Here is a 62245-nt window from a genome sequence, read left to right on the forward strand (position 1 = left end):
CAGCCTATTTCCCAGATTGGCCTCTCTTCCTTCTACAGGGCTTTCAGATAATGCAGGATAGAAATGGGGGGTGGGAGAAAGTCATGGCTGAGATAAGTTAGCACTGAAAGGAGACAGTGATGAATTGGGGGAAAGGCTTGGACAACATGGTGAATGCATATAATAGAAAAAAAAAGCACTTCTGCTCATGGCCATAGGAACAGAGCTCTAGCCCTGGATGCCAGTCTGCGATCTTGATCACATTCCTTTGCTTTCTCTGGCCCTTTTTTTGCTTCTTTTCAACGAGACAACTGGGCTAGTCATTTTGAATTGTGATAGTCTGTGATTTCCAGCCTCAGTTTACCCATCGGGAATGGAAATATCAGCCCCTGTTTTGCTAAGTTCACAGTGTAACGATTTGGTTTACAGTTTGTAAACAAGCCTACAACTTTATCGAGACTGCAGTGCTGCACTCCGCTTAAGAAGCCACTGAATTGCCATGTGTCTAATCCACTTTTCCTAAACGATGCAGCAGCTCTGCTATCCACCCAGCTTCTGTCACTCACATGGGAGAGAGGAGGGAACTGCAGAGTGGGCTAGAAACAATGAGCCGTTGTCCAGCAGCAATCAGCCAGTTCCCTTGGAGTGCAGACTCCGTTGTTCCATTGCCCCATTGTCCCTTGACTTAAGGACAGTTTGTGGCTGGGGAGGCTGGCAGAGGAGTCTGGTACTCCCTGGTAGTCAATTGGAGGAGATGGAGCCAGGCAGATTCTGGAGAGAGCTAAGGCAGCAGGGGAGCAAGGGAAGTCGTTGTTCTCAGGGTTAATAATAGAACTTGCTGCAAAAGATTCACTCTCACCAATTCAGTTCTTTCAGAATCTTTGACGTGGGTGGAGAGGGTAGGGCAGCAGGGAAGCATGCATTGTTTCTCTCTCCCTCCCTAGTGTTCCCTGTGCAGATCCATCAGTCACTCCTCATGGACTGTGTGGCCTGAGACTAGAGACTAGGAAGCCCCTAGGGAACAGAGGAGATTATCTTGACCATACCCCACTACCTCCAAAATGAGGTCTCTGATAAACAAGCTCCCTAGATGCCTTTCAGTTATCCACTTTCAGTTGTTGAGGAGTAGTGTTTGGCAGAATTGAATGTGGGGATTGCCTCATTCTGCAGCCCCAACCCATTTCCTCATGGAGATGGGATCAAGGATGCTGTTAGTCTCAGGTTCTTAACATGGTTTGTGTCATGCGTGTCCTTGTGAAGAGACCACCAGACAGGCTTTGTGTGAGCAATAAAGCTTTTTAATCAGCTAGGTGCAGGTGGGCTGAGTCTGAAAAGAGAGTCAGCAAAGGGATATAGGGGTGGGGCTATTTTATAGGATTTGGGTAGATAGTGGAAAATTATGGTCAAAGGGGGTTGTTCTCTGGCAGGCAGGGATGGGGGTCAAAAGGTGCTCAGTGGGGGAGCTTCTGAGCCAGGAGAAGGAATTTCACAAGGTAATGTCATCAGTTAAGGCAGGAACCAGCCATTTTCACTTCTTTTGTGATTCTTCACTTGCTTCAGGCCATCTGGATAGATACGTGCAGGTCACAGGGGACATGATGGCTTAGCTTGGGCTCAGAGGCCTGGCAGTTTGGATCTGCGTCCCCGCCCAAATCTCATGTCAAATTGTAATCCCCATTGTTGGAGATGGGGCCTGGTGGGTGGTGATTAGATTGCTGGGTAGAGTTTTCATTAATGGTTTAGCACCATCTCCCCTTGGTACTGCATAGTGAGTGACTTCTCACAGGATCTGGTCATTTGAAAGTGTTAGCACCTCCCCTTTTCTCTGTTCCTCCTGCTCACACCATGTAAGATGCCTGCTCCCACTTTGCCTTCCACCATGAGTTAAAGCTCCCTGAGGCCTCCCCAGAAGCTGATGTTGCTATGCTTCCTGTACAGCCTGCAAAACTATGAGCCAATCAAACCTCTTTTCTGTATAAATTACCCAGTCTCAAGTATTTATTTATAGCAGTGTGAGAATGGACTATATCATTCTTTAAATGAAATACTCTCAGCTCTTTCTGTTCTCTCGTGACCAAGATAACCTTAACTTTCCCCTCAGCTTGCCCAAATAGGTTTCTTCCTGACTTCAGGCCCTTGACCTCCCTTAAGAATATTTGCTTTAGAAAATTTATGGTAGTTCTTTCTATTTCTTGAGATGTAAATCTTCTCCCAGCCTCTTTCCAGTTTTACAACTCAGGAATATCTTTCTCTAGGACCTGAGAACCACCTCTTTGAAATGCAAACATCAAGGAAGGTTGTGCCCCTGTCTCCTGGTTTCTGTGGGTGGGAAGGTTAGGAAACTTAGGATGGGGGCTTTTTCCAAATTGTAAAACTATCTTAATAGGAGAAAGTTCATTTTTTTCTTTTGGTATGGCGAATTAATAAACACAGATGGTTTAAAATTTTTCCACCCTAGCCCTTTGTCTCTGCCTCACTAGGTATCAGATTTAGTTTGTGCCTTCTCCCCTAATGCTGGCAATAGCGTCAGAACAAAATCAACTTCTGTTTATCATGTCTGGTGTAATTTTTTCCTTTTCACTTTTGGTTATGATTTCCCTCAAATTCCTTCAAGTCCCTCTCTTCCTGTCTTTTTTTTTTTTTTTTTTGGTCTCGTAATTTATTAGGCAGCCAAATAATACATTTCTGGAAATGCATGTATCTTACTTCTCCCATCCTATTAATACTAACATTTTCTCAGCGGAGAAATGTGTCCAAGATGCTCTGAAACCACATACTGCCTAAGAGAGCACTGCTTGTGCTCAAGCCCTGTTTTTTGACAAAACATTTAACTTCCAAAGCAAACTACAGCTGTTAATTAGCTTTAAAAACATGCCATGATTTAAAAAAAAATTATTTGTATTGTTTTCTGCCAGCAGAAATAGTGTTTTCCTCCCCCACAATGGCTAGGAGAAGAGACTCTGAATCCTACTTATCTCTTTTTCTATAAAGATGCAAAATTTTGGGTAGAGAAAGAAACTGGATTTAAGGAGGAGCCTCCAAGTTGATTTCTTCAAAGGAGGTCTCAAGAAGAAAGACAGGACTCTGGTGTTGTGGAAGATTTTCTGGAATTTAGTTAGGAACACAGGGATGAACAGAGGTATAGAGGGAATCCTACTGTGAGATGAACCATGCTTTTAGAGCCAGAAAGTGAGGTGTCCTTCCTCTCTTAGCTTGGGCCCTTTGAAAGTATTAGAAACAAACTTGTCCCCTAAACTTGATCCTGAAGTCTCCTGATTGCCCTTGGCAATGTCAAAGCTTGGGAGAAAATTAAGGCTTTGTTCAGTTTACTGTGGTCCATATTATATATTTTAATACATATGTAGTAGATACACCAGTGTACAGAGAAATGAAGTGATGTGCCTAAGGTCTTTTTCTGTGCATGCAGCTTGTGGCAGCATTAGGATGTAGATTCCAAATCGCTCAGTCTGATCTTCTTTCCCATGTACCATGCTGCCTTTCTCCTGCAGAATTTGGGGGTTTGGAGGACCAAGGTGTAGGGGCTGGATGTTGAGGGCAGTGCAATTTCCTGCAAGAGGTTGGAATTAGGTTCTTCTATGAAGTCACCTCTGTCGGACCACATGCTGTCATGGTGGTGGAGAAAGCCTGCAATGGGAATAAAAAAGATACATATCATGCATTTTTGAAACAACTTTGGGTACTGAGGTTAGTAGGAATTTTCATACCTCAGCTGTGGAAATGTTTCTCAGTATTATAAGTGATATTTAAAGTCATTAGCAGCAGCAGCAAAGAGTCATGTGACTTACGGTTTCTGCTCTTTTCATCATGAGGTGAGATTCCTGCAAGAATTTACCTCTTACTGTTTAATACTTATAAAAGCATATATTTATACCTTTATTCTTTTGTATAGATTGCTGAGCACTGTTGGAGAATATCACTAAACCACTATCAATTCATGTTCTGCACCTTGAAATGAGTCTAACATTATTCACCTATTCAACTAGCAATGCATTTTTTATTAATAATTATTTCTCTTGTTTTTTTCCCATAGTAGAGTTCTCAAATTTTTACCATTCTTTTCCTGACTCACACTTTTTAGTAATAACCCTACAGGAAAAAGAGAGAAAGAAATGAACAGAATTTTTCTTGACTTCCTCTCCAGATGACCAATATAACTGTATTGACACATATAATTTTTTTTCCATTTTGTCTTTCCTCTAATCTCAGAGAAATATCTGTCACACTACTTTATGGCTAGCTACACCCTCCAAAAGTGCCTTGGATCTCATCTCATCCCAGTTCTCAGTGACTTCACACCATCATCATTCCTGATATGGTTTGGCTCTGTGTCCCCACTGAAATATCCTGTTGAATTGTGATCCTGAGTGTTGGAGGTGGGACCTCATGGGAGGTGACTGGATCATAGGAGCGGATTTCCCCCTTGCTGTTCTCATGACAGTGAGTGAATTCTCATGAGATCTGGTTGTTTAAAAGTGTGTAGCACTTCCCCCTTTTCTCTCCTGCTGACTATGTGAATATGTGCTTGTTTCCCCTTCCCCTTCTGCCATGAATGAAATTTCCTGAGGTCTCCACAGCCATGCTTCCTGCACAGCCTGTGGAACCATGAGCCAATTAAACCTCTTTTCTCTATAAATTACCCACTCTCAGGTAGGTCCTTATAGCAATGTGAGAACAGACTAATACAATCCCTTCTCTCCTAAACCATGGCCTTTCCCATTCTGTGGATTCTTTCCTTCCAGGGAAATATTTACTGTATGCTTAAACTTTCCCCATCCTAGAAAAAAATTATTTACCTACTTTCTTTTCATCATTTCTTCTTCACTTTTCATATTAATATTTTAAAGTCTTGTCACTCAAATAAAAACATTCTTATCAAGGTTAGTAATTGTTATCTAGTCACAAATACAATGGTATCTTTGCATTCTCCTTCCTATTGGATATTTTACGGTAAATGTTACTGAAGACTACACCCTCCTTCCTGAGAAGGAAGTTTCTATTTGCAACTTTTTTTTTCCTAATCAATATTACTCCTTTATATACATTGTTTCTTGATAAATCCTTAAATATTAATATTTCTAAGTTTCTTTTTTACTTCAGATTCTGATTCTGCATACTTTCTTGGGTAAGCTATGTTTCCTCATGCCTTCACCTATTATAAGTAAGCCTTGAACTCCAAAAACCTCAATTTCTAGATTCCTTTATCCAACTGCCTTATGGATTGCTGTTTGAGTTTGCCCTCCAAAATTCATGTTGGAATTTAATTGCCATCGTGATAGTATCAAGAGGTGAGGCCTTAGGGAAACAATTAGGATTAGATAAACTCATCAGGTTGAGGCCCCATGATGGGACTGTTGGCTTGATAAGAAGAGGAAGGGAGAGCCGAGAGGGCATGCGCTTGCTTTTTTACCATGTGATGTTCTCTGCCATGTTATGAAGCAGTAAGAAGGCCCTCACCAGATGTGGTCCCTTAACCTTGGACTTCCCAGCTCCCAGGACTGTAGTAAATAAATTTATTTTATAAAGTAAAATAACCAGCTTGTAATGTTCTATTATAGCAACAGAAAACCAATGAAGACATGGGCCTATTTTTTATAGTATTTTAGAAGTACCTTACACTCACCATGTTCAGATACGAACACATCAGCTTTTTCTAAATAGTCAAACAAGATAACTAGATATTCTTTCAGTACAGTGTTAATCTTGACTTTCTATTTACACTGCTATTTTACAATTTTGCAAGGGCAGAGATTACTTTAGAGATTTATGTTGGGTAGAGATGCAAAGAATTTCCATCCAGTGGAACCAGTAATCCGAGAGATAAAGTTTATGCTGTTACTGAATATTAACCAGTTTTGTATCTAATATGGCAATCTATTAAGTTATCTCTCTGTATAAACTGACTTCTCAAATAGTCTTTGGACCAGGTCAAGCATATTGCTGGTACCTTCAGTAATTAATGAGTTGAGTAAAGTCTTTGAACATGTTTATCTACATTTGCATGAGAGTCATTATTTTACCTTTTTGAAAATTATACTTTAATATATTTGCCTTCCAAAGTATTATTCCTATTTTACTTCATTCTTAATAAAATGATATTTACATCCATTTAATTGCCCAAGAGGAAACCTGTATGCCCTATCTTTCTTTCTGTTCCTTATTCCATTTTTCCTCCCCAAACACAAGTCTAATCGGTCCTGGCTTAGACATTTTACCTTCTAAATATCTCAGAATCTCACTCATCCTCCCTCCATTCCCACTGCCTTCAGCTTATTTCTGATCATCACATTTCTCCTTAGGTTTCTGCAGTCGATTCTTAAATTATTTTCCTTACTCCGCTGGCTTCCTACCCAGTCCATCTCCCATACTTCTGCCAGAATCATCTTTCTAAAAGACAAATTTAATCACATCACTTCCTTTGTAAATTTTTCAGTGGGTTCCTATCTTAGACTAAATCAAAACACTTAAAATAACACAGGAGACTTTGTTTTATAACTTCCTTTCTATTTATCTTTCTTATTTTCAGTTTTGATCTTTCTCCAGCACATCCCCTTTCTCCCACTAGGCATAAGGTGTAGTTTCAGAACACAATGTGATATTCCATTCACCTATTTTTGAACTTATCTTTCTCTCTGCCTAGAATATCAATATTCTGCTTTTCCCTTTTCTACTCTCCTCAGTCACCTTCTCCCTGTTCAATGTTGGACGCATCTGTCCAGAGTTACCTTTGCTACATCTTTGCCAACACACATCGTTAAAAAAAGTAATGTGATCTTCTGAGAGGTTAATTTCTGGTCCTTATGGCATTTAATGAAAAGTACTAATAATTACTGATTTTCTTGTCATGTTTTTCACTACACTATGTGCTCAAAGAATCCTGTGAACATTTCTGCTTATTTCGTATAATGCTTCTCTTGCTGGTGAGTTTACAAGAAGGCAAGTACATTTCAGTGGTGACAAAGGTAGTGAGAGAATTGCTACTTAGCTTAAAGGGTCAAGGCACACAGTAAATGAAGGTCAGATCCAAGTATAGGTAGTGAGGCTTGCCCTGATCCACAGTAACAGCCTAAACTCCTGCTCAATCAGGGCCATACGCTGTGATCAAAATGGCATTGGCTTGAATTTCAGGAGACCTGGGCCTTAGTTCTGGCTCTGATACTAACTAGTTGCATGATCTTGTTAAGTCCTTTTCTTTTCCTGAGCCCATTCAAGTATAAAATGGATTTCAGGTAAATGAAGTCACAAAATGCAAAACCACAGACAAAAGAAGACTGCTGTATCTTCTTGTCTCTTCCTCAGTCTTCCCTTTGTCTATACTGTCTCATTCTTTCTTTGGCTGTGGAAGGCGGAAAGATAATATCTATTTGCATGGCATAATCCCCATTTTCTAAGTTGTAGTTCAAATGGATCACCAAGGCTACTTCCAACGCTGCCAAGGCATACAACTTCAGGTGTCAACATTCACATCGAAAGCAATGTAAGCATTGCTTTTGAGGATGTGCAGAGAAGAGGAGGTCCTGGCTTCATCCACACTACTTTACACAGTCCTTCTGGTAGAAAGAGCCTCTAGTAATTATACTGTATAGCATTTTCAGAAATATTGTCTTATGTAAGTCTTATATAGAGAGATGATGTCCACAAGATTCATCCATGCCATCACATATTGCAAGGCTTCCTTTCTTTTAAAGGCTGAATAATATTTCACTGTATATATATGTCACATTTTCTTTATCCATTCATCCACTGATGGACATTAAGTTTCTTTCCATATCTTAGTCCTGGGAATAGTGCCGCAGTGAAAATAGGAGTGCTAATGTCTCTTCAGGATCCTGATTTCAATTCTTTTGGATAAATACCCAGAAATAGGATTGCTACATCATATGGTAGTTCCACTTTTTATTTTTGTAGGAAACTTAGTACTGTTTTCCATAGCCTTTGCACCATGTTACATTCCTACCAACAGTGTACAGAAGTTCCAGTTACTCTACATCCTTGCCAACACATATCTTTTTTTCTCACTAATAGCCATCCTAACACGTTTAAGGTAATATTTCATTGTGATTTTGATTTGCATTTTCTTGACGATTAGTGATATTGAGAATCTTTTGATATACCTGTTGGGCACTTGTATGTCTTCTTTCAATAAATGATAATTCCAAAATATATAGGAAACGTCTTCAACTTAATAACAAAACAAACAAATAGATCATCCAATTAAAAAATATGGGCAAAGGTTGACAACCATCCCTTTGAGATGTAATTATCAAGGAAGATAGAACCTCTCTCTTCCAGTCTCCATGGGCAGGTGGGCGTCTAACTTAAGCACTTTGTTTTAACTTGCAAAACCACTTCCTGTCTTAAAAATATGAGAAGTTTATTTTTTCTTTGCATAAAGCCACTTGACTGACACAGATGGCCACTCCAATTGCCAGGTAAGTCTAGGGTGAACTGTGAGCCACAGATGATTCTGTTAAGTCTTCTTACTTGAGGACAAAGTATTGTTTATTTGACAACAGCCATGTAATGGGTTGTATCTGCTTGGCTACGTACAAGGGTAAGATTTCATTCTGTCTTTGCAATCTGTTTAGTGGATATTCTGTAATGCATATCATAGTCTGCTTCAACGCTTATTCAAAAATAAAACTGCTTTCTTTCTTTTGCACCTTTGTGGAGCGATTTCCTGGGGTGGGAGGAGATTTTGTTTTTAATTATATTTTCCCAACAGAGGCAAAACAATGTTGGTAAGAATTGTAAATGAGGTGGAAAAATATTCACATTTTCATGATGTGCTCCCACTGTCCCTCCCCCTTGTCTAATCTCTTCCTACACTTCACATCTGACAGTCCCTCTTCAGAATTTATTCTGATATAAAAATAACTGTGTCCAGTATCATCATCTATAAAATGGGGAATAATGAAAGATCTTATATCATAGGATGAAATGATTTAATATCCGTAAGTGCTAAGGATTCTGTCTGCTATGTAGTAATACCTACATATATTTGCTGTTATTGGTAATATTATCATACAGAACAATCGTACATCAAAGAGAAGACTGCAGCTACCCAACTTACATAGGTTCCACCAAGCACAAAACAGATAGTGCTTTGAGTTACCCACCATTTGGGGGTATCTCAAACTAGTTTTCTTCTTTGTCTTGTGCTCTGAGTGAACATTCCCCCCTAGTCCCTCCTGTCTCTTCTGCTGCCATCAGCAGGGTTGACCAAAAAAATGAACTTCCACCTCTAGATATGGTCACTTCACAAAGAGAATAAATATTGGCCTGTGCTACCTCAGATCTGGTAAAAGAAACAAAAAGAACAACAAAATATAAAAACTTTCTCCTTGGCTCTGCCTCTTATAAGCATGATAAAGGTCAAGTAGTTTAAATGTCAACACAGGAAACCAATAGAAAGCACTGTGAATTTGACATTTTTGAGCATGGTGGAAATCATGAGGAAAGATGTGGGTCATCCTTCCTCAGGAACTTGGAGGAAGATTAAAACCTCTTTCCAAGCAGACACTAAATGAGAAGGTGGCAAGTGAAGAAAGCTGTTGGCTGGGAGTCAAGGTCCTCTTTCAATAGAAAAGGTGCCTGTTTGACTTCATTTCATGTTGCCATAACAATACCACAGATACGGCAATTTTTAAAGGAGAGAAATTTATTTCCTACAATTCTGGAAGCTGGCAAATCCAAGGTTAAAAGCCCTCATCTGGTGAGGGTCTCCTTGTAGCATCACCCTATGGCGGAAGACGGAGGGAGAAGAGCACGAAAGAGCAAGAAAGCAAGACACAACCAAACTCGGTTTTATAACAAGCTCACTAGAGATAACGAATCCTCTCCCACATGGATTAATAGTGACATTAATCCATTTACGAGGACAGAGCCCTCATGACCTAATCACCTCTCAAAGGTTTGACCTCTCAGCACTGCATTGGGGATTGAGGTTCCAATATATCAACTTTACGGGATTCATTCAAATCACAGCAGTGCCCTTGTGCTAATTACAGAAAGGCACTCACCTTATGTGAATGAATTAGAAAAAATTGGAACTCGCTTTTAGAAGATGAAAGCCCTAGAGTTTTTGGATGGCAAGCTCAGTAGGGTGGGATTCTAATTCCCATTTGCCTGCTCAGCCGGGTGTCTCTGGGCAACGCGTGGGCTGCACAATGCTACACAGTGGCTGGCTGAGTGCTGCTACCACTTCCTATCCACTACTAATAAGTAGTAGTTAATATCTGGGACTTGAAACGACATTATAATGGAAGATCATTAATCTCCAGGAAATAATTACAGACTCTGAACAAGGGAGAAGTGGGACTATTTCCCAGCAGAACTGAAAAAATTATCCCACTTAGCTCTGCCTTTGATTGTGGTGAGTGAACTTCCCCCTTCCAAATTTATCACACAGGCTTTAATATTGGCAGTACTGAGCTGTTGCTATAGCTCTCCCTTCTTCTTGAGATTTCTTAAAGGGTAATAGAGGAGTGGATTGAGAGAAATAGGTTGTAGCTTTGTGAAAAGATGGTTAAACAGATGCACAGGACATTGGAAAAATTTGGGAACTACTGTGACCCCTTCCTCAGCCAAAGACGTGTCAGGAAAGAAGAGATCTCTTATTTTTCTAGGTAATTATAGAAAAAAATTCTACAAAATATTTTCCTAATTTACTTGAGAGAAAAAGTGTATTTAATTTACAAATGTATTCTATTTTATTGATTATGATAAACCATCTTTTGTAAGACTGATAATTATTTTACATTTCACTTAAGGAGGCAAAAAAAGACAACTAAATTAGCTGACACTATGAATTTTAAGGCACAACCTAATTTCAGAGATGTTAAAATTTGGAAAAATGTGTGCCTTAGAATCAATAAAATACAGCATTTTAAACCATTATCTCTCCTGCTGTAATGAAGCCCCATCACAGGCAGAAAATGGAATCTAGTTAGGTACTGGAAATGTGTGACTCCTAGCAATACTTTCTCCCTAGCAATTCAATTCTGATATTTTAAAATACTAACCTTTAGACAAAGTTGGGACAGGTTTGTGAGAGGAACTTGCATTCTAGGCGTTGCATAGATTGCCCAGAAGTGTATAACCATATAAATCCTGCACACAGCCTGCTTTGTGGAACATCTTGGCATTTTTCTTGTGCAAGCCTGACATCTGCTGGACAAACAACACTTAAGCAAAGTGCTGCATTTTAGAGTATATTCAGTTCTTGGCAAGAACCTACTTGTGGAGTATCTACTACACATTTTCTGGGAAGCATTTGTATGTAATTTTTATTTTTCTTCTTTTATAGGTAAGGTGTTTTTTCCTTCTGTCTTCTTTTATGATTTTTCCCTTTATTTTTGATTTTCTGTAGTTTAAAAGTTAATGCTTTGGTGTAGATTTTTGGGGTTTTTTTTGCGTTTATTCTTTTAATTGTTCTCTGAGCTTTCTGGATCTGTGGTTTGGTCTCTGACATTCATTTGGGGGAAATTCTCAATTATTATTGTTTCAAATATTTCTTTTATTCCTTTCTCTCTTCTCCTTCTGGAATTTCCATTATGCGTATGTTACATCTTTTGTAACTGTCCCATTTCTTGGATATTCTCTTCTATTTTTTTTCAGTCTTCTTCTCTTAGCTTTTAAGTTTTGGTGGTTTTTATAGCTATAGTCTCAAGCTCAGAGATTCTTTCCTCAGCCATGTCCAGTCCACCAATAAGCCCATCAAAGGCATTCTTCATTTCTGTGACACCATTTTTTATCTCTAGCATTTATTTTTTATTCTAAGGATTTCCATCTCTCTGCTCATCTGTTCTTGCACACAGACTACTTTATCCATTAGAACCCTTATCATTAGAGTTGTTTTAAATTTCCAGTTTGCTAATCCTAACATCCCTGTCATATCTGAGACTGGTTTTAATGTTTTCTCTGTTTCTTCAACCTGTTTTTGCCTTTTACTATGTCTTTTCTTTTTTTTAATAACTAGACACGATGTACTGAGTGAAAGAAATGTATGTAAATAGGCTTTTAGTAATGTGGTGGTAAGGTTTAGGGAGAAAGGAAGTGTTCCATGGTCTTATGGTTAGGTCTGAGTCTTCCAGTGAGCCTGTGCCTCTGGATTGTGACTCTCACCTGTGCTTCTCAGTCCTCTCTGTCCCCTTTGATGGGACGGGTTGGCTAGAGTAGGCTGGAGTTGCGTGTTTCCCTTCCTTCAGGTCGGTTAGTCTCTGATAAAACCTCATCCGGTTAGGTTTTTGGTATCTAGTTTCTCCCGAGGGAAGACTTTGTTAAGAGGAATAGAATGCTCTGGTGCATTTCAAAATGGTTCCTTTCTCCCGTCCCCTGTTGGAAACACTAGGGGATTTTTCTCCAGTATTTCCTGTGAGAACCTGGTTGAGCTCCTAGAAGTAAGACTCCCAGAAATAAGGGGCCTCACAATGGGTCTCCCTAGAGTTTTTATTTCTCAGACTGGTCCATGCTGAGCATCCAGTAATTCCTTGGTTATTGTCCGGGTTCTCTACTGTGGTTCTGATTCCTGGGGGAGTTTATGCTTTGGGGTTTTTGCCCCGATAAGTCATAAATCTTTGTATTTGCCCATTCTCTAATTTGAGGGGAAGTGGTTTGCCCTGTGACCCGCTTCTCTGATGGGTCTAGAATGGTTACTAATTTTTCAGTCTGTTCAGCTTTTCACTTATTGTTTGGGCAGAGTGGCCACTTCCAACTCCTAACGTGCCAAACCAGCAACTGAAACCATCTGAAACTTCCTGAAGTGCGTATGACATATTGATGCCTTCTGCTATTTACCTCTTTGTGGGTGACTAAGTATATACATATGATTCATATACCCTGAGATGTTGGTAGTAGGTAAGAGAGAAAGAAGAGTTTTAGATTCCTAAAACCACAGAGAATTAGAATTAAAACAGTTAGAGTTGTAAATATATTTGTGTGTCTGAGCAAGTACCACTGTTATTTTGGAGTATTAGCCAAGAAAACAATTAGACTAGAAAATGCAGAAAATGGTACCCAGATATCCAAAACAAAGGAATCTCTAAGCAAGATTTACTTACTTAATTCAATAAAGATTTTAATTTATACTATCTGGGGAAAATACCATTATCCCTTATGTCATTTTCTTTGTGGTTGTAGTAGATGGGTGGTTAAAACTACAGGAAGACTAATTTTCATTAGTTTAAATAATAAATTACTGGCCAAACTATTTAAAGGTATAAGAGATACCTCTGAAAGAAAATTAATACTGAAAAACTCATATCTGGAGGCAAGAAATTTTAGCTGCAATAAATAACAGTGTGAAATTCATTTCCTGCTTTGACAAGGGGAGGGAGAGGTATGTTCATCAGACTGTAGTTGCAGAAAGGAGATCAGACCCTAAATGAGCAAGACTGGGAGGTACCTTGAGGAGTCTGCCCTAAGTCCAATGATGTGGGCTGATTAGAACATAGCTGAAAGCAAGTGTTGGGATATTGATTGCCATGGCTGGTCCTCACCTGTTACAAAACTTCTACTGCAATACGTTTCAAACTTCAATATGCAATGAATTATCTAACCCAAAGATCTTGGTAAAACTGTGATTCATTAGGTCTGGGGTAGGGGCTGACAGTCCACATTTCTAACAAAATCCCAGGGGATGCTGATGCTGCTTGTATCTGTAGACTACATTTTGAATATTAAAGTTCTACACAATGTCTCAGGAACAGCATTTCTCAGACTGTGATTACCAGACCAGCAGCAATCGCATCACCTGAGAACTTCTTAGAAATGCAAATTCTTGGGTTCTATCCAGGCCAACTCAATCAGACACTCTGGGAGTTGGGATCCGGTCATTTGTATTTTAACAAGCCCTCCACATGATTGTGGTGGCTGCCAAAGCCTGAGCATCATTGATCTAGAGAAGTATTTTCCAGCCATAATAGGATCACCACCTGGAAGCTTAAAATAATTAGTCATTGGTTTCCAGTTAAATCAGAACCACAGGATGTGGGACCCTTTATTATGGGTATTTTTTTAAAAACCTTCCTCATTTGATTACAATGTGCAGCCAGGTTTGAGAACTGCCTGAGAGAGGCCCACTTACTTCATGAGTCTTTACCAGCAAAAGTCTGGTGGTGGGGCGGGTGCCTGGGTCTGCTGGGCCAGCGACTCTGACTCTCCTCCTCTTCACTGTTGCTTTGTACCTGTAACCAAGATCCCACAGAACTCAGCCAGAGTCAAGGGGGAAAAGGGGTAAGGAAAGGTGCAGGAGACAGGTAGCTGTAGGGGAAGGAGGCTGAGTGTACTTGAGAGACAGCCTCTTCTGTGGTGTCAGGGACACAGTAATGAGGAAGGCAGGAGCTGAGGTGTGGCTCTACATTCAAGGAGAGGTGACATACATGCAAATGATATTTCAAATAATCACGGCTTCTTTCGTGGCAAGGATTTAAAAGCTTTTTAAAGAGATCCCAATACTTCATGGAAGTACCTTCCATAGACCCAGGCAAGAGGAGTTCTGAGTTTAGAGGGTCAGAAGAGTTGGTGGACTTAGAGAATGTGCCCACGTGTCCTGCACTATTCGTTTTAGAACATTCTTTGGTTACCTAGAATCACAAAGTTTGCTGGTCAAATGGCCCCAAGCCAGTTGCAGGAATGTGCGCTGGTTTTGACTGATGACTGTTCTCTCAAGGGCTGAACTCTCCAGTATTGTATGCAACCTAGGCCCAAAGGATGACCGATGGCTGTTTGTGTAGGTGGGAGCTTGTGGCATTTGGATGTGCAGGCTCGGGTGACCAAACATGGGCATGCAAGGTCCCTGATGGTATAGGACAGGTCTGGGCATGGGAAGAGAAGGGGACAGGTCAGGAGCTGGGGAATGGTTCTGCTCACACTGTCACATTCTAGCACAGAAGTCCTAAGAGTCTGAGAATCCTAGATTGAAATCCGGACTTCTAGGTCTTTATGGTTAGATATTTGTCAAGGTAAGGGAGAATTTATTTTATTTAAGAGTGGTTAGCTTTGTGTAAAACTGCTCTCCATTTGTAATCTTATGAGGACCACAGCAAATGGTAATGACAGGTGTATTTAATAAGAACATTAAGTGGCAATCAGATCAGGTAAGTGTTACCAAAGGAGCTCTGAAAACTTGACTGCTCTTAGGAAACCAGGCCTCTTTCTCTTTCTCCCTGTATATTAAACCTGAATTCAAATCAGAAAGTATATATCTGGCTAGGACAGGAAGCCTGGATTTTTTTTTTCCCCCAAGGGTCCTAACCCTTCATCTTCTGGGAAAGAATCTACAGCCTTTCTCTGCCAGTCTCTCCCTCACCTCCAACCCACTTACCTCCTCCAAATCAAAAGTGTCCTGTGGCTGCTGGCTTAAAGACCGACGCAGTTCTGGTCTGTCTATACTCTTCTTCCATTTCTGCTGGGTGATGGACAGGTCCAAGGACTTAACCTTCCTGCCCATGAGATTCTTCTGGAACAGGCTCTTTCTTGCTCTGCTCTTTCTTTTCCAGAAAGCCTCATCCTTGGCTGGATGGGTTTCCGTATTGGTGGCTGGTAGACTACACAGCTCTCTCCTTATCTGAGCTGGGTCTGTGCTCCACTGTGGATCTTCTATGGGCAGAGAATGTGTGCAACAGGGTACCTTGGGGTTTGAATCCAGAGTTTGCGATGGTGCTAGCACTGTGGACATCCCCTGCTGTGTTTCCTCTTTGCAGCAGAGGACACATGGATAGGGAGAAGTGGGCAACTTTTCACCCTCAACAGGGGGCACAGGATCTTCCTGTGAGAATCGTCCCAAATCAGAGTCTTGTTGGAGGACCTGCTCCTCTTCTTTCACTTTGTCCATTGCTTCCAACACAACTTGGTCCAAACCGTTCTTTTTGGGGGTGTTGTGGGGTGGTGGTGGCCGATCTCGGGGGCATGTGTACAGACACATCTTGGAGATGGCTTTCCGAAGGCGGTCTCTGGGTGAGTGGGGTTCAGGCTCTCGGGACAGAATCCTGATGGATGGCACATCAGTTGGATGGTTGCAATTCCAGAACATGTGGGATGGTGTGAACTTTTGGACAGGTGTCTTAGACACGTAGGAGTAGAGACAGAAGAAGGCATCAGCTGTGACAGCCAGTGTTTGCACCTGCTTAAACCTGCCTGGGTAAAAGAGTTAAAGATGGTGAGTCTGGGGTTCATCAGCAAATTTTCTTAAATCTCTCCCTTCAGAAGGCTCCCCAAAGCTCAAAATTCAAGGAGAAGCTTCCAATTTTCCTACTAGTGTTTCTCCCTTTTAGATTTCTAACACCCAGGGTTCTTTTTCTTGAATTTCATGATTTCTTGACACCCCATCCCATGTAGATATTCCAACTGGGAAATAAAAAGGAGGGATAAGATTTATAGACATTATGCTGATACGATTCACCAAAAGGCAAGAAGGCCTAAAGGAAGCAGTAATGGCCTGAAGTCTCTTGAAGGCTATTTCTTTAAGAGAAAGAATCAGACAGAGTTCTCCATCTTCATTGAAGACAACATAAGAGGAAATAGACACAATAGGCAAAGGGTCAAAGCTAACCAAGAGAAAGCAAGATTTGAAACCACTGAGTTCTGTTGTGAAAATCTAAAGGGTAAGGGAAATAGAGCAGGTGTCTGGGAGGGACACTCACTGGCCAGCATGAGGCAGGGGTCTTCCATTTCAATCCTCCGCACCTGGGACTTCAGGAAGAGCTGGAAATCAATGCCCTTGGCCTGAGAGGGTGTGGTGAAAAATCGGGCGGGTATCCGAGAAGTGTCTTTGTGATCCTCTTGGCCAAAGCCCAGACTGAAGAGGACATCTTCTGCATCTTCCTGCACTTTGTCGAGAATCTCTGAGATGCTGAAATGAGGGAGTTTGGGTAAATAAGGGACAACTTAGAGACATATGTTAATTCAGAACATCAGAATATCTAATAAAAGTGTCAGAAGACTGAAATTCTTTTCTGTTCATTTCTCTGCTTTTCACTGTGACTTTGAGAAAAGCTTTCACTTCTCTGAATCTAAATTACCTGTCTGAAACATGGAAACTACAATCCAACCCTAGTTATAAAAACTGAATAAAATTTTAGAACAGTACTTTGAACAACTTATTGCAGATGGATAAAAATTTAAGTAAATATGAAAGGATTTTGAAAAATGAAGAGCAGTATAGATACAAATAAATTTAACGGCTGAATCATTAAATTCTCAGTTCCCAAATTTGCCATCCGACTTGCCCCATTGGTTTTTGTGTGGGACGCCTAAGCAATGAATGTGTAAGAAACATAGAACCCCTGAAGGTCAACATTTTTATTCCTGACCTCAGGGCAAAAAGTAATCAATAAGTACATCCAAAACCTGATTTTGAGAGGTATGCTCCTTTCTAGCCCGTTTTCAGTACAGAAGTCCTGAGTCACAGAAAATCGCGTGCATGTGCTCTCCCTGTGTCGTATCAACGTGGATTTACGTCTAAATCGGAGTTCCACCAACCTGGGTGACACTAGAGCTTAGTAATTGTGTTTCAAACAGTGAGGCTAAGGGAAGCTATTATTATTTGAGTCTTTGAATAATCACTATCACTCTCTTCAGAAAGTATTCTGGGCTTTTTGATCAAATAGGGACCATTTTGTTTAGCTAATAGCTGGACAGTCAGAATCCCTGGATCTACTCTTGTGCTTGCCAGCTTTTATCTTCATGGTCCTAAGTTTCCCTATCTGTGAATTGTGGGCATAAAACTGGATCAGTGCTTCTCAACCATGGCTACATGTAAGGGCCACTTCTGCAGGCTTTAAAAATGCATATATTTGAATCCCATCTCCAGACATTCTGATTAAATTGAACTAGGGTATGAACCAGGACTAAGGCTCAGTGAGGATAAATTACTAAACCTGGTCATGTGACAAAATTTAAGTCTCAGAACCAGGTCTCAAATTCAAATTTTGACTTCAAATTTCAGATACTTTTCATTATATCATACTAGTTTTCCAGACTTTTCATCTTTTTTAAAGAGTTATTTGTGTGTATATTTTGCCCACCCTATTAAATCATTCAGCTCCTGGGGTCAAGCTATTTGTCTGCTTCATCTTTTCTTTTTTTATTTTTATTTTTATTTTAAGTTCTGGGGTACATGTGCAGGATGTGCAGGTTTGTTACATAGGTAAACGTGTGCCATGGTGGTTTGCCGCACCTATCAACCCATCACCTAGGTATTAAGCCCACGATGCATTAGTTATTTTTCCTAATGATCTCCCTCCTCTCACCCGACCCCCTGACAGGTCCCAGCGTGTGTTGTTCCCTTCCCTGTGTCCATGTGTTCTCATTGTTCAGCTCCTACTTAGACGTGAAAACATGTGGTGTTTGGTTTTCTGTTCCTGTGTTAGTTTGCTGAGGATAACAGCTTCCAGCTCCATCCATGTCCCTGCAAAGGACACGAACGTGTTCCTTTTTATGGCTGCCTAGTATTCGTGTATATGTACCACATTTTCTTTATCCAGTCTATCACTGATGGGCATTTGGGTTGGTTCCACGTCTTTGCTATTGTGAAAAGTGCTGCTTCATCTTTTTCAAATTCCGTACAGTCATTGCCTGGCCTGCATGTCTGAATGAATTAATATTTTATTGCTTCATTCAATCAGCAAATTAGTCAATTAATCAATACATTGTTTGCTGAGCACCTACTCTGAGTCTTGGAACTGTGATGGTACCAATACTGTACCTCCTGGGTACAAGTTTTAGTGGGAGGAGACACTTGTATTTTACACATAGTTTTCAGCTCTGAGAAGACTCCTCTGCATCTTTCACAATTCTTGAAACAAATATGGTCACATTTTTCAAGTATGCGGTAAAAGTACATAAAAGCTCCAGTAAGATATCCGAGAAAAAACAGGCCATGGCTCTTGGTTCTATTCTCCTATGCTTCTCATCTTCTCCACCCTTCCACCCTGCCAAACTTGAGTACCTACCTTGAACTAGTCTTGTTGGTCCCCGCAGTCATGCTGCTGGAAGCCAAACTACAGCCAAGATCAAGTAGCTGGCAAGGCCTGGCTGTCTCGAGGAAACTCCTGCAGAGATCAAAGCTGATGTCATACAAATTTTATTTCCAGTTTGCACCCTGGCTTCAAGGAATCCCTGCTGGGCTTATTCACCCCCTGATGGGTACCTTTTAGTCTATGCAGTTGTTGTTTGTTGGAAAGTCTCACTTTCTAATGTGAATCTTTAGCTCTTTATTTTAAGCTCTTTGACCTACCCGAATTCACTGATTTTTAAAGGAGACATCATTTGCCCTGGCTGAACCTAACACTTACCTGGAAAAGAGTTTGCCATTGGCGGCCAGTAGTGTGGCTGGACAAGAAACAGAGAAGCAAAGAACAAATTAGAAGGGAAAATGAAAATCACCTGCGTTGCCCCTCTGAACTTAAAACTCAGTTCCCTCCGTCTCCTTTTGTCACTATGACAGACTAGCTGGAATTCTGCACTTCTTGGGGCCTCAAGATTACTTAACACAGTTCTGGAATAACGACAGATATGCCAGAGAGTAACTGGCCTTAAGCCTCTGAACTTCTGACCCAGGACCGATGTCTAGGCAAGAGCCCCTCTGTGCTAAAAAGGATAGAGTCATTTGGTCCTCCTGGCTAGTGTTCCTGTCCCCCACACAACTCTTTACAGGTCCCAGGAGACACTGGTAGGTTGCTGTGCTTTCATTCTTTACTGATGCCCTTCTCCTCCTGCAGTATCGTCTCTATTTTACACCCAATGCACACACTTGTTTGGAGTTTCTGTACAGAAAACAGTCTTAAAGATATCTGGGCAGCAAATGTTACAGTAATTTTATATGTCATTGTCCCAGGGGTCAAAGGAAAGTTCCAGTGATGAACCAGTAGGAGTCATGATAGGCTGATGAGGAAGTGTTTCTGGGCATGTGATGCCTTCTGTATTTTACGTTAGATAATAATGAGACTGCCCTTTCCCTATAGATAAGACCCCAGGGATGGGCTGTTTCTTTTTGAAGTTTTGCACTTCCATGCTATCCAGAACTCATCCAATGTATATCCCGTTCTCATCCCAACCTCAGAGAACTGTGCCACTTACCCTCTGCTCCCAGGGTCAAATCATCTTCAAAGCTGGTCCCATGGCTGCAGAAGCCTGTCCAATAATCAGGTGAGGGTCACAGAAAATAAGGATGGAACATATACGCATGCACACACACACCCCTGCATACACGAACATCTTCATATGCCCTTAAACTAGACTTGCACAACCACATAATCATACTAGATATCCACATGTTTGTCAAATTACCACAAACCGTACATATACCACCTCAGAAGTCATATTCACTTTTGATTCAGAAAGAATCATACATACATTCACCTATAACCTTTCCCCTATATCACATAGTTATGTACACAATTCTCTGCCAAACAGCAAACACATGGGGGTGTGCACTCACACCCATATAAACACATATTATAAATATATAAGAACTATATAAAAGTTCTTATCCTACATCAGTGGTTGTTATCTGAGCAACCCCTAGCAGAAGATAGCCTATGACTGTTAGTGAGCCTGTGGGCTCTGAGCTAGCATTTTCTTCTGGATTTCCTGAAGCCTTGTGGCCACAAACAGTGTTTTGCAGCCAGTTTAAGAACACTCAGGTACTCTTTTGCATGCCTATGCATGTACATGTACATAAGCACTCACATACACACACGCACAGGTATATCACTCTCCAGGTAGAAGAACAATAGAAGGACAGAACCTATACTCACCATTGTAGATAAACTGTCCTGCTTCCTCAGAAAGTCCCTCTTCGGAGTATCTAAACCAAAAACAGTCTTATAGGTTGAAGTCACTTACTACATTTTCCCAGGAGCTTTTAAAAGCTCATACATGTTCATATTCTTTTCCAATAAGAGTCAGTAGTATTTAATTTGCTTTTATATTGGAGAAAACAAAGACAGAGTGGTTACTTGACTGAAAAATTCACAGAAGTAGTTGGGGAAACCGGGGCTGGAATGCACTATGTTTTAGATTGTACTTCTGCTGTCCTGGCCACAGGACTAAAAGACAAAAGTCAGCTTAGCAATGATTCTTCCATCTTTAGGTAAAACAGGAAAGAAAGAATATCGAAGCAAAACTGGATAATTACATTCATAGAAGCAGGGGTTTGCGTGTCATAATTTCCAAATTGCAAATATAAATTTCTAGGTTTTCTTAAAACTTTTAGATCACCTTAACTACCCACACTTCCTTCCTTCTCTCTGAACCATGTTATTGCTGAATATCATGTCATTCAGGAAACAGAAGAAGTCGTATCCTGGTTAGAGATATTTTAAAATTTTCAGACATGGTCTTATCAAACATTTACCATCTCCACCAGAAGAACAAACAGAAATCAGCATAAATGGTAGTGAGAGACAGCTCAGTTTTACAAACAAGGAAGAAATTCTGTCTGTCAAAAACAGGTGTGTGAAGTAATCTGTGACAGGGCTTTGAAATGGGGCCAGCACATCTAGATTCTAGTCCCGGCTCATTGTGCCTCTTTTGTTCTCGAATATCATGTAAAAGAATTTGGATCCCTAGATATTATCATCATCTAAGTCTACTTCAAACACTGATATGTTGTGAATTTTGTAGAGTTTGCTTTCCTAAAGCTTTTTACATGGAAGTTGTTCAAGGTGCTTTAAACGTAATCTCAAGTGGAGGCTGGAGGGAAAAGGGTCAGTAACGTGAGTTAGCAGGGAAACTGAAGAGCGTCCACTGGTGCTGGTCCTAAAGGAGCTTTTCTCTTCATCAGTCTCCAGCAATCCAGATTACTCTCAGGCTACTGGAGTATCACTTCACGGCATGTGTAACAGTGGGAATGGGCTTACTAAACAAATATCCGTAGGTCAAGTTCTGCCTAAATTTTACAAAATAAGTCATTACATATATAGATATCTTTTGCTTGTAACTCATTTCAATAGTAAAAAAACCAACCATGTTTACCAAAATCTGAATTTTCGTATGTCCTTATGAAAATTCATAGAAGCAGGTTCTACATCAAAGGTTCATTATAAAATGTGAAATAATAGGCAAGCTTGTTAAGAATAGGCAACTCTAATAATGCACCTAGAACTATAAATATACTTTTGTCTTCCTAATATATAACTACATAAAATATGCTATGGCACAATACTACAAACATGTGTAACTATATATAATATTTACTATTACTACCAAAAACAGCATGATAGCTAATATAGTCAAGTACTGGAATATTGCAATTTACTACTGCATTTAACACTTGTGTTGTAGCTGCACAGTAGTGCAACTACTAAGGCCTACTATTACTAGAGGTACAATTTAAATAGACTACAATTCCATTTCTAGGTTGTACCCAGTGGACATGCCTGTATATGCTCCCCCAAGTAAATACTAGTCGTGATAACCAAGAAATGGAAGCCTCCAAATCCCTGTTTATTATAAAATTAAACAATTACATAATAACTATACAACTTAATAATGCACAATAATAAGAACGAGTTACTGCTGCATGCGAATACATGGATAAGCATCATAAACATAATGCTAAGCAAAAGAAACACACATAAAACAGTACATGTTGTATGACTATTTCTATAAAGTTCAAAATAATCCCAAACATATCTATGATGTTACAAGTCAGGATATTTGTTACCCTTGGAGGCAGGATAGTGAATGGAAGGGATGGAAAGGAGGCGCTTGGAATGCTGGTAATGCTCTGCTTTAGGTTTCATGGGTGTATTCCCTTTGTGAAAATTCATTGGGCTATTTATGTATTTATTTATTTGCCTATTATTTATTTGTTGACAGGGTCTCACTCTGTCTCCCAGGTTGGAGTGCAGTGAGAATAACTCACTGCAGCCTTGAACTCCTAAGCCCAAGCGAGCCTCCTGCTTCAATCGCCTGAGTAGCTAGGACTACAGGTGCTGCCACGCCAGGCTAATTTTTAAAAACTGTTTTTTTTTTTTTCTTGTAGAGATGGAGTAATGGTACGTTGCCCAGGGTGGTCTTGAACTCTTGGGCTCAAGCATTCCTCCTGCCTTGAGCTCCCAAAGTGCTGGGGTTACAGGCATTAGCCATGTGCCTGGCCTCAGTTATATATTTAATACTCATTTATTTTTCAGTAGGTATATTATACTTCAATATAATTTATATTACAAAGAAAAAAGTTACTGATATGTATGCTGAACTTCAACACAATTTACATTTAAAATGTCACTCATAAAATTTCTGGTTTGTCCAAAGCAAAACTCACTTGTATTCATTGGATACAAGTTTTTATTGGGTGCTCATCCTACATTTTTCTTCTTTAGTTATAATCTGCCAAGTGTTTCTATTCTGTTTATGAGGAACAGCCCCTGATGGGTCTTGGGGAAGTCTGTGGAACCTTCAACAGAAGTGTGGACATGGGCCTGGAGCTATTGATGCTTTCTCACTGAGCACAATGATTTGAGACTTTATGGCCATCACTCAAGTTCCAGGCCTTCCATGGGTTATTGGATAGGCCATAAAATCAATGACCAGGGACTAGATCTATAGCTGCTCCCCTCTTCCCACCCTTGCACTGAAAAATTTCTTAGCATCTTTTTAAGCCTCAAATGAAAGAGCCAAGATATTGCTCTTCCTGTATACCCAGTTCCTAAACAAATAGTAGGGAGGAGGGGTTGGATTGTGGGAAGAAGTATACGGCTATTTTTAGCTTCTTCTAGATGTTTCCATAGCTACCTGCCTGCAGAGATTTAAGCTGAAGCCCACACAGATGATTTTTGGGCTCCCAACCCCACCTCTGGTGATTCATGAGCAGCACAGTCATGTCCCAGAAAATCCCGAGAGCTTAGGAGGAGAAAGAAAAAAGGAGAGGCATAGTTTGCAAAGACATGCATGATCAGATCCTGTGGCAGAATAGTCAGCCGCTAGATTCAATTGCACTGAGGAACACTGACACTAAATTGCCTGAGATGTTGGTGGACTCTCCTGGAGAGCTTGTCAGAAAAGAAAATGCTCTTGCTACCAAAGGGTGTTTGGCTTTGGAAAGAAAAATTGAAACTATGTGGTCTTGGAACAAAATTTGAAAAGTGCCCCTCAGGGCACCTAGCAACAGAGTGGACAGATAATCAGTAAATGTGGGCTCCTTCTTTATCCTCTTTACTCTGTGGTCTTGGAGCGTGGAATATTGTGGTAATTCAGAATCTCATATTTAGAATGCATTTTCCCTCTATCTTCTTCATTATCTATTACCAAAAGTCAAGTGTACTCTATCAATCATCGTCATTATCATCCTTTAATTTTTCTAGCTTTTCCATGCAATTAGGAAGTATCACATACTTAGACAGAATTAGAAAACAGAGGAAATTGGAAAATTTTCTGACTCCAACAATTCCCCTTCCAAAGACAAATGCAAGTATGTTGATTAACTCTTTATGGCTGTTTTGAAGTTTAAATATTTGAAACCTTTTCAAAACACAGATACATAATGAAAATGTAGCAGATACCCTTGTTCCAGTCACTCCATTTTCACACATGTAAACATTTTGCCATATTTGCTTCAGAAAAAATAAAATATTCAGTAATATATAATATAAAATAAAAAATTAAATATTAAAGATATAGCTAAAGTCTTATTTTACTTCTAAAGTCAATTCTTTTCCTTCTTCCGGGTAATCACCATCCAAGAGTTAATATGTATCATTTCTGGGCATATTTTTTTCTGATAAATAAACAGATGTAGATAGATGGATAGATACAGACAGACATTTTGTGGAATGATGGTAGGTATAAACTCCTCCTTTATAAAACTCACCAGTCACTATTAAAAGCACAGAACACATACACATATATTATCTCATTTAAACCTCACGAGAGCCCTTAGACTGTATTATTCTGAGTGTCCCACTTTATAGCTCAGGTGTCTACAAGGAACAGAATTTAAGTTATTTGCTTATGGTTGGTTAAACACTTAGTAGCACAAGAATTAGGCTCAAATCTTGGAGACTTTTCACTAACCAGACCACCTTTTTGTCATAAATTTTGGTTCAGGGTTTATCTTTGTAGAGCATGAGTGAAGAAAGATGAGTTCTAGAGTTTATTATCTTGTATTTCTGTGAATGTATTATTTTCAATTAGAATGAAAAATGTTCTAAGTCAAGGAGCATATTTTAAACTACTTGACACCCTTCTAGGTTATTCAGATAATCAGACAGTTAGCAGAAGCGTAATTAATAATTGTTGACATGAACTGATGATTCAAGAGTAGTTAATGAGATAAGGACATTAACCGAACTGACTGTTTCCCCTGTACATATCTGGTAAGCATTTTAAATCCTAGGACAGTTCTCATCCTAGGCTTCTCACCCAAACCTGCAACCATTCTGATTACCACCATTCTTTTCTTCCTGTATTTTGTGGGTCCTCTAACTGACTTTGAAGTCAATGAACTGTGAATAAGATGAGAGCAATGAGAACAATAGGTTTTTTTTCAAACAACAAAACAAACACAAAATAAATCCTTCCTGGCATTGCCTTCTTGGGCACAGGTGAAATAAACAACCTTGGATGATTTGGTGCTATTTATTTCCTACCAAATAAGCAAGAATGGGTTTCTTTATGCCAGTTAGTAGATGAGTTTAGATTAAAGGCTATATAAAACTTGAGACATTCCTGGAGGGAAAATAAGGAGCAGGCAGAAGTTGTCCATTCTGAGAATTCATTGTTACACAGAAGGCTAAATAGGTCACAGAATCCTTCCTTTTGTGTCTGGGAATACTGAGCCTAAGAACGGTATAGGCTGATGGGCTGTGGGGTCTCATAGTTAAAGTATCTCTGAGGAAAGAGATAATGCACTGCCTTGAAGTGCCTGCTCCAATTCTTCCCGGCTTTGAATCACTGTCGTAAACCCTAAACTTCTCCTATGTTCTGCAGTAGAAATAAATAACACAGATGAATTGCTCTTCAGCAAGAAAGATTAGGTTTCCAATTCCTTTTGTTACACAATGTAAGACTCCAATCCAAAGGGGAAGTCAGGGGAGTAGGGGTCTGGAACTCACTCCAACTATTCCCCATCCACTCTTTAGCTTTAGACCAAACACAACCTCTATTCCTAGACCTGGTGCCTAATTTAGTCTTAGCCCCGAGTTGCACTTGATTCACAGTTGTGATTACCGGTTCACCCTAAACCCGCAACACCCCTCTAACAACCACCTCAACCTTACTTCTAATCTTTAGGCCCAATTCAAATCCATCTTCCTGTCTCTGAGTTTCCAGGAGTCGTATCTGTTAGCAAATCCAGCCATCAGTCACATACCACCCCGTTGCCTGTCCAGCACTTACCCACAATCCTGCAGCCAGTCTTCAATTTTATTGATTGGATTCCCTAGAAAAGTCAGACACTAGATCACTGTGAGAACTGAACGAAATCAGACCTCCTCCCTGCAACTAATTCCATTCCACAAGTTTATTCTTACATAAGCTGCGTCATGAATCTTTTTTTCTACATAAAGCTTTTCTTTAAGATATGAGAGGAATACACCGTATATAAAAATAGTGGATATTTCTTCTCTCTCTCTGCTTCTTTTCTCCCTTCCTCCCAAGAACCTGGAAAGTGCCCAAGATGTCAGGCCCACTGCTGTCTTTTGAGAGTTCTTTTCCCACAAGGGTGGATCCTTCTCATTTAAAAAGAAAAAGAAAAAGAAAGACAATCTTGTTTTTGTGCTTTTTTGCTTCCTATCAAATAAGCATTTATTTCCATCAGAATTTTGGTTTTACTCTTATGACTGTGGTCTCATTTGTACCTCAAAGAAGCTCTGAGAAGTGTAGGAAAGGTACTACTATTTCAACTGGACAAATAAGTCTTAGAGAGGTGAGTGACTTCCCAAAGGCCAGACAGCTCGTTAGTGACAGCATTGTGGCCAGAGTCCAGGCATCCAGCTTGTGTGTGGTCTTGTTACACAGACAAAATAGAAACACCGCAAAGAATTCATAGAGAACCCCCAGCCTCGGGTTCTTACAGAAGCTTCTCAGGATGATGCAAAAATGTGCTCTTCCCTTTTTCCTAATCTTATGCCTGTCTCTTTCTCACATAACTCATATTTTGTATTACTTTAGCTTTTCTCTTAAACATATTTAAACCAGTCAACACAGCCCTCCATGAGGGCCTCGCTAAACAAGGGACCTGTTCACACTCTGCTGACCTGGGCCTGCTGTCACCTTTTACCACCAGACAACATAGACATCTGTGTGACGTTCGTCTCTTACCTTCTTGGAAAACGTCATCCAGGCCGGAAGGCTCAGGATCTGGGACATCCCGCAGGGCGGCGGCAGCCTCCTCTTCTAGGACCTGGGTCTGCCAGTTACGGCTCTGACGGAGCCAGGCCCGCCGTTTCTCCCAGGATGTGGGGCTCAGCACAGAGGCCTCCATGGCCCTGGCTCAGACTTCAGAGCCTCCCGTAACAGTAATGCTGTCCTAAGAGTTGAAAAACAGCGATGCTCCCTCATCCTGTGCTCAGAAACCACCATGATGCTCAGGGTTGCCCCCGAATTTTCCTGTCTCCGCCCAAAGGAGCTTGGTCTCTCTAGCCATTCAAGAGTACGGAGGACATCCCTAGCTCATTTCTGTCTCTCCTGCAAAAAAGGAATGCTCTGAAAACTCTAAATATCAGGGTAAGTCTTTCAAGTCAGTAAGTTTGAAAGCTTCAGACATCACGATTTAATGGATATTAAGAAAACTCTTCGGACTTAAAGAATCTCAATTTCTCAGGGTAGCCGAAATGCTGTATCAGAAAACATTTTTTCTTTAATCCTTAAAAATGTTGTCTACCAGAATCTTCCATTATGACTAAAACATCTATAAGTTTAAAATATATAAAATTCATTTATTTTTTAATCCTCATCAAGACGTACGAAAAAGTTGAGGGTCTCAACGGTGAAACAGATTTTCTAAGGTCCCACAACCAGGGTGTCATTCCAACTATAGGAATTCTAGGTTTTGTTTGTTTAGTTTTTCTCTTGATTTTTTATGTTCCTGTTTTATATATTAGGAGTCCACATATGATTTATCTCAGAAAAAAATTCCCTGTGATTAAAAGCGGGGAGACACTGCCTTAAGCAATTAGCAGCCAGCACCTTCAGGATAATCACTTTCTAATTTGTCAACCTGTGCTTCTACGTAACTATAAATTTATTCCTCAGCTCATCAATGCAATTACTAATCCTATAGATTCATATTTCATGTAACATTACCTAAACATGGCTGTATTCTTCCAAGAGACACAATGATGGCACTAGATACACATTCAAAGAGGAATAGAGGGGAAGAATCATTCAATTGTCCAAATAGAGCTTTAAAAAGCTTGAGGCTAATGTAATATTCATTGGCTCATACTCTGTTCTGCTGCCTCTCCCCCGCTGGCCATACTTGCATCCCACCTCACTGAGCAAGTAGGAGTGGGACTGAAACTCTCCAGGTCTTATCCCCCTATTCCCTCAAGCTGCCATAAACAACTTCATCTTAAGAGCTACACTTTTAACTCTTGGAATAAAATAAAATAAGATAAAATAAAAATGAAGACTACAGTTTACAGAAACTTCTGTTCCTCCAACATTTAAAACCATTAGTGAGGCATCCAATGATTTAGGCACTAAAATAGCTTTTTTGAAAAGAACATCCTGAACATAAAATGTATTCTTAGGGCAATAAAATTGTTTTTAATGCCTCTGCTTGTTACAGACAAAACATACCTAGGAAAAAATAGTACATAATTACTGTTGTCTGATCTAAATTCCTTTGCTTTAGGTCCTGTCCAAGACATATTTTTCTTCCAAGTGAGACAGTAGTTAGCACTATGAGACTTTGCTCATTAACCCTGGGTACCTGGCTGTTTGTCTACTGCCTGTGCCTTTTAGAGAAAATTAAATCATTAAATTAAGTTTGTGTCATAAGGAAGCCTCAAAGAAGAGTAGCAGAGATGACTTGCTATTCTCTGGTCAGAGCTGTCGGGAGGAGATAAAGAGAGGATGAAACTGCCACTAGAATGACCTTAGGACAAGAATCTAAAAAGCCTTGATCAGTTTGTTTACCTAGTCCTGTGATCCGAAATATTTAATAGATTGGTTCCAGAACCCAGAGAAGAAAATCACAAAGGCTAGCTTGCCTATTGTTTTTAATTCCCAAAGGAAATGGACCTCCCCTAAATCACCGGGAATCTTCCGCTCACAGAATATTTTTGGTAGTAGAACTCAAAAGGTAGGCAGGAAGCCAGGAGGGCAGGAAGACAGAAGGGCAAGAGGGTAGGCAGAGAAGGAGGAAAAGAAGGAGGGACGGAAGGAGGGAGGAATATCTGGCTTCCATACTTTATTCTGCCACTTCAAATGGTGTAACCTTGGAAAATTTCATCCCTTTATTTGGTCTCAAGTTTGTCAATGAAAACATTACAGCCGTAACATTTGATGCGTCTGGTACTACAAACTTCTGGATGTGCCATTTTACAGTCGAACCCCTATAATGCCTAGCACAATCCCAGAATCTCACTAATTGAAATGGAGGTTGGAGCTTTCAACATCCTCTGTGATGTGAATCTATTTTACATTCCTCCCACATCTTCAAAAATATATCGCAATAATATAGGGTAATTTCCTCTGCATCCCCTGAAAATACTTACCTCTTTTTTTAACCTCAGTTTTCTCATATTCTTCCCCCTTTCTCTTCATCTTCCTCAGTCTTTGCCACACTCACCCTGCAGTGTCCAGCTTTTAACCAGCCTCCTCCATGGAGCCATGCCTGGCTTCCACAGCCTACCTTAATCACTTTCACTGAGCTCTTTCTCTGCTTGAGTTTTTTCTTCTTAGGTATTATCACTAACATACTTTACATTTTACTTATTTACCCAATTTATTGTTTACTCTTCTGATTAGAATACAAGCTCTAAGAAGACAGAATTTTGGGGTCATTTACTACTGTGTTTCTAATGCCTAAAACAGAATCTAACACATTGTAATAACTTAATGAATACGCATTGTCTAAATGAGTGAATGTCTAGAAGGTGACCGTTCCTCATAGGAGCCCAGTGCCTTTCAGAGTCATCAGAGACACATGCAGGGAGATCAACTTCAAAACAGTAACAATAAGCTGGTAACTACATGCTTACTAAGCATGTAAAAATGTTGTGGGTTGAAAGCTGGAGAAAAGAGAGAGGGTTATTCTAAGACTTGTTTCTATCCTAGAAGTTCCTACAATTGAGAACAAAAATTGTATTTTCTTGACTAGTCCCTGTTTACTGCCTGTCTCTATGTCCTATGTACGGAAGTTTTACTTAATGTTATTTCCTAAAGGAAAGTGCCTATGGAAACAATCCTTAATGCTTAAGAGTTCCAAAGAAAGGCTTACAAATAAATGGCAATTGTAGGTATGACAATAAAAAGACCAGACAGGTTAAGTGTTCACTGAGAATGACAGACATTTTCCTGGCAATTTGTGTGAGAATGTAATAATTTTTCTACTTGAAAAAGTAACAGTGATCTCAAGTCTAAAGAAAAGACACAAGGTAGATCTAAGCTAATCTTCACAACTCTAGCACACATGATAGGGGACTGGGAAATTGCATAAATATTTTTTTTCCCAATCTCAGCAACACTTGAGTTGTAGAAACCTGTCCATGGAGTGTTATACAGGATTACTATAAGTGCAGCAATATCAAGAGGCAAAAAGAAATGGTAGTGTCTGGTTAGTGGTAATAGGAGGAAGTTGTACTGCTGGGAGATAAGAAACAACTGGGTATTCTTTTTTTTTTTTTTTTTTTTTGTGGAAATCTGCAGGAAGCAGCAAATGATTATCAGACAAACACATCAGCCATGAGAGTGTTAGAGAGAATTAAAAAACGGGTGCACACAGATGTCAAGATAGCAGCTTTGTAGGTCTTGGGGCCCCTTGTAATAGAGACAAAGACATGAAGATGTTTTCTCCAAATAAGTCATTCAAACACGTACACTGATAATACAGTGGAGTTTGGTGCAGTGAAAAGAAAACTGATTAGAAATCAGGAGACTTGGACATTTTTCTGACTTGGCCAATTAATTGACTTATGGCATATCACTTAGGTTTTTTTTATTAAGGTTTCAGTTTAATCCTCCAGGAAATGGATTGATTGGACTCAACATTTGTGTAAATTTACTTCCACTACCAATGTTTATTAATTTATTTAGGTGAGTTTGAAATACGCATAGGAATAGTACCCATAAAAGAAAGTGCATTTATACAGTTTCCCCATTAAAAAATTGGAAATGGTTCAGTGGTCTCTGGACTTACTTCCCCTTTACCAAATTCCCTTTCAAATTAACACCAACATATGGAGCTCCTGCACATGTGGCCTTCACACTGGATCCAGGAAACTGGTGAGCCTGAACATGAAGGCCATACGGGAACTTATACAGGGAGTCAGTCAGGTGCTACTCATTGACTGTCAACACCGCTTGAACTTTTCTGCTTCTTTGCTTTAGCTTATAGTTTCATCCACCTTCCTCTCTAATCAAACAAATTCTTTCTACCCTTTAACGGCTTACTTAAGTCATCTCCTTTTTCTGACCTACCTGTAGCAACTAACATCCATGCCTGCACCATATGCAACGAGACAGTAAGTGGCTACCTCTCTTGTCATCATTTACCACTACTTGTAACTTCTCCCCTAAACCCATCATAGAACATAGCACAGTACTTTTCAAGAGAAGGGACTCCATAAGTGCTGTACCTGCAGAGGAGCAAGAATCACCCTGGCATTGGGATATTATCCCCAATTAGTATTCATCATAGGACAGGTGCTCCTGACTGTCCTCATGGCCTTGGATCCTAATGTACATTTTTGCACAGCTTGTAGTAAAGAGGAAAAAGGCTTGGAGCATAGTCTTTCCAGTCCTTTGCTGATATAACATAAGGTCACCCAAGTCTGACTTAATTTATGAAGCTTGAACTACCAAATTCTCCTATTTAAAAAAAAAAGAATTGCCAGTCTTTCATTTCAAGTTTTTATTCATTTCTTCATCAAAATTTCCTTCTGGAGTTCATCTGTCATCTCTCTTGATGCTGGCTTATAGTATATGATCATATTTGGTCTTCTCTGTGAGGATAGAAATATAAAGCCTGCAGGTATCTGTTCTCCAATTTTCCCACAAAACTAAGAAATTCCCACACTGGTAGTATTGCTTCTTGCCTGAATCAGCCCAAACCTTATTTCTCCCCTCTGCTACCATTTCCAGCCTTTTGTTCCTTCCTCTTTTCTACATTTCTCTAGAGGTTCATTCCATAATTCCTTCTCCATAATTCCTTCCATAAAACCTTCTCCATATGGTTCATTCCATAATTCCTTCTGTCAAGAGTTCTGAAATCCGGTTACAACCAAGTGGAGTAAGACAGAATTCTTGTTCTGAGGATGCTATAGTTAAAAGCAGAAATTGTAGCAGATAGGACTGAGTTTAGACAGGATAAACATCCTCTACCGGTTTAAGATTAGGGAGTTAAGAGCTGTGAAATGAGTATCTTCCAGCAAAAATTATTATCAGAGGCAGTAACTGTAGCAGCAGCAGAAAGCCCGTAGAGCTATGTCATAATTATGACATGAAGAATATCACCTATTTCTAGTCTCTGTTTTCCAAGGGAAGCAGTCGGGGATTCACTACACATTGATATGGGCAAGTCAAAGGTAGGTACTCATAATAACTGATATGTAGAGAGTACTGTATATGTATCCATAAAACTTTCCTGTAAACTGCTCAACTGAATCCTGACAACCACTTTAGAGCTAATCACTGTTACCTGACACTCATGGAGATATGTTACTTGTCCAAGGTCACATCCCTATATGCTGAGATTGAAACTCAAGTTGGTCTGACTCCATGTTATATAGTTTTTCTGCTGACATTACAATAAGAAAATGGCCCAGTGTCACCATCCAATGTAATTTGGGATTTAAAAAAAGGAGAAGTTGTTTTAGTAAATTCTCCATTTCGCATGCTATGCAAGCTCTCCATCTTATAGTCTAGTAGAGAAAAGGCAGCATAAACACAAGGTAATTTATATTTGGTTCTGTGACACTCTTAGTGCGGGAAGTATTGCTTTGTTTGTGTCATTAGAATAGTTTCCTTTCTGACTCCAGCGAGGTGATTATGAAGCAGTTTAGCCTTCCTCAGGCTTACAGAGTGGTTTTTTTGGCAAGGGTCCCACTAACTTCCAGTTGGAAGGAGAGAATCTGCCTGGAATTCCACATTACTTTCAGATTGTTGTGGCCTTCAGAATATTTCATAATGGTTTGGGGCACCACAGAGCAATGAGAGCTGATACCGTCACAGCCCTGTGGTGGGGCCCCACTCAGCACATGGGGCCTGTCTGGGGAGTCTTGAGGAAAGAGCTGGGATAGCTGGGCTGGTGATGGGTACTCCGAGGGCTTGGGAAAATGGATAATTACCATTATTTGCTATAGACATATTTTAATATTTTAGCAACTATTAGCCTACCAATTTGCACCTGACAAATACCAGCTCTGCTTACAGATACTTCACTATGGGGAAATTTTCAAGGGATTCAGTAACGATAACCAAAGCTGCTTTTTCTTTAAAGTTCAGAGTGTTATTTAGAAATTAAAGAAAAGGAAAACTATAGAAAGAGTTTGGGCCTTGGAATCAGAGTTAGCCTAATTTGGAATCATAGTTCTGTCTACTTTCTGCATGTTTGTCCTTGGTAACACTATCTTTCCTTCTATACCTAAGTTTCTTTTTCTTTTTCTTTTGTCTTGCTGTGTTACCCAGGCTGGTCTTGAACACCTGACCTCAAGCAATCCTCCCACCTTTGCCTCCCCAAATGCTGGAATTATACGTGGGAGCCACCGCACCTAGCCTATACCTAATTTTCTTCATGTGCAAAATAGATACTGTGCCAAACTAGTTGGGTGACTGGCAGCTGTAATCAGATAGCATATATTAAGTCCCTGATGTATAAAGATGGTGCTTAATAAGTGATAGATATGATTATGAATCTGCCCTCAGTCTAAGATGTTCACTAAAGTTGAAACGTCTTGAGGAATAAGGAAGGAAAGAAGGAAGGAAGAAGGTGTGAACAGCAGGGTACAGTTGATAGTATAAAACCAAGATGGTAAAAAATATTTTTTTTAATATGTGGTAAGCAGAGATAAAAAGTAAGCAATGAAAAATCTTTCTTTCTTACCTAATTCTCCAAGGGACCAGAGAGATTATCTAATCCTGGTCACTCATTTTGTAGTTGAGGAAACAAGAGAGAGAGGAGGGAGAGAGAGAGAGAGAGAGAGAGAGGAGAGAGAGAGAGAGAGAAAGAGAAAGAGAGACAGAGAAGCAGGCTTGTCTGGAGTCACAAAGAATATTAATGGTTTTAAATGGGCACCAAACTCACAAGTTCTGAGTTCCAGATGCATGCTTTCTTCCTTTATATCATACAGCCTTCCTCCTACCACACTTGGTTTCCAAGGCCCAGTCCTAGGTTTGTCTTTAGTGCTCTGGGGGACATGTATGAGACAGACTTCTCTTCTGTCTGTTTTGTACCTATGCCCCAAGCAGTGCCTGTGAGTTGAGACTAAGAGTGAGAACCAGTGTGGGAGGAGAGAAGAAGGAAATGGGGTTTCCATGATGTGGCCCATAAGACCTTCTGCATCCACAGCCAAGATATACATCATTACCATTGCAAAGAACTGTGGGAAATCCCAGAGCAGCTAACATTTCTCTGTTTGTGAACTGGACAAATTCCACCTCAACCCAGGTGGATTGTCCCCCATTTGACATACTCCAATCTGCAACAAATTCTCACATTCCTTCGTAGATAAGAACTGTCTTCTAGCTCCTAACCCTCTTTAATGTCATTCAGATTGGAAGATCATCAGAACAAGAATTTCCCTGAGTATAATATTTGAGCATTCTGAGACTTCTGTTGTCCAAGGAGCAGTTCAGTCTGCTCAGGGAAAAGGGGAGATGTTATCTGGTAAACAATAGAAAGAAAAAATGCCCATTTATCAATGGAACTCCTATTTTCCTCCCTTTTCATACTCTTTCTCCCACAAATAAGTGTAGCTGGATAAATACTGAAAGAAGATCATCTAAGACCTTTTTCCTCTCCTTCCCTTTCTTTCTTACTTCCACTTTCAGGATATGAATTTTAAGAAAGGCTTGTATAATGCTACAGGAAATACTAAAGTTGTGTATTTGGAAAAAAATCCCATGTTCTCAATGTAGGGAGACATCAAATATCTACATTTGAATGGGCAATAAAGATATCAAGAATAAGAAACAGCAGTTTATCTGAGCTGATTTGTAGATGGTTTCATCAGGAGAAAGTAGGAAGAATGAGCAGATTTCTCAACCATTGAGTTAGCTCTGTGAATTTGTATCTTTAACTCTCCAGTTTTATCTCCTTGGTAATAAGCTCTGTCCTGCATATACTCATTTTCTTCTTTCCTGCTTTTCCCTTTCAATATCTGCACACAATCTTCTTGTCCTCGTCCCTCTGCTTATTTGACTGAACTCTTTTCTTAATCTAGAATCTGTGTTTAGGCCATTCTGCCTCAGGCCTGTGTGTGGTAGGGTACCTAGTACTGTGGGTACTGGAATATCCACTTTGGTCTTGTTCCTTAGGTGGAAAAGAGAACAGTTGTCAGTTTGCGGGTGGAAATAAATGTGTGATCTTTTCCCCTTACTGTAGCCCAGAAGGAACCTTGTAAGTCACAGTATTGGCTGAGACAAGACCTCCTTTTAATTCTTTACTAGAATCCAAATCATACACATTGAACTGAAAATGACAATTGGGCCTTCATGTTCACTACATAATGCTGAATTGCATGGTTCCATCTTAATTTTCAAAAACCCAAGAGTTATGAGGACATGTTGGTAGTATGGCTATAAATGGTTTCTAAACACCCTGGGGTGCATGTGAATAACTCATATGTTAGATTGCTCTCTATCCCTCCTGCTATATCTTCAGCTTGTTATTTCTGATAATAGTCTAAGTAGAGACAGACAATAAATCTGACTTCCCTTCTTCCTCCTAACACTTCATGCTGCAAGAGAATCATACAAGATCTTTATCTCTAATCACTCAGCTGAACAACTGTTGAGTCTGATACTTGGGCACACAAGTTGAAGGTTCCTACCTCCAACCCAACCTCCCATCCTAGGTACTGCCCTGCACCATCTAGAAATTCTCCTTAGCTCTCAGGACCACTTGTGGTATACACTTGTAGTACTTCCCTGGATGTCTCCTGTAAATGCTCACAGTCTTGTCAAATCAATTCTGTGGAACTCTCCTCTTTTGGCCTTGCACTGCCCTGGGGACCCACCCTTTCTCTTCCACCCACTGGTGAGCTCAGTGGCACAGAAGGGGCATGGGAAAACCCCAGGGTGGAGGATCTTTCCACTCCTCCATCTACCCCAAAACTCATGTAGGTGGTAACATGCCCTGCCTGCTACCACTGGGGCAAGGGGTGTTGGAGGATCATGAAGCCCCCAATATTATGTAGGTCACTGAGAGGTCAACACATCCATCTATCTGTCTTTGAGATGTGAACCCTGAAATCCAGTCCTGACGGTGGCTCTCCATCTATCTTGAGCCTCCCAGTTAATTTGACCTTGCATCACTCAAGTGTGTACATCCTCCCTCGTAGCTGACCTCAATATATCTTGCTGCTGTTTATCTCAACAAGTTTCTTCTACGGCTTCTGAAGAAAGAGGTCGTACCCATAGAAAGCAAAGTTGATTTCAGCCAGGTACTCTCAATGCTTGGAGCTATGGACACTAGAGTAGGGCCTGAAGTGAAACCTGGAAACTTCTTCCTTGAGAACTTTTCAGTGTTATAATCGGATGGAAATTGCAGCAACAATGAGTTCAGCAAGACACAGAGAGAAACTTTGCAGGTGAGAAAAGTAAAAAAATTCTTAAAATAGTTATTTAAGTCATCAAAGAGACCCAAGTTTTGAGAATCTAGAAAGATTACCTCTCTGATGATAAAGAGAAAACAAACAAACGAAAGCAAAAGGCACCCAGTATCGTTCTCCTAGGCATAATGATGGATGCTTTTAAGGTTGAAGTAAGAGCGGTGGGAGATTTTCTCCTGATTTTCCCTTGTCTTTACCTTGACAGCCTGATTTTTCTCTGACATGTTTCCTTCTTTCTCCTAGCATCACCCTAAATCAGTACAGCCTTGAAACTGAGATAAAGGCTATACTTACCTGTCCGCTGGTAGAAAACTGAGTTTGAGGCAAAGCAGTTGTCAAAGCTGGGCCGAGGCCTTCACAGGTGTGGGCACAGAGGTGAAGCGAGGGAGAAAGTATCATGTTGTAGATTATGCCTTTCTCCCTGAACTCATTCAACTGCTGTTGCCTGCTCAAAAGGGGAAGCGGAAATGAGAACACACCACACACACACACACATCCACACATATAGACGCAGTCCCCGCCTCCCAGCCCAGCCACATCCTTTGCTCCGGCTCAGGAGACTGAGGGAAGGACAAACCATCTGGAGACACGGTGCTCACAACTAGGAAGACCTTCCTGCCCCAGAGTTGCCTCTGTCTTTCCAGAAAAACAGATCTTTTCCTATTAAGGCAAAGGTACAGTCCATTTAAAGAGGTGTGTGCAGGAGTCTTCCTACCATATAACTAGAATTTCACTGCTGCAGATAAATCCTTCTGTCCTCAGGAGAGCTGACTGAAAATGGGAAAGCTCTCTCCCATAAATGATCTGGCGTTTATCTCACAGAAGATGTTTCCAACCCTATCACACACTTGAGAGGGCTCTGAGCCAGTCGCTCTGTGTTTATAACTTTCAAACTCTGGTAAATTCCCCCAAAGCTTGTTTTTGAATACTGCTTACTTTTTTTTCTGTTAGTTTCTTAACTTTGTTTTTATGTTCAAACCACTTCAAAGTTTTCGTTTTTGTAATAAATGACTGCTTTCCCCCACGTTTTCAAAGCTGAACTTTTAAAATCAGTTATACCCTGAAGATGTCTTCAGTTTATTGGTTTTCAGTTTGGAGAAGGCTTAATGAACTCTAAAAGGTTTCTCCCAGTCCACAATCACTCTCACCCACCGGGGGCATCCAGCACTGCTAACGATCCCTCCTTGCTTCTCCAGTATCTCCGAACACACTTTCCTCTCCGTAGGATGCTGCTGCATTTTGGGTATCTTCTTTCTTTCTTTCTCCTGATTCTACTGTTTCCTTCTTTAAATCATTTATTTATGAATATATATCACAATATTTATTCTACAAGGCACTCCTCTAATGTGTTAATTGTGACTGATTTTCACATGTTCATTACCTTCTTTCTGATTTTTTGGCTTCTTTTTTTTTTTTTTTAACCACATTTCTAAATTCCATTTCCAATCATCAGTAGGACAGCTCCATTGAGTATCCATAGTATAGCTATAATATGATAGAAATAATCCTAAATAAAATTTTCGCTTGGCAAATTAAGTTCCCAAAACATTATTTTCTTCAAGTATAATGTGAGGAAAATGACAATTCTCTCTGTTTCTCACTCAACCCTTCCCCCACCCTATTCCTTTTACATAGGCATGAAAATATCTAACATGTTTTCTCAGGACATAGTAGATGCTAAATATGTGCTTTTCTGAGAATTAGCTTCACAGTCAACAACTAAAACACTAAACCCAACACACCTAATTCTCTTTATTTACTATTCTTTTCTGTACAAATTAACTGTAAAAACTCAACTAATGGAAACTTAACAACTCTTAAATCCTAAGTTTCTGGAATTCAATGTTTTCCTTAACAGCTGTTTTTCAATATGTTTGGGATATGGAGAATATCAGTTCTGTAGGGAGTTTGGAAATATGTGAGGGAGATTTAATTTTCAAAGAAATGGGAAGCTGATACTGGTAGTTAGTCCTGAGGGCCAATGATGATAAGTGCTTTGGAAGGGATAGGACTGTTTAGCACAAGGAATAATTGTCCTGGCCCAAATGTCAGCATTTTGTTAACATTGATAGTTTGATGGTTAGGAGAGCAGGCTTTAGAGTGAGGCTCTGGCATCAAGTAGCTCTGTAGTCTTAGATACATTAGCATCTCTAGGTCTCAGTTCATTGGCTGCTAAATGGGGATAACCTTACAGGAGTGGTTGTAGAGCTATCAGAATAAAGGAATACAGAGTATTTAGTCCAGTGCCTACCTTACAGCAAATGCTCAAGAAATTGCAGCTATTTTTAAGACTCTTGAAATATAATAGTTTCTTTTCTTTTAACTTTTATTTTAAGTTCGGTGGTACCTGTGCAGGTTTGTTACATAGGTAAACTCTTGTCATAGGGGTTTGTTGTAGAGATTATTTCATCACCCAGGTATGAAGCCTGGTACCCAACAGGTATTTGTTTTGATCTTCTCCCTCCTTCCACCCTCTACTCTCCCATGGGCCCCAGTGTGTGTTATTTCCCTCTATGTGTCCATGTGTTCTCATCATTTATCTCCCACTTATAGGTGAGAACATGCGGTATTTGGTTTTCTGTTCCTGTGCTAGGTTTCTAAGGCTAATGGCCTCCAGCTCCACCCATGCTGCTGCAAAGGACATGATCTCATTCTTTTTTATGGCTGAGTAGTATTCCACGGTGTATACATTCCACATTTTCTTTATCCAGTCTATCATCAATGGGCATTTAGGTTGATTCCATGTCTTTGCTATTGTGGATAGTGCTGCAGCGAACATACACATGCTCGTATTTTTATAACAGAATTATTTATATTCCTTCAGGTATATACTCAGCAATGGGATTGCTGGGTCTAATGGTATTTCTGTTTTTAGGTCTTTGAGGAATCGCCACCCTGCCTTCCACAAGGGTTGAACTAATTTACACACCCACCAACAGCGTATAAACTTTCCTTTTTCCCTGCACCCTTGCCAACATCTTTTATTTTTTGACTTTTTAATAATAGCCATTCTGAGTAGCGTTAGACGGTATCTCATTGTGGTTTTGATTTGCACGAAATATAATATTTTCAATTTATCCAAATGCTATGTCTATCTGTCAAAATTACCTCATTCATTAAAGATGCCATTTCACAAGCAATTGCTAGAGTTTTTTTGTTAATAAAAAAGATTTATTTATTTTTGATTTTTATTTATATTTATTCTTAATTTTTGTGAGTACATGTGTAGGTTTATATGTTTATAGCATTTGTGGTTTATTTTTTGAAAGAAATATTTTTCTCTTCTACAAGCAGCTTCTGAAAGACGAAGATGAAGATTACATGATTCCTAGGAGGAGAAGGAGGCCCCGGGTATTGCTCTGTTTATCTTCTTTCTCTGTTGTATCATCTTTCTCTTTCTGTCTTTGTTTCTTTCCTTCTTTCCTTTTCTTCCTTCCATTCCTTTTCCTTTCTTCCTTCCTTCCTTCCTTCCTTCTCTCCTTCCCTCCTTCCCCTTTCTCTTTTTTCCCTCTCACCTGCCCTTCCTACCCTTTGAAAACATTAAATGTCTCTATATCTTTGGCACCATGAACTTCTCTCAGCATATATTCCAGGTGCTTCATGAAAACAAAACGACTTGTTCTTTTTATACTAGATGCAGTAGTTCAGGGTTTCCGAAGGATTTTTTGTGAGCTTGTTCATTTTTTCCCCTTGGTTAAAAATAAAAACCCTTATGCTAACTGAGATAATGAATTTGCTCTCTACTGCCTGTGTGATTCAGCAGTTTGGTGCCTCATGATAGGGCCTATTTGTCATTCCATGGCTCCCTCTCTTGTGTTTTATAGAACTTAGTAACTAGGGGTAAAAGAACTGTCTGAGTTTAAAACTATACTAGTTACTTAATTTCACTGGATATCAGTATCATCTTCTGACAAACAGAGAAATATTTTCTAAGATCCTCTTGGCTTTAGATGTCTGTAACATCTGTACAGACTATTTTTCTCTACCCTTTTATAACTACATGTAGCTTATTATGGAAAATGAAAATATTAAGTGACAGATATTTGGTAAGAAATTATTATAAAGGTAGTAGAAAAAGTACTTTGAAATATTCTTTTCCATGGAAAAGTCAAGTAAATATTGCTTTTGAATAATATTATCCTCCACACATGTAACCCAAAAACACTGATAAATAAGAACAATTTCTGAACACTGATGTGCCCATCAAACAGATGGGCTGTAGTTGGGTATAAGTTCTGGAGCTGCAGAACTAAGGGCTGAGCTGGCAGGTTGCCCAGACCTGGGGCAGAGCCAAGACAGCTGTCCATAGAGGCTGTACCAAGACAGAGAAGCTGCTGCTCAGAGCCACTGCTCTGGGCCGAGCAGCTGGGCCCCTCTACCCAGGCCCAGATGCAAATCATCTGCCTCCATTTCAGCTCTCAACCTTCTTCTTTCTCAGATCCTGGGGTTTGCAAATGCCGTTTTTGTTTGGTTTGGTTTGGTTGTTTTGTTTTTCTCTAAGAGTCTGTTCCTCCAAATTGCTGATGTGGGAGTTTGAGTGAATTTGTCTCCTTCCTATCCCAAAGGCTCAAAAGTAGAAAGAGAGAGTGGATAGAATTGTAGGGGAGAAAGCACCACAGATTTTCTGAACTTTCTGGCAGAAAAGTGTCCACCAAGGTCATCTTGTTCTTTTCTCTGCTTCTATGTTCTGGTTGTTAAGGACACAGAAAATGGGATTTTATAACTTTTCTAGTCTAACCATTCTCCTAAATTACTCCACTCAAAGCCAGAAAGTTCTTTCTTCTGTCTGGCAGTATCTTCCCTCTGTAAAAGTCCAGTAGAACAGAAGAGCAATCCATCTCAGGCCTCTGCAGAGGGTGTTCTTTCAGTGATTTGGATTGCAGTTTTACCCAAAATGTATTTTACTGGATACCTTCTGAGTGCTGGAAATGAGATAGATCTGGGCAAGGGGCTGAGGGGAGTGTAGAAGGAGAGGAAGATATACAAGGGGGAGAAACAGTGTCAAATGCTATCCCTTAGAGGGCTTATTTTCTAGTATGATCAAGTACTTTGGGGAAATACAGGGTTAACAAAAGACAAACATGTTCCTTCAAGGCAGTGGTCCTCAATCTTTTTGGCATCAGGGACTGGTTTCATGGAAGACAATGTTTCCATGGGAGCAGGGTGAGGGGGATGGTTTGGGGATGAAACTGCTCCACTTCAGATCATCATGCCTGCCACTCACCTTCCTGCTGTGCGGCCAGGCTCCTAACAGGCAACCAAACTGTGCTGGTCTGGGGCCCAAAGGTTGGGGACCCCTGCTTTAAGGCATAACTTCTTGAGGCTTTTAATAGATTAACATGAATTGTGACTCTCTTAGAAGGGAAAGTTTTGTATTTCTCAAATGTATTGGCCTATGGATTCCCCTCCCCTCCCCTCCCCTACCCTCCCCTCCCCTCCCCTCCCCTCCCCTCCCCTCTCCTTCCACACCCTTCCCTTATCTTTCCTTCCTTCCTTGGAACATCCCAAGGAAATTATTTTGGAAAAGTTTTCTTGCACTACAGCCACTTCTCTGGATTAAATCGTGACATTAACATCTTTGATTATATTCAGATGGCTATGAACACAGGATTGACTTTTCGGTGAGGCTATGTTTCATCTTTCTTTTGATCAAGCCCATTTAACTCAGAATCACAGGTCTTAATTGAGTTCTTCCGTGTGATTTGCGTGGTGAGTGCTCAGTGTTTTGTAAGCCCATGGAGGAGGACAGAGCCTGGATGTGGGTGTAAGTGAAGTGGAGGAGGAGAGATCTGGGGGTTTCATAGGATGGGAGGCAGGAGCCTTTTGGGGCTAGAGAGAGATCTATCAAGAAAAATTGCACGGACTTGATAAACAAGAAATGTGCAATAGTTTTAAAACTTGATCTCTCTACCTAGAAGAAAAGAGGGCTTCTAGCAGCATTCCTCCCTACACCAGGGACCTGGTACAAAGTAAACACTCATAGCAATGGTATAATTATTGACGGGGAAAGAAAGAAGAGGAAGAGTGAAAAGCAGTCACAATTTTTAGATGAAAGAGGATTTAAAGTGGGTTGAGCTATTACCTTAGTATGTTCAAGCTGCTACAACAGAGAAAAACCCATAAAATGGGTGATTTACAACCAACAGTAATTTATTTCTGGCAGTTCTGGGGCGATGTCCAAAATCTAGGTGCTGGCGGATTTGGTGTCTGGTGAGAGCCTACTTCCTAGGTCATAGACACCTGTCTTCTCGCTGTGTCCTCATGTGATGGGAAGGGAGAGCTAGCTCTCTGCGTTCTCTCTTATAAGGCACTAACCCTGATCATGAGGGCTCTGCTCTCCTGACCTGATCATTTCCCAAAAATGCCACCTCATAATACCATCACCTTGGGGGTTACAGTTTCAACATATGAATTTGAGGGGCTGGTATGAACACTTAGACTATAGCAACCTTGGAGAAACCATGAAGGGAGCGTCAGGGGTTAGTGACTTCATGGATTTGGGAAACATTTAAAACTGGGTTCTTCAGGCCCAACACTCCAAAACCTTGAAAAGGATAAGTATCAAAAGACAAAGTAGCAGGTAAAATTTGGGGGTTGTTGTAGATTTGGTATCAGGGAAAAATAGGTAGGGTGAGTGAATATGGGGTTAGATCTTAGAGGTAGAACGTGAAAACTTGGGTTATTGTGAGAAAGGGGAAGGAGGTCACAGATTGGAGGACGGGGCAGATTTTTTTTTTAAGCCTAGGTTCACCTCTCATCTCCACAAAGCAGAAGCCTTGAAGTCTGAGGCCACTCTACCAAAGTCAGACTGCATTCCCCATCCACAGGAGTCTGGACACCCTGGTGCGCAGAGTGGACACAGGTCAAAGCAGAAGAGGGTGCGGGGCAGAACCCAGCAATGAACTGCAGAACAATAGACCAATGTTTCTGGAAAGATGTTAAGTGTTTCCTCAGTGTAGTGTCAGTTAATCAGAGGAAGTGGGACAACTGCGGCCTTCTCATCAGAGGGATATCTGCAGGTGGCGAGATGGTGTATGTGGCACCCCAGAGTGTGGTCCGTGCACGCAGGAGTGTCAGGTCCAAGGAGAGTTCTCTTTGTTATGTTTGAGAAAGAGTAGGAGGAAGAGGTGGAGGAGGAAAAGAGAGAAGAGAGACTGAATCAGAGAGAAGCAGAGAGAGAATCTGAGGGAAATGATTTACATGCAAGAGAAAGTGAAACTGAAGTGTAACCACCCACCCAAATTGCAAAAGGCAACTTTTCTTGTCCACCCACTAGAGGAAACATCTCATCTTTTTCAGGCACCTGGCCTGGCAGCAATCATCCTCCTCCCATAGCCTGCCCTGCCTCCCTTAGAAGGTAGGAGCAAGAGATAGTGGGAGTGAAGGAGATGTCAATGACTCGAAGTGCTCCACAGCTACATATTATAATTTTCGCTATACTTATATTGAACCTGTCTCTTTTGACCTATGTGTTAAGGAGTGAGAAGTAAAAAATCCTGTCCTTTAGGCCTTACTCTGCTTCTTTTCTTGATTGCAGATTCCTTAAATGTAAAAGGAGGAAGTAAAAATAAATTGTCTTTAAGGTTCTTCCCACTGTAATGTTTTACATTTCTAATAATACTATCATTTAATGAGTGAATACTCTGTGAAAAATGACTAATATATCTTCACTTGAATCCTCAAAACAATCTCAAAAGTAGATATTGTGATCCACAGATGAATTACGTGAGATTGTGTCTCTTTCGGACTTTTCCCACCCTGCAAACCTGTGTCTTCACAGATGAACCCCCAACCTGGTACACAGTCATGCATCGCTTAGTGATGGGGACATCCTCTGAGAAATGCGTCCTTGTGCGAACATCATAGAGTGCACTTACACAAACCTAGATGGCACAGCCTACTGCACACCTTGGCTCCACAGTACAGCCTATTGCTCCTCGGCTGCAAATCTGGACAGCATATTACTGTACTGAATGCTGTAGGCAATTGGAACATAGTGGGAAGTGTTTGTAGATCTTAACACATCTTAACGTAGAAAAAGTACAGTAAAAATATAGTATAAAAGATAAACAATGGTACACCTGTAAAGGACACTTACCATGAATGTGGCTTGTAGAACTGGAAGCCCCTCTGGGTGAGTCCCTGAGTAAGTGCTGGTGACCGTGAAGGCCTAGGACATTACTGTACATCACTGTAGACTCTATAAACACTGGACACCTAAGCTATGCTAAACTTACTTAAAAATATTTTTCTCTCTTCATGAATAAATTAATCTTAGTTTACTGTAAATTTTTTATTTTATGCAATTTAAAATTTTTGACTTTTTTGTTAATAACAGCTGAAAACACACATCGTACAGCTGTACAAAAATATTTTATTTATATCCTTATTTGATAAACTTCTTAAATGTTTAAATTATTTTATTTTACTTTTTAAACTTTTTAAAAAAATTAAGACACAAATACACACATTAGCTTTGGCCCACACAGGGTCAAGATAATCAGTATCACTGTCTTGCACCTCCACATCTTATCCCGCTGGAAGGTCTTCAGGGGCATGGAGCTGTCATGTCCCTATGATGATGATGCCTTCTGGAAAAGGTCCTGAAGGATCTGCCTGAGGCTGTTTTACAGTTCACTTTTTAAATAAGTAGAAGTAGTGCACTGTAAGACAACAATAAAAACTATAGTGCAGTAAATACATAAACTACATAAACTATACATAATTATACGTAAACTATACATAATTATACATAAACTATACATAAAAGTGTGGTGCATGCAGTTCAGTATATGTAGAGGAACAGAGCAGTATACATAAAAGTATAGTGCAGTAAATACATAAATTACATACATAAACTGTTACTCCAGTAACAGTTGTTTATTATAATTATTAAATATGTGCTATACATAGTTGTACGTGCTATACTTTTATATGACTGGCACGCAGTATTTGTTTACACTAGCAATCAACACAAACGTGTGAGTAAACGTGAGTAATGCGTTGTGCTACCACATTACCATTGCTACGACGTCACTAGGTGATAGGAATTTTTCAGCTCCATTATAATCTTACCGGATGGTCCGTCCTTGACCAGAATATTGCTATGCAGCTCACGACTGTACTCCTAATAACCACCAGGTGGCAGCCTATACCCATTCTTTAATCTCACAGTTACATAGGTGGACATCTGAGATTAGCCCACTGCCCAGGAGGCTGTCTAATCCAGACTGATGAATTAACCCAGTTATGGAGTATCTGGACAGGCTCTGTTTGTCTGATTTGTATCACAGGAGACTGAACGAATTTAGGAGCTGAATAAGCAATCGAAGATTTCTTCCTTTGATTTTTTGGATTTATTTTTCATCTTTGGAGACAGGGTCTCCCTATTGCCCAAGCTGGAATGCAGAGGCATGGGGATGGCTCACTGTTGCCTCAACCTCCCGGGCTCCAAAGATCTTCCGACCTCAGCCTCTCAAGTAGCTGGAACTAGGCACCACCACCATGCCTGGCTAATTTTTTTTTGTAGAGACAGGATCTTACTTAGTTGCCCAGACTGGTCTCCAACTCCTGGGCTCAAGCAGTCCTCCCACCTCAGCCTCCCAAAGTGCTGGGGTTACAGGTACGAGCTACCACCATGCCCGGCCACATTGCTCATTTTAAATTAAAGTATGTTCAGAGTTGAATACAATTTCGAAAGGTTAAGGAGTAAAAAGAAGTCTGTCCTTGCAGAGAGATCTGAGTGAGCATAAATACCAAGATGGAAAAGTATAGAGTATGTCTGGGGAAAATCAAGTAGCTCAGCATGGCTATACTGTGAGTTGTGTTGTGAGAAAAAATGAGTGGAACCTGAGATAATTAACCTAAATTAAGTTTAGAGCTAAGAAATCTTGAATACCGTATTTTGGGTTAGGAACTTTAACAGTTTTCCTTTGAAATAGAGAACTTCTGTACACCTGTCACTCTGACTAATATTGTTAATATTTTGCTTTATTATAATGTCTTTTTTCCCAACATTTTGAGAATCAGTTGTAGATATTACACCCCTTTAAAATTAAAGACAACCATTTTCATAACTATAGTATAATTATCCAAATTTTAAAAATTAACATTGATACAGTCATCTAGTTTACAGACTTTATTCAAACTTGATTATTTTCCAAATAATTTGTAGGATCACACACTGCATATAGTTTTTATGTCTCTTTTGTCTCCTTTAGTCTGAAATTCTTTCTCTACTTTTCTTTATCTTTCATGGAAGTTGACTTTTTTTCCTTCCCAAGTTTTGTTTTAAGTTCAGGGTGTACATGTTACTTGGGTAAATTGGGTGTTGCGGGGTTTGGTGTACACATTCTTTCGTCACCCAGGTAATGAGCACAGTACCTCATGGGTAGTTTTCTGATCCTCACCCTCCTCCCACTCATCACCCTCAGGTAGACCCCGGTGTCTGTTGCTTCCTGCTTTGTATCCATGGTGTACTCATTGTTGATAGTTTTAAAGAGTATAGTCCTTCTATTCTGTAGAGCGTCTCTCAATTTGATTTGTCTGCAGTTCATGTTATTCAGTCTGGGTTAGGCAGTTTTGTCAGGATTGCTACATGTGATTATGTCTTCCCAGTGTATCGCATCAGGAAGCATGTAGTATCAGTTTTTCTATTATTGGTAATATAAGGTGGTATTTTTTTTTTCCACTGTAAATTTATAATTTTCCTTTTTAAATTAAAAAGTACTTTTAAATATTTTTAAACTATGTCAATATCCTATTCCTTATTAAACTTTCAACTCTCACCCACTAATTTTGGTATTTTATCTTCTTTAGAGTTGGGAGTCATCAAAAATACATTGAGTTGGATAGGATAAAATCAGAACCATGTTTAGAAATGTCACCCTAGAAGCTGTGTGTGTGTGTGATTTTACTATCTTCAACTCCGATACATTGTAGGCCTTCCTTTTCTTTTCTTTTTTTTTTTTTTTTGGTTTGTTTTACTTTTTGAGATGGAATCTTGCTCTGTCTCTTAAGCTAGAGTACAGTAGGATGATCTCAGCTCACTGCAACCTGTGCCTCCTGGGTTCAAGCAAATCTCCTGCCTCAGCCTCCCTAGTAGCTGGGATTACAGGCGCCTGCCGCCACACCAAGTTAATTTTTGTATTTTTAGTAGAGACGGGGTTTCACCAGGTTGGTCAGGCTGGCCTCGAACTCCTGACCTCAAGTGATCTGCCCACCTCGGCCTCCCAAAGTGCTGGGATTATAGGCGTGAGCCACCGTGCCTGGCCTAGGCCTTCCTTTTGTCTGGGACTCTGGTACTCAAGTTCTGACCTGCTCCAGGTAATCTTTTAACCTTGAGTCTAGCACATAAGAATCTTGGTAGATTGGGGATGCCCTCCCATCAGGCCAGTGCAGCCAGGCTCGGATCACACATTTTGGATGGATTTGTTCCTTTGGGCAGATTCCCTTGTGCAAGGCACAACCAGCGCAATCATAAGTGCAGAGACCTAACAGCTCTGGATTAGATTTGGGGAACATTCGAATCTGGGAGAAAATAAACATACATTAAGCTCTTCCAACTCACCCATCTCTCTTTTGGTTGTTTCTCTGTATGTTCTCTCATGTAAATCTCACAACAACCCTTCAAGGCAGGCACTAGCATTCTCATTATACAGATGAAGAAACTGAGATTCAGGAGTCTCTGTAAAAGGCCACGATTTACAGCTTGATGTCTGTGATTCTGAAACCTACATGCATTATATATGCTATTTTATAATCCATTGATTGCAATGACAATTGTTAAGAGCAAACCCTGTCGTTGATTGTCACAGACATACCAGCTTCTTAAATACACATTTTCCTCACATTCTCATGACAAGTTGTGGGAAATAGAGAGCAGATGACATTTGTCTCATTTGATAGATGAAAATCAGTGTCCACACAGCTAGTGGGAAAATCAAGCCTTTTGACTTTTAGTCGAGAGATCTTTGTAATTTTATCTTGTGCCCTTTTTGGGCACATGAGGATTTAGGGGAGTGAGGCAGAAGAGATAAGGAGAGAAATCGATAGGGGTGGAGGACATCAGCAGGAGGAAATCTGTACAATCAAGATGGCTTCCTGGTCGTGAGCTGTGGAGCTGCCCAGCGATGCCCGCAGGCTTCAGGATGCAGGACACATCTGTGCCCCTGGTTCCTCTTGCCAGAGCCCAGGAGATTGGCAGGGACCCTAGGGAACACCCACTTCTGGGTGCAGGGCAGATGCTGAGCAGCTGAGCAAGCAGAACTCTGCAGGCAGGTGTAGCGGGGTTCTCCTCTAGCTAACTTGGGTTTCCAGAGGCCTGAGAGCACAGCCTCCATATCTTCCTCCTTTGGGAGAAGGAAGGCTGGCTTCTCTTCCCTCTGACTCCCAGTGGTTCTCAAGGCCCCAGTGGGAGGTATTTGCCTGGGAAAATCAGAGCTGAAAGAGCAACAGAACCTCAAGGTATGAAAGAAAAGGAGAAACTGGCTTCCCCCTGCTTTTTCTTATAAGACAAGAGGCAGTTAGGGCAGGGCCAAGAATGATTTTGCGAGTCCTTGGAGGGGAGAGGAAAGGTTATAAGCCATGAGGAAAGTTAACTCTGAGGGTAAAGAAGAAGATCCCCAGTGTGTCCCTACATGTCTACCTACTGTCTGCAATAACAGACACATCTGAGTGGGACTGGCTTAGGTTTGTCATAAAGAAAGATTTCCAAGGTTTTCTGACAATGGGAGGGATGTGATGATGCCTGGAGGGGCCGTGTGTTCCATAGGGAGGCATTGACTAGAGATTGGGCTGTCTGGGTTTGACTCCCTGCTCTGTCATTAACCTGCTATTTGAATTTGGGCAAGTTACTCAGCCTTGAAGCCTTCGCCTTCTCATGTAACATGAGACAATCATGGTGGCGACCTCTAAGTGATGTGCAAGTGAAATGAGGGAGTATGTAAAGCTTAGCATATCATCTAGTACATAAGAAGAGAGCAGAGACTTTAGCTGTTGTCACACTTGTCACTTCCAGTGAAAGAGCGTTGGGTTGAGGGTGAGGAAACCTGGTTTCTATTTGTTTCTGTATATCCAGCTCTCTCCTTGGCAAACAATATCTTCTTCTTTTACCCCATATGTCCTCTGGTAAAGAGGCAGTATTGCGTGAGATCCAAATTCTATTTTAACTTCTGATAGTAACTCACATTTTGAGCAAATGCAAATTACTTTACTGCTCTGAGCCTCAGTTTCCCCATATATAAATGAAGAGGATGATAGCAATTTGGAGTTGTGGATTATTAGCATAGTGTTTCGAGTCAGACAAGCCTGGATTTGAATCATACCTTTAAAACTTACTAGCTATGTGACTGTGGGCATTTTACTTAATATCTCTGAGCCTCAGTTTCCTCATTTGTTACATGAGGCTTATAACACCTAACACTTTCGTTGAGCTTGACAAAGACTACTTAAGACAGTAAGTGTAAGCAGCTTAACCTAGAGCCCAGCTGAAAGTAAGTACCCTGGCAGCAAATTTGTAGCTGGTAGCTTTCCTATATGAACCAATGAAATCACCTAAGGAGTACTCTTTTAATCACATTGCTTCTGCCTGAAACAAAAAGGAGATAATAGATATGCAAATTTCATGTCCTCATTCTGTTTCCCTTATTTAGATTGATCCACCGAAAATGTATCTAAGAATATTTGTCCCAAATTCAGCCATAACCTGCTCCAACATCCCCCATCTATTCCCTCCAGGGTAACTCACAAGGCCCATCTATCAATTCTCAAACTCACCTTTGTCATGCAGAGTGGACCAGCCTGGAGCTACAAATCCCCCTCCCCCAACACCCACACACCCCAACACACACCCGCACACTCACACACACATACACTGCACACATAATTTCTCAAAAGCCAAATTAAAGTCACCGTCCATCCACTGCCAGAAGCCCCTTTCCTCTTCCTTACTCCCAAAGGAATCCTCGCCCTTCATTGACATCACCCTCCCCGCCCGACTCCATCCTGTATCACAGACGCACACTAGTCACCATCCCACTTCTCCTCCCCTTCTCTATTGCTTGGTAATTATATTCTCCGCCTCCCAGTGTCATGCTAATATAAGCTCCTGGCACAGCTGCCCAGATTAAATTAGAGTCCAAACCAGCAGGCCGACTAATTATATTTTCTGGGATGGAATTGTCTTCCCCCACCTTTGGGGTACGGGGCCAATAAAAAGTAAATGAGCACTGCCAATATTTGCAGAGGATATTTGACTCTTCTTGCCTGGGTGGTTTTGTCCTCCCCAACCAATCTGGGCCCTTGAATTAGATTACACCAGAAAGAGAGAAGAGAGGTTTACTCAAATGACCCTTCTAAGTCCCATCCATTTTCCTGCAGGTCAGCTCAGCTGGGCCTGACCACCATCATCAGGCCAAGGAAGAGAAAATGGCATGGAACCCTTTCTCAGGAATGAGACTCTTCTGCTACCTTTGTGAGTCCCTCCCTCAGTCCCAGCACCAAAATCTTCCCTCCAGATACTCACTGCAACCTGTCCTGAAATGATTGTTGCTGAATTATTTTTACTTCTGTCTCATGTGAAAAAGAGTGTTGCTTCCCTTGCAGAACACTGTTCCAAGGCCGATCCTTCAAATTTTACCTTTCCTTATTTATGGCTGGAACAACATAAAAGTTTCAATTGTGAAAAAAAAATATATTTTAGACAAGTTAAATTTAACAGAGTTTAATAGATTTTTTAAATTAAAAAATAAGTTTTTTTTCAGAGACAAGGTCTTGCTATCTTGTCCAGGCTGGTCTCAGAATCCTGGGCTCAAGCAATGCTTCTCCTCTGACCTCCCAAAATGCTGGGATTACAGGTGTGTGGCATTGTGCTGGCCAACAGAGTTTAACAGAACAAGAAAAAGAAAAAAAGATTCATGAATTGGGCAGTCCCCAGAATCACAGCAGATTCAGAGAGGCTCCAGGGATGCCTGGCGGTCAGAGCGAGTTTATGGACTGAAAAAGGAAAGTGATTTACAGAAAACGGAAGTGAGGTACGGAAATAGCTAGGCTGGTTACAGCTTGGCGTTTTGCCTTGCTTGAACATGGTTTCAACAGCTGTCTGTGAATGGCTGAAGTATGGCTGCTGGGATTGGCTGAGACTCAGGTTTTGTTACAGAAGCATACTCCTCAGTTAGATTTCCAGCCTACCTACCTACTAAGTTAGGTTATGGATAAGAACTTAAGTATGAAAGTATGGAGGCTTTCCAAGGCCAGGTTTTAGTTTGATGTAAAACAGTTTCCCTAGATACAAGGTTTACTTCATTTCTTGATTCGACAAACGTTTATTGTGCACTTGCCATATGCCACATACTGAGATGGGTATTGAGACATGTAAAGGCAGAATTCTCGCCTTCAGAAAGATCAGGGCCTCACGATGGGTCTAAATGTGTGTAGATGTGCAGAAAACAAGAAATCTGTGCAAGGTGCAGTGGAGGCATAAGAGGCTTGCAATAAGAATCAGAAAAGGCATCACTGAAGAGGTGATTCTTGGTGAAGTTTTGAAAAATTGTTCAGAAGACCAATAAAACAAGGATAGGAATTCTGGGTAGAGAGAGGAAAGATATAGGGGCAAGAAAGTCATAGCAATTTCATGACCTGCACACATAAAGGATAAGATAAAAGGAGTAGCCAGAGACGGCCTTGAGGAGCTGAGGGATGTCTTAATTCTGGAATTTTCTGGACCCCAAATTCATGTCCTTCTAACTGAGGGAGAGCCGATCTGCCTCTTAAAGGTCTGGGCAACCCCAGTTAGGGCCTTTTCTTTTGCCACCAACTTTCCTCTCAAATTTGCCTACAATAATTCCTCCCACAAATAATTGTCCCATTTTTGTATGACGACTTCCTTTGGAAGTGCATTTAAAGAAGAATCTGATATTTTCAAAGCATTGAAGGAAAAAATTCTAGTAGTAGAATTTCTAAAAGCAAAAGAAAACATCTGACTGGATCTCTGATGTTCTTCCACATACTCCGCAACCTTCTCTGCCTCTTTGTTTATTAATTGGTTCATTCAGCACCAGGTTTTCAGCACCATACCAAACACTGCTCCAGAGATGATCCGGGGTAGAAGAAAAGGAGAGTCTTTCCCCTACAGGAACTCAGTCTAGAGAAAGACAGACAGATACATAGGTAATTAGAAAGAAGATGCAATGAGAGCTCAGAGGGGAGGCATTGTGTTTGTTTCCAATCACAGCCATTAACAAAGTACTGGAAATTGAGTGGTGTTTATTGTAGGCTAGCAGCTTGAAATCAAGGTATCAGCTGGCTGCATTCCCTGAAACTTATAGGGGAATTCTCCCTTGTCTTCTCCTAGATTCTGATGGTGTGCCGAAAATCTTTGGGATGGTGTGCCGGAAATCTTTGGCATTCCTACGCCTGTAGATGCAAATCTCTGTCTTCACATGGAGTTCTTTGTGTGTGTTGTTGTCTTCACATAGTCGCCTCCTTTTTTTTTAAGTCAGAGTCTCACTCTGTCTGAAGTGCAATGGCGCCATCTCAGCTCACTGCAACCTCTGACTCAGCCTCCTGAGTAGCTGGAATTACAGGCACGTGCTACCATGCCCCGCTAATTTTTGTATTTTTAGTAGAGATGAGATTTCACCATGTTGGTCAGGCTGGTCTCGAACTTCCAACCTTGTGATCTGCCCGTCTCACCCTCCCAAAGTGCTGGGATTACAGGTGTGAGCCACTGCGCCTGGCCCATATTCGGCTTCTTATAAGGACAACAGTCATATTGGATTAGGGTCCACCCCACTCCAGTATAACCTCACCATCATTTAACTAATTACACCTGCTATTGCCCAGTTTCCTAATCAGGTTACATTCTGAGGTTCTCATTAGGATTTCAAAGTAACTCTTTGGGAGAAACACAATTCCACTTGTAATAGGCACCTGTGTTTTCCTCGGTGTATCAAGAAGTTTCTTAGAAGCAGGAATGATTGAACTAAGTGTTTATTCCAGAGAGTCAAGTAAAAATGAACTAAAACAGTGATTTAGAGAGAAATGGTCCCATAGAAGAAATGACATGAGAAGAGCATGAGCGTATGGAAAAGGCACAAATAGACCAGAGCAGTGTAAAGAACTTCCTGTAGCTATAGCATACAGTATTCAAAATCAAAGTGGTGAATGATGGTATGTGAGAAAGGTACACAGATCAGATAGTCACGGGCTTGGTAGCTGTTTTATCCTGGTATCAGTTGAGACCATTTCTTACTTATGGACTTGGGTTTACTGCCCTGACACCACTGAAAAGCAGGAGGCTGAGCAGTTAGTGTGACGTGGGAAAGGGGAAGTGGGAGACAGCTCAGTCCTCAGCAGCTGCAATCATCCCCCTGCTCCCCTCCTTTCCTTCCGGAGTAGGCACAGCCATCATCACTGGACTTTCCTGTGAAATGGAAATCCCAACAGAAAGAGACTCTGTCGTATTCATCCATATATTCTCAGCACAACAGCTGGCCCAGTGTACACACTGGATTTAGATTGGTCGAATGAATGAATAGATGGAAAAGTACATTTAGCTTAGCAAGACCCTGAGCAGGCCCTGATGACCAAGTAATGCACCTAGGCGCATGCCATTTCTGCATCCTGGTGCCTACTTTACTCCTCTTTGTTTCTCTGTCTTTAAGGTTCTGTCCGGGAAGGTCTTTCAGGTGATAAAGAAAGACTCGCAGAAGACTCGAGTAATCTGTGTGTTTACTACAAGGCTATGTGGGGAAGTGAAACAGCGCGGGAGTATGCAACAACAGAAGCCTGATTATGCCGAGTCCCAGGGATGCCAGGACAGTGTGCACAGAGAGGGAGAGTGAGATAATTAAGGCACTAACCTGGACTTGAACTCACTTTCTGTGTAACCTTAATACTATTACTTCCCAAGAGAGGATCTGCTAAATTCCTCTCACCAGCATCCAAAATGAAGCATTTCTACTGTGAGAGTTTTGCCTTCAGCCCCTTCACAGGGGTTTGGTCTCCACGTCAGATCTACACAAGGTCTTCTCTGACCCTTAGCCCAATCAGCTACACTGTTGGGCTTTAATTTTTGCACAACACCTATATTATAATTTTAGAGAGAATGAACCACTGTTCTCAGAGAGGGACAGTAGACCGAACAATTTATTTTAAGACCTCTCTTGAGAATAAACCAGACTGTATCAGCATGATACAGGTCTGGAATTCCATAGCCCTTGACAATTTTTACACTTCCTAAACACATGCCTTATATGGACATACTTCTGTCTTTCATGCTGTCTTTCAAGCATTTCCTCGCTCAGTTATCTATCTCCCCAGCCACTCTGAACAATAAGAAGATTATGAACATTGCAGTCAGGTAGACAAGGCTGAGAGTCCAGCCATGGCATTTAATAAGTGTGCACGTTGGGTGATTAATGTTCCTCTTAGTTCCTCAGTGTCCTTATCTGTTGTAAAAGATGCAATAGGCCGGGCGCAGTGGCTCATGCCTGTAATTCCAGCACTTTGGGAGGCCGAGGCAGGCGGATCACGAGGTCAGGAGATCAAGACCATCCTGGCTAACATGGTGAAACGCTGTCTCTACTAAAAATACAAAAAATCAGCTGGGTGGGGTGGTGCCTATAATCCTAGCTACTTGGGAGGCTGAGGCAGGAGAATCTTGAATCCAGGAGGCGGAGGTTGCAGTGAGCTGAGATCGCGCTACTGCACTCCAGCCTGGGCGACAGAGCGAGATTCCATCTCAAAAAAAAAAAAAAAAGCAATAATGTTTCTTCATAATTTATATTGAATATTAAATTAGAAAAATGGTGTGAAATTAGCTCAAGATATGCCAATTTTCTTTCTCATTTTCTTAAGGGCAAAGATAATTTGTCAGAGTTCTTTGTAACCATTTTCCTAGGACCTTTTTTTCAGAGCAGGCACACAGTTTGCTTATTGGTGGACTAAAATCAGTTTGAACATATGTCTAAAAGAAACACAGCTTACAAGGTGATAACAAACATTATAGCTACTTACAACAATGAATCTGGGTCTGAAGTTCAAAATTTTAAGTGTTCCTGTAACAGGCGCTGCTTTCAGAATATGGGAAAAGAACGTATAATTTGTTTCTTGCCTAATTTTGAAAATGCTGCAGAGCCTGAGCGGTTTACTAGACCTGCTCCCTCATTAGCAGTTCCTTGTGTCCCTTTGCTGCTCATTATGGCCATTTTTTTCTGTATACGTATCCACCCAGCCAAAGGATGACTTAGCCAAGACCAAGATATGGAGAAGAGTAGAGAGGATTGGAGGGGAGGAAATCATTCTGGAGAAGGAAGAGAGCTGATGGGAGAAGGAGGGGCAGATTCTAGATAAAGACAGAGAAGGCAGAGTTCTACATCTTTCTTCTCATTTTAGGCCATTCTCCTTTCTCCTTTTTGCAGACTGACTCTTCAGACCTCTTGCTATGTCCTCTTGCCATGCATGTATATACTATAACACATTTAATTCAATCGTTTCCACAGTGTCTTAAGTATTTTAAAGTCATATGCTCCTTGAGGCATGGGACAAAGATGTTTGTTTTGAGTAAAGAATTCTCAACAATAACTTCTCCCTGGAAAAGAGAAACAGGATTTCTTTCATAATAGGAGGGATGTAGGACAAGCTGAAACCAAGGTAGAACATCTGACTGTAAGTGTCAGGAGATTTTTTCCTAAGAAAAGCTGTGAAATTTAATTTTCAAGTTTGGATTTAAACATAAACAATATCATTCAATTAGAAAGGAACTCGTTAGTCCAATTCCTCCACAAGATCTCCAGTGCCTGGAGCAATGCCTGGGCATCATAAATACTTTGTAAACATTTCTGCAATGATGTCAGCTTGTCACATCAATAATGTGGGGATTGTCGAGATAACCAGAGTTCTGCTCAACATACGTAATAAGTGTACTGTGTTTTGTGTTGCAGAGACTACATTGAGGGGTATGACAAGTTTTCAGCCTGAGAAGGGTTTGCATTCTATAGGAGAAATGAACAAACAGCATTAATGGTGATGATGCAGCATGGAACAAGTGCTATGACAGAGATTAAAAATCAAGTGCTTGTTCATTTACTGGAAAGACAGAAGACCGATTCAGCCTGGAAAGAAAAATCCCTGAGAAGATGGTATGGACTAAACAAATAAATGGGATTTTAACAAATAAAGAATGATAATTATTTCATTTTATAAAGGGAGGCAGAATAATCTAATCTGAACATGATTTGGATGTGAGTAAGGGTTGCAGGAGATGAGGGAGGGAGTGTGTAGATATCTGGGGTAAAAGCATTTCTCACTGAGAAGATAGCAAGTGCAAATGCCCTGAGACAGGATCAGGGCTTTTGAGGAATTGCAAAAAACCCAATGATCTTGGAGTAGAATGTGCAAGCCAAAGTGGGTCCAGGATCAGATCAGAGTGATAGGAAGGGGAGGGGGGCAGAATATGGAGAGTCTGGGATGTGATTGTAAGAATCTGGGCTTTTACTCTGAGTAAAATATGAAGTCATTAGAAATTTTGGAGCTAAAAAGGGGCAGAACTGTCTCTCTCACTGCTGTGTTGAGAATAGAATGAAAGGATCAAGGACATAAGTTGGAAGACCAGTCAGGAGACTATGGCAGTATTCCAGGTAAAACATGATGGCGTCTCAGACAAGGGTGGTGGCAAAACTAGTGGGATTCTTAAATTTTGGACGTGGGATCAATAAAAATGTGTTGATGGATTGGAAGCATAAGAGAAAGGGCACCCAGGAATGACCTTAAGTTCTTGGCCTGAGCAACTGGGGAAAGGGGGTTGCCAATAGTAACTGAGAACCTGAAGCTTGGAGGAGGAGCGATATGGGGGATGAGCAGAAGCTCAGCTATAGACATGCTAAGTTTGAGATACGTTTTAGTCATTGTTTGGTGATATCAGGTTGGCAACTGGATGTACTGGTCTAGAGTCCAGGGTGGAGTCTGGGCTGAAAATGCGTACTTGGACATCATCACTTTTTGACAAGATGGCTTTAGAGCATAATAATATACATTTAGTTGACTGTAGAAGGAAGATAGAATTGTGATGCCAAAGTCTGTGGCTTGCTCCACCTTGGTGAATTGCTTTCTAAATGATTTTAATGTTCTCTGTGTTATAATGATGTGGAATGTTCATTGGAATGGTACATTTGACTATTAACTTACTTTAAAGTGGTAAAACATTTTTATTCTAAAAATAAAAAATTAAAACAATCACACATAGACTACTGCCCAAGTGATAATTATTGCTAAAAGTCTGTTATATGTCTTTCCCATCTTTTTTCTTTGAGTGTTTCTAAATGTGGAATTTCTAAAATGTCTCCCAAAATAAGTTGTTGATAAGACAAAGCTGAGTTTTTTTTTTTTTCATCAACTTTTATTTTAAGTCGGGGGTACATGTGCAGGATGTGTAGGTTTCTTACATAGGTAAACTTGTGCCATGTTGATTTGCTGCACAGATCAACCCGTCACCTAAGTATCAAACCCTGTATGCATTACCTATTCTTCCTGATGCTCTCCCCCAACCCAGTGTATGTTGTTCCCTGCAATGTATCCACATATTCTCATCGTTCAGTTCCCACTTATAAGTGAGAACATGTGGTGTTTGGTTTTCTATTCCTGTATTAGTTTGCTAAGGATAATGTCTTCCAGCTTCTCCCTTGCCCTTGCAAAGGACATGATCTCATTCCTTTTTATGGCTGCATAATATCCCACAGTGTACATGTACCACATTTTCTTTATCCAGTCTATCATTATTGGGCATTTGGGTTGATTTCATGTCTTTGCTATTGTGAATAGTGCTGCAATTAACATACCTGTGCGTGTATCTTTATAATAGAATGATTTACATTCCTTTGGGTATTTACCCAGTAATGGGATTATTGGGTCAAATGATATTTCTGCTTTTAGATCTTTGAGGAATCACCAGACTGTCTTCCACAATGGTTGAACTAATTTACATTCCCACCAACAGTGTGAAAGTATTCTTATTTCACTGCAACCTCACCAGCATCTGTTATCTCTTGACATAATTGCCATTATGGCTGGCATGAGATGGTATCTCATTGTGGTTTTGATTTGCATTTCTCTAATGATCAGTGATGTTGAGCTTTTTCATGTTTGTTGGTCACATGAATGTACAAAGCTGAGTTTTTTGCTGGCAAGAGAGATCACTATCTTGTTAGAGTTTTAATGTTATTTTTTATGAAGACAAGGAGGTGTCAAGATATTTATAAGGTTTGCAGGCATAGTTTAAGAAAGAGTTGTCAATGTGAGGAATGAATAGAACTGAGTAAGAATGACAATATAATAGTTTAGAATGGGGAGAGAAAGCAAGATAAGAGTTACGAGGTGAGGATTTTGAAGAGTCTTGGATGGTAAAGAGTCATTTGATGTTCATTTAATCTTTTTTTGTGAATTCTGAAAAAAAATTTATTTAAGACATATTTTTGGTCAGGCATGCTGGCTCATGCCTGTAATCCTAACACTTCAGAAATCAGACGGATCACTTGAGCCCAGGAGTTCAAGACCAGCCTGGGCAATATGGTGAAACCCTGTGATATGGTTTGGCTGTGTGCCTACCCAAATCTCATCTTGAATTGTAGCTCCCATAATCCCCACGTGTTGTGGGAGGCAGCCCGGGAGGAGATAATTGAATCACAGGGTCAGTTCCCCCATACTGTTCTTGTGGTAATGAATAAGTCTCATGAGAGCTGATGGTTTTATAAGGGGATTCCCCTTCCACTTGACTCTCATTCTCTCTTGCCTGCTGCCATGTAAGATGTGCCTTTGCCTTCCACCATGATTGTGAGACCTCTCCAGCCACGTGGAACTGTGAGTCCGTTACACTACAGGTGTAGAAAGATTTAAATTCTTAGTATGCCTTGTAGGTAATTGTGATCATATTGTATAATTTTGTATGTTATGTCATTTTTATTTACTTTATGCCTTTTCTACGTTGTATGTATCTACTGCAAACATTATAGGTAAAAGCTACGATGTTTCATCTTTTGAGCTCACCTAAATTGAATTAATGATTCTACTGAGCCCATTTCAGTTATTTCCTATTTTGACTTATACAGATAACAGATGAATTTACTTGCACACAAGAATAATTCTGAATATGGGATTATTTCCTGTAGATAGAAACACCTTAGGTAAAATATGAGATAAAAGGAATATAGTCACATCTTAACTCCAAAGAGGCTATAAGTGGTTTGATTTTGTTTGTTTCCAGATAAACTCCAGTCACATAAGTCAAGCCATTGTAGTGGGTAACTTCATTCAAGTCACTATAGGTATATTATTTTTTCTTTTATTTTCATCCACAAAATAATCCAAACTTTCTGCCCAATGGAGGAAAAATAAATGTAAGGCAGACATTTAGAAGTCTTGGCAAATAGGAGTTTGATATTCTCTATGACTCCAAATGATTAGAATCTTAAAAGCTAGCACTATTATGCAATACTTTTCCCAGAAAACAAATATTTGCATTATCAATCCCAGTCAAAAATGATATAGCAAGGAAATCTGCTGACTTTCTCCAGCTCTCACAACTCTTCCACACCAAAATCAAAAATAAAACACCTAAGTTTTAAAAAATTCTTCTTAAGTTAAATGCCTGCAAGTTTACTTATACATGGTACCTAAAGTAGGTTACTGTGAAGCTTTAGAGAAAAATTCATGTAAATATCCAGACCATATTTGGTGCTGAGTTAATGGGAATACAGTATAAAGCTGCATCTGTCTCAAAGCACAGATCAAATTTCGCCTCCTACTGGAACCATTCTCTGAGCCATGAGACAGCTTTTCTTAGAATCCTAGAGCATGTTTTATACTCATCATACCTTTTCCTCTACTAAAGTTATTCGTATGTGCAAATAGTCACCATTGGACTATGAAACTCTGGAATTCCTGAATCATTTCCTATTTTATTCACATTTGCATCCCCAGCACCTCACAGGATTTGAACAAATAGATATGTGTTGAATGGGATATAATTTTGGATTATCAGGTGATTGGCATTTTCTGCATCGCTACTCCCTACCATCAGTGCGCCTGATCCTGACTTTACTGATAACCCGATGTACTGTTGCATCAGTAAGTCTTAATTATGTAGCCTCAGGCATCCCAGTAGGAGAGCAACTTCACTGAACAGTACTGTTCTCACTGACTTCAGTGACTTCAAAGGTTTTCCTTGAGGGGATAGCAGGAATCAAGTTGAGTGAGTGTGGGGGAGAGCGGGGAAAATAGAGGCCTCCGGCTAGGGCTAAAGTGGGCTGAAGTGGGGAAAGGGAAGTTTACCTAAATCTTCCACAGCTCTCTTAGAAATTGCCCACAGGGAAGAGGAAAGGGAGGGAGTGATGGCTGGGGGCCAGAGTGGGATTGGTGAAAGGCTGACAGATGGAGTGCTCCCTTTGAGGGCTCTCTAAGGACCAACGGTTGCACAGCCACACAATGTACAGAAGTAAATCAAATCGAGGAACATGTGCACTAAAGAAGAAGAAAGAAGGGAGGGGGAAGAGGGCACACAGTAGGGAGGGGACTGCGAGGGAGGAGGAGATACCCAAAAGCCTGAAGAAGAGAGAGTGAAGGGAGTTAGCTAGGGAGAGGGAAAAGAAGCTCATACATCTGGAGGCCTGCATTTTTCTGGAGCCATCTGGGAGTAAAAGGGAAGATGTGGACAGGGAGGGCAGATCTCTCATATCTTAAGGCCTCAGGGAACTTGATTGGACATTTCATTCATTCTTAAGTGCAAGATAAAATCCTTAATACCACAAATAAATAACTATACATGAGTGTGTACAGGCGAAGACTCCACCAGCACCCTTAAATAATAGGTAGCAACATCTCTGGGCAAATTACCACAGGAGGTTCCTAGAGGATAGTGCAGTGGTTTATGCCTGGCCACAGCTGGTACCCACAGGAAATATTCACAGCCTGAATTTAGCTATTAAAGACATTAAATCTCTTCTAGCCTTGGGGAAAACAACTCTCACCCTTAAAGCTGGATTTGAACTTCTAACTCCTGGATTCATCTGGGTGAAGGTAGAAGGAGTGGAGGCTGAATATAAAGAGAATATTTTTCCACTGAGTCACTGGATAGGGTAAAGAGAGCTTGATTTTGTTTTTGCCTTTTTACTTCCCCTCCCTCACCTTACTTTTCCAATTCTCGTTTTAATCATCTTTTATTTGTTAAACCCTGAGCCCCCAATATCTCTATACTCCTCTAACTCCCTTCATTATGACCCTTTTCAGCCTAGCGAGGATGAGACAGATTTTTCCTT

The 62245-nt window shown here is 40.5% G+C and overlaps 1 protein-coding gene and 1 long non-coding RNA gene across 7 annotated transcripts; one reads left to right on the plus strand and one right to left on the minus strand.

Annotated features, from left to right (window-relative positions):
- Positions 1–2609: 2609 nt before the first annotated feature.
- Positions 2610–37789, minus strand: TESPA1 (thymocyte expressed, positive selection associated 1). 4 transcript variants are annotated; one of them, XM_023210870.2, is made up of 12 exons: positions 37654–37789; positions 37233–37383; positions 27262–27469; positions 26338–26380; positions 20757–20806; positions 20077–20130; positions 19293–19329; positions 18951–19049; positions 16641–16849; positions 15323–16134; positions 14084–14183; positions 2610–3624 (listed from the first exon to the last, which is right to left on the minus strand). In XM_023210870.2, exons 3-11 carry the CDS (start codon positions 27422–27424, stop codon positions 14085–14087), a joined length of 1566 nt encoding a protein of 521 aa, XP_023066638.1. In that variant the 5' UTR covers positions 27425–27469; positions 37233–37383; positions 37654–37789; the 3' UTR covers positions 2610–3624; position 14084. The 4 variants fall into 4 exon arrangements, with proteins under 4 accessions (XP_023066638.1, XP_023066639.1, XP_023066636.1 ...); XM_023210868.1 differs by lacking the exons at positions 2610–3624; positions 14084–14183 and adding an exon at positions 14246–14813; XM_023210869.1 differs by lacking the exons at positions 2610–3624; positions 14084–14183; positions 37654–37789 and adding exons at positions 14246–14813; positions 37516–37643.
- Positions 32588–58097, plus strand: LOC111541897. Of its 3 annotated transcripts, none has more exons than XR_002731391.2 (3): positions 32588–32693; positions 51318–51411; positions 56882–58097. It is a non-coding gene; the product is annotated as an uncharacterized LOC111541897 (long non-coding RNA). The 3 variants fall into 3 exon arrangements; XR_002731392.1 differs by lacking the exon at positions 32588–32693 and adding an exon at positions 37487–37612; XR_002731393.1 differs by lacking the exon at positions 32588–32693 and adding an exon at positions 40229–40289.
- The last annotated feature ends 4148 nt before the right edge of the window (positions 58098–62245 follow it).

The sequence above is a fragment of the Piliocolobus tephrosceles genome, chromosome 10, assembly GCF_002776525.5.
Source record: "Piliocolobus tephrosceles isolate RC106 chromosome 10, ASM277652v3, whole genome shotgun sequence".
Taxonomy (NCBI): Eukaryota; Metazoa; Chordata; class Mammalia; order Primates; family Cercopithecidae; genus Piliocolobus; species Piliocolobus tephrosceles.

What these genes read in the sequence shown, in the direction of transcription:
- TESPA1 (XM_023210868.1), bottom strand. Translation starts at nt 27,424, where the DNA reads ATGGAGGCCTCTGTGCTGAGCCCCACATCCTGGGAGAAACGGCGGGCC. An exon ending in GACTGGCTGCAGGATTGTGG is followed by an intron (nt 20,807 to 26,337) that starts GTAAGTGCTGGA and finishes TTTTTGGTTTAG; the next exon opens with ATACTCCGAAGAGGGACTTT. An exon ending in AATGGCAAACTCTTTTCCAG is followed by an intron (nt 19,050 to 19,292) that starts GTAAGTGTTAGG and finishes TGATCTCTGCAG; the next exon opens with GAGTTTCCTCGAGACAGCCA.